Raw genomic sequence first — 51854 nt, 5'->3', positions numbered from 1 at the left:
TTGCCAAACGGGCCATCACTCTCTCATCCTGCTGCAGAGAGGCTTGTCCATTCCTTTGTCTCCTCTAGGTTGGACTACTGTAATGCACTGATCGGGTCCCTGGCAAGAGGTTACAAAGACTCCATTATGTCCAAAATACTGCTACACTTCACCTTCCTCACAGAACTCCTCAACCCACATAGTTCATCTAGAACACAGTCAGGCCAATTGCACCGTATGCGCCTGCCCATGACTTGGCTGAAGTTGATGAGCACTTCGAGGCTGCTGCACACCAACTGTGGAATGCCCTCCCCTGACCACCTCGGAGCTCCACAGACAGTGGATTTTATTTATTTTTTTTTTTTTTAAAGGACTAAAAACCTTCCTCTAAAAAAAAAAAGAAAAGAAAAAGATTTTATTCGATTCTATCTAGACTTTTTTTATTGGATATACTTTCATGCCATTAATGCCTCAATGTATGTAATATTTGACACCTTTGTTACCACTCTGCTCTGTTCTCATTTGCCATGCCCATGCCAGGGCTGGCTGAGGCCCTAGTGTGGAATTTAAAAAATGCCTCAAGTCTAGCCGAACTGTCGGTCTGCTCTTGTCTGCTCAAGTTGATCATCCTGCAGCATCGATGGTTCAGCATGAGTCAACCAGAAGTGGGAGCGTCAGTAGTTTTTGCTGGTCCGTCATTCGCCAGCGGCCAGGCCACTCTGTTCTCTTCAGTCTGCCATTATTTCAAGCCGGACCAAAACTAATCGTCAGTCCGTCAATTCATCATCGTTATTTTAACCACACTTTTGTTTACCTGGAAGACCAGGGTCTCTTTGGGCTCTTTTTCTTTTACTTTCTGTTGGCTGTTGCAAATACTTTTGGTGGATTACCCCCACTTTCTTTAGCATGTTGTGTCCACCACAACAAGCATTTAGGGTACTATTTACAGCACCAAAAGGCACACTTTCACTTACAATGCGATACAAAATTCTAGTTGAGCCATTTTAATGAAAAAAAACCCCAAACTTTTTCAAAGAAGTGGAAGTTGTGAATCTAATCAGAACTCGTTCAATGCCATCAACACGGTTAGTGAATGGGCATTTTGCGAGTGCGAGCTTTACTAATATTGATCTTGGTGTTTGTACAATAAATTTCAAAAAATAAATGACTTCTCCGGACTTATCATCCGAATATATGGTAATATAAAGACACAGAAGTAGCAGGGTCATATATTGCTTTTTCTCTCAGCTTCAGGCCAGATTCCCCAGTGACGTATAGACAAGATTTTGTGATTTTGATTTATCTTTTTTTTTTTTTACCACCCACTCCTCCCTCATAAACCACACAAAATATTTAGTCTGACCTACTCTGGACTTTGATCATTAGAGTTTGAGTATGCCACAGCCCAACTGTGTCAGTCAGGTGACTGCATGGTTGCAGAGCTCATAGTCATGCATCTCTAGACACAATGGGAGTGTATGAAATAAAAGCTTGTCAGCAGTACTCCAGCAGTTACTTTAGCTGTTCCCATGCACTTATCTTCGATATTATTACCCAGACAAACAGCATGCACTTATCTAGAAATTATCCAGAGAAGCAGCGTGTTGCAAAAGTGGATACCCTAATCATTTGCACAGGACATTAAACAGACTTGACCCTCCCTTGTACAAAGTCCACATACAGTTGGCCTTGAGTTAGTTGTTCGCATAATTTATAACACACTAATTGTAGCAAAATACTCCGAACTTGAACTGTACTCTCACTTCTTGCCCCCAATGATTGTTGCTCATTCATCACAGTCAGACAGTTGATTAGTCTTTCTCATAGGCTGAGTGTGCAGAGAAAGCTAATACAAATCAAAGAGCAATGCCTTTCATATTTCTTCCATCTGTTTTTCTTGTTCCAGAGGAATTTTGAACTTGTTCAAAAATTTGATGGCGACCCGAAAAATGGAGTATAAATGAAACGTTTTGCTACACTGAATGAAGCTTGATGAAAAAGCAACACTGCGTGCACCCTTGCAAGCTTGCGCCGCTCGGGGAGATACGAGCATTTAGAGAACATTTAGGAAACGCTACAACCTTAAACAAACCCTGGCGTGAAATAACATTCGTTAGCTTCACAGTGTTCGCTCCTCAGTGAAATATGGGCTCTTTACTTGTCTACACGCATTAAAATGAGATTTGTTTAGAATTCACTGTATATCTGCAAAATGTAACTATGTGGCTATCTTAGAAGTAACTGCTAGCATAAATTGTCTCAATTTCCATTTGCAACAAGTTGTTGTTTGTCAACATGTTCTTACTCGTCATGGAATATACAATTTAAACCATAACTTTATATATAGGAGGAATGGGCCATCATTTTGGCCATCTATTTGGTGAAGCTTGTGGAAGGTTATCCAAAATGTAGTTAAAAAAAAAAACAGTAAAAAAAAAAAAAAAAAAAAGCATGACTGCAAATGTTTTTTTCTCTCTTCATTTTGTCCACGAGTTGGTTATGTAAAGGGTGCAGACGTGCAGTATTGTTACTTTTAGAAGACAGATGTGGCGATATGAGGACTGTGCCTTGACTGTATAATGATGTCACTAATAACTTTCCCTAAGTACTGTGTGAGGTTCAACAGTGGTGTAGATGTAATCTTGGTTTTGCCCCCTGTGCAGCTCCAGTAAAGCCTTCAAATCCTTTTTGGCTTCAAATACATGCACTATTATTGGACATGTGTATTAACACTTTTGTGGGCAACTGGGCATCTCATGTAATCATCTGTGATTCCTAGCACCCATTTTCTTTCTGTCAAAGGGCTTTTAAACACGACACTGAAGCATGTGCTGATGAAAAGACCACAGTGTATCTATGGCATGACCGTTACAACTTATGTGAATGGCTGAATAAGCGGCAACATTGTAAACAAGCCGAAACTATGATTTATTTTTTTATTTTTTGGTCAACTACTTTATTTCATGACAGGAGCATGTTTTAACCACCATTTTCTGTTTGCAAATGTATTGATGATTGTACTAGTTTTCATATTTCAAAACATATTCATCCATCAGGTGAGACTGACTTCATCCCCCCCTTGTCGTTACAGACGGGACGCATCGACAAAGTCTGCCCAACAGTGTGCGGTCACACTGGTCCAGTGTTAGACATTGACTGGTGTCCCCACAATGATCAGGTGATCGCCAGCAGCTCTGAGGACTGCTCAGTAATGGTAAGATCTGCTTCACATTTTTGCACCTGACGCTCTTCATAAGTGTTGAGAAACAGCAGAAATACGTTTTGTCAAAAACTGACAAGAAATGACATGTTTTTTATTGCGAAAGACAGGCGTGCTGTAACGTGCGTGCTGTGGGTGTGGACCTCACCCTTTGGATTAGATTAGATTAGATTCGATTCGATTTACAAATATTTGATAGAAATCATAGTAAAGAGATTATTTATTTTTTTCATCCGAGGTCAGCTTTTTAAAGAAGGTATTCTTCCGCTTTATTTGTCCGTAAACTCAGAAAAAAGGGTACTTGTAAGGGTCAATGTTTGTTCCATCTAGGGTTCACAATTGTGGCCTTTTTTTCCCCCTACAAGTGGTCCAAATTGTAGAGATCCTAATATGTATCCTGTGTATAGGGTACACAATTGTAGGTGTACCCTTGAGGGTACTACCCCAGTAACAAGCCATTGGACCCTTCAAGGTACAAATGTAGCACCTTTTTTTTCCTGACGTTGTAGTGCAGAAACTAGTATGGAATGTTTAAAATATGTCACTAGTGATTCCTTTCCTGGAGGTACAATGTCTCTTCCTGGTCAACCTGACCAGCATGGTTGTTGCACAATGCTTTAGTTATTAGCCATTGTACATTAGGTTAGTGCCCAGTGCAACCATTGTTTCTAAAAACCAAGACATCAGAATCCTTATTTGCATTTTTGACCAAATTACCTCCTATTTTCTTTTGACACCAGTCAACACTAGGTCACACACATCTAAAGTTGTTGTATAATATTCTGCCCTTCATACTACACTTTGGTCACTGCTGCCACCCTGAGGTTATTTTTATAATGCATTTACCACACATCTTTGTATACAGTAGTTCATTTTTTTTTTTTCAAGGTTGTTTTGGTGCTGTCACTATTGACTATTTTTAGAATTGATTCTTTTGATTATTCCATCAATGCTGATTAATGGTAAGGGCTGCTTGTTTGTTATGCACTTCTGAGGCCTCTTCAGGTTCAACAACCTGTCATTTGTTTTGTCATACTACCAGTACTAATATATTCGTAATAGATTAAACTGACTATGACTTTTTTTCATGATTTGTATTTTTACCGGTTTGGTCTGTAACATGTCAGAAGATTGATGGTTGATTGATTGATCAACAAATTGTCAGTAAATTTGATGATTGATTAATTTAATTGTGACAATTCTGAATCCTATAAAATGAAAGATACTTTATAGTCTTACCCTTCCTGGACTTGCTCTTCTTTGAAGTTTTGGATATTTTACAGGTGTGGCAAATTCCTGAGAATGGCCTTATCACGCCTATGTCCGAGCCCGCAGTGGAACTGCAGGGTCACTCCAAGAGAGTCGGCATAATCACATGGCACCCCACAGCTCGCAATGTTCTCCTCAGTGCAGGTGAGAGCTCCTCCTCTTTCCAGCTTTCTACAAGTCTATGAGCCCTGATATATTGTTTTTGAAAAGTCTGCCTCGAAGTATTATTTTATGGGACTGTAAAATGAGACCATTGGTTACGTTCCTGCCAAATGACTTCTTTACCTGCTGTCAGGTTGTGACAACGTGATCATGATCTGGAACGTGGGCACAGGCGAGGCCATGATCACTTTGGAAGACATGCATCCTGATATGATTTACAATGTTTGCTGGAATCGCAACGGCAGTCTCATCTGCACTGCCTGCAAGGACAAGTCTGTTCGTGTTATTGACCCCCGCAAGGAGGAAATTGTTGCTGTAAGAGAAAAAAAAGGGGATGGGAGCCTTTTTTTTTTTTTTTTTTAAGAACAACATTTTGCTTGAAATGTCATATGAACTATTCTTCCAGGAGAAAGAAAAGGCACACGATGGTGCTCGGCCCATGAGGGCCATTTTCCTCAAGGATGGCAAAGTCCTCACCACCGGTTTCAATCGTAGGAGTGAGAGACAGATTGCCCTCTGGGACACGGTACATGTTTGATTTTTTTTGCTGCTTGTGCATTTGCTCACTCTGCATTGTTTCTCATCAAACTTCAGGTACACCTGTATAGTCAAGAATAAGAGCCATTATTGCCATTTAAAAGAATGCTTTTGAGTTTGCACAGTCTTAGACGTATACAGTATGCTCATTTGTTTTTTGCAATATGTAATAGTTTGCTTACCCATTAAAATCCCTCGTTGCAGTGTACTGCAGACTATATACTATACTATAAAAAAAATGCATGCAAAATTGCACTAAAAAATTTGCGATACAACTAGGCCACGAAAAGTGAACCGCGAGGGAACACTGTGCCTCGTTTAACTCAATTACCACCACCATCCTGTAGGTCAGTAAAGTCTGTTAAATCTGTGTTTTAGGAAATTCAACCATTCAACCACTGTGCATTTTCGCTATTCCTTTCATTTCATACAGAACCGCTAATTTATATGCATACATTATTTCCAGCAAAACTTCGAAGAACCCATGACTATGCATTGCATGGATGCCAGCAATGGAGTGCTCTTGCCCTTCTATGACCCAGACACCAACATGGTGTACTTTTGTGGAAAGGTGCGTTAGTTTGGATTCAGTCAAACCTTCATCTTGAATACTGGATCTGTAATTTTTTATTTTTATTTTTTATGCGTCTTGACAGGGTGACAGTAGCATCCGCTACTTTGAAGTCACGGATGAAGATCCGTATGTTCACTTCCTTAGCAGCTTTGTCTCCAAGGAGTCTCAGAGGGGCATGGGCTGCATGCCAAAGAGGGGCCTTGATGTCAACAAGTGTGAAATTGCGAGGTAAGCCCTATACCACTGTCAAATCTATAGAGTGGGAATTTTAGCCTCACCACTAGAGAGCAGCATCGGGTCACTAAACAAATGCTGAACTCTTAATAGTTGAACTTTGTGTTTATCACCAGGTACTTTAAACTGCATGAACGGAAATGTGAGCCCATTGTGATGACTGTGCCAAGAAAGGTGAGTGTTCACCCTTAGCAGACTCTCGGCAACACTAACCAACACACTGACTCTCTGCTCTCGTCTTGTCAGTCTGACCTGTTTCAGGACGACTTGTACCCCGACACAGCTGGGCCCGACTCGGCCCTTGAGGCCGAGGAGTGGTTTGATGGCAAGAATGGTGAACCCATCCTTATCTCTCTCAAAAATGGCTACGTTCCAACTAAGAACCGTGAGGTCACGGTTGTCAAAAGGAACATTTTAGATGCCAAGGTGACCAAGAGCGCAGAGAACGCTGCTGCCCCAGCCGCTCAGAAAGCAACAGTCGTGAGTATTGATGCAATACAATTACATGCACAAGTTTTGAACAAGACACTGAGTAGTGTACTTCTTTTTCAGTACATCAGGTAATTTGGATTGGCATCACATTGGAAGAGTAGTTAGAAGTTGTTGTGTTCTGTATTCCAATCTTGGTTCTGGCCTTTTTCAATTTGGTCAACTTAATACTACAAGGCATGAATGTGACTAAGTGGTTGACTGTTGTTCTGTCAGTGGTGTACCATCCCTGGCTCTAAAAAAAACTTGCTCATACTCTGAACAGGATGAATGGATGAAGAAGTCCCCTGTTGAAATGCCAGGTTTTTGTGATTGGAAAAATAAATTGAGACACCAGGATAGATAATTTCACAACTTTTTCCACCATTCATGTGAACTATAACTTACACATTAGTCAGTGTATGTTGCAATTTACGCTCACAATAATGGGTTTAATTGAATCCATTATTTAAAAATCAAGATTTCTGGTTTATATGAAACATATTTTTCTGACTATATGTCACTTTTTTTTTTTTTAATAGTTTGATTGGTCCGGCGATTTATAATCAGGTGTGCCTTATATTAAAAACTTATACTCTGGTGTGCCATGTATAAAATTAGAGCTTAGACAGCAGCGAATTACTTCTGGTTGGATTTACAACGCCGCTTTCAACTCCGAAAGTTTTTTTTTTTGGGAGGGGGTGGGGTTAAAATGACTTACCTTAACTAGAACGTCCTCGTGTCACATTATGACCAAAGGTAGAATTCTGGTCGGTTATTGCGCCTTTAGCTGCTATAAATACTAAACCCTTGTTGTGGCGGATGCCGCGGTCCCCTAGTAGGATGGAATCAGAATCCTGCCAATACTCAAAACCTCGTAATAAGGGTTTGAATTTTTGTATAACTGGAAAAAAAAATTGAATCTCCGAAAATATTTTTTAATGACTGAAAAATCTCTGAAAAAGCTTTGGAATGTTTTCAAAATAACATTGGAAAACATTTTCAGTCTTTCAACATTAAAGTTACAAGTTTTAAAAATGATCACCATTTACAGGTTTCAGGACGGGAAACAAATTATTGCCCCGGGAGAACAGTGCCAAAATGCCTTTTTTGAAACTCAGCTCTTGACCGTTTTAAACCTCTGAAATTTTGTTGGTGAAAGAAACACCGTAAAGTCCTACTTTAAAAAATGTGTATTTTCTTAGCTTTTTTTTTTTTAAAGCTTTTTCAGAGATTTTTTTTGTCATTCAAAAATGTTTTCAGAGGTTCAGACCCTTATTACAAGGTTTTGAGTATCTGCAGGATTCTGATTCCATACATTATCTGCAAGACTACAATACTTAATACTTAACAATACTTAAACATAGTCTTGCAACAAAAAAAAAAATCTACTCTCAAACTTCTGAATAGCAGGACCTGCCTCTGGCTCTCCACCACAACGCCCGTCACCCACCTCGGATCCATCCCATGTGCCTGTAGTGTCCATAGTGTGCTCTCTAATCACAACCAGCTTGGCGGCTTCTGAGCCACTTGCTGGCAAACCCACTTAAGCACTCATTATACACTATGTTTAAAGCCATCTACAAGTATAGTGTACCTTTTTGCCACATTTTGACTGACAGGAGGTGCTCCCTCACAGATGAATCGTCTTAGATTGATTAATGCAAATGACCAATCCATGTTCCTTACCTAGGTTTGTGATCACATGGTTTGGTTGACCAATAACTATTGATGCTACTGTGCCCACAGAAGTCAGACACCAAGCTGGAAGAGATTTTGAAAGAAATCAAAGGCCTCAAGGACCTGGTCAGCAGTCAGGAGAAGCGACTTGTCAAACTTGAAGAGCAAATGGCCAAACTTGCTATTTAGGGACTCTTTGCTCCACCTGGTTGCTCCACCTGCTACAATGCACCACCACGTTCCATTGGCTGGGAGGACGACGCGACCGTTCACTGCCGATCTCAATGACCGTGTTTCGTATGAGGCCTGCCTTAGCAACAATCCCTCGCAACATTCCAGATGTACTTTTCCTAGCCAGACCCAAACCCTCTGCATAACACAGTTGGAATAAGGACATGTGGCAACTTTTGCAGGAAGTAGTGTTTTTTTCTTTCCTCCTCGCCTAACAAGCAACTATTTCTCTTTCATTCTGTGGCAGGTTTTTTGTTGTTGTTGACTTGTATAACATGTCTTAACACTATTCTTTCCTTTTTTGACAAAAGGGCCAAATAACTTCCAAATGAGCATTCCTTTTTTTCCTTTTAACTGTTTCATTGCCATGTAGACAAATTGGACTATTTGTTTACATTATGTTTACTCTGATTACTTTTTCTTGATGATTGAGGCTGCACAAATCAATATCTACCTATCTTCTAACGTCCTTCTAACATTATCACTCTCACAAAAATTGCTCTGCTTGCACTGTATGCTTGGTGTGGTAAATGAACGTAAACTCCTTTGTTTTCTTTTCATTTGCACCCCCAGAAATAACCAATTGATCACTCATTAGAACTTTCCTTTTTCTTCTGGGGGAGGTTCTGGCACATTCCACACACACAACTATCGTCAGGTTGCTTTTATTCAACTATTTCCAACAAAAGTGTGTGTGTGACAATTTGCCTAATATCTTTGGCCTTAATGACTTGTGCGTGGACATTCCATCTTTGCTTAAAGGGTTTGTGGGTTATTTGAATATTTTGAGTTTTGCTTCACTGTTGTTTTTTAGCCTATTTCTCATTCCAGCTGTGTTTATGTCTCTCTTCGCACTTTCACTTTTTTGTGCCAATTCAGTGCACCTGTTGATATACAAAAACCCTGATTGTCTCATGTGAGCTTATATAAAAGATCAACTTTGATTATTTTCCATCATGCTTCCCATGGGGAAGAAGAGACGGGTAAACGTGTTTGTCATTCGCGTTCGATATTAATTTTGTTGCCACTGTAAAGCCCTGAAAGTGCCATAGGCGCGACTGTGCAAGAGTTTGTAGAGGACCGTTATGTGTTTACGTGTGTAGTTCAAGTCACGTAGGAAAAGGAAGATAAGAAACCACTTACGGGTGCCAACATGTACAATTTGGAGCAAGTCTGCTTCCTAAATCTAAAGTCTAAAACATCTCATAATTGCAGTATGACTTTTTCCTAGCCATGAACGAAAAACATTTTTGGATGGAATATAGTGGGACGCTAAAACACATCTATTCTGAATGCACTGCTGGCACCGGAGTTCGGTTTCGAAAACTAGAGTAGGAACTAATCCAAAGGGACACTGTAGGTTGGAAGTTTTGAGTTGAACGATATGTTTGTATTCAGGTCTAGAAAATGAGTGAAAGCTGTCTAAATGACAATGTTTTGATGCTTTTTAAAATTTCCTGTGCTTTGTGGCTGTGCCGAAGAGGGTGTCTGTAGCGTGGGTGGGTTTTAAATGTTTCCCCTTGTTTGTGTTCCCTGCATCTCGCCATAATGCAACAGCTGAAACCTCTGCTATACTGGAGGGCGTGTATGAAAATCAAAGAAAAATCAAGTGAAAATGAACCAGGTTGACACCTGCTGAGGTGTGCTCAGCATTTTTGTTTATTTTTCTTGCTTCAAGTATCAAACATTGATTACAAAAATAAAGACTTTTTAAAGTGAACGCTTGACTTGATTGAATGCAATCTGTACTCTCCTTACAACAGTTAATTACATGTTACCGTCCCAGTTTGTACATCCACTGGAATTAACCTTTATTTTAGCAATTTAATGTATTTGTGCTACTAGTCAAACCAATACACGACTTAAGTGACACATTCATGCAGCATTTAGAAGTCAATTTGCTGTATTAACTGTTACATGTACTGACCCAATGTTGTGCTAGTTACATTAGTAAAAAGTTTTACTAAATTACCACCTTGTTCCCTGACCAGCCCTTACTACCATGACATTAAGTAAGAAATGCCCCAAATACAGACTCTTCATATGTTGTGATAACTACTTTTGTAAAAGCCTTTCAATTTATATGCCGGCCTTGGCTTGTACACGTGTTTTGGGATGAGAGGCTTGCTTTCTCCCTGTCGCTGGTCATGTACGCGCTGCGGAGACAGGCTGTAATCAAGGGCACGTAATTAGAGAGGCACTGGAAATTTGGGAGTCGCCCCACTGTGGACCGAAATACCCTGAAACATGGGCCTCGTGTACCAAATGCAACGTGGTCTATGTAAGATGGAGCATCATCAGCTCATCTATTAGTCGCTTTAATGAGTGCATTACAACGCTGTCTAATTGCTTGTAAGCCCAAACAATACTTGACTTGAAGTTGGTGTCTTATGCAGAAATACTATTTTGCATACTTTTTCCTCTATTCACAATAACGGAAAAAAGTGTAAAAAGAGTAAGGTTTCAACAGGGGTTTTATTCGGAAGTTTATTGCATTCACTTGAAAAAACAACAGTTTTTCTGACAAATTTTGGGGGAGAGCTTTGTTTTTTTGAGTATTTTTTTCTATCAAAAAATATTCAGAAAAACAGGAGAAAAAAATATTCAAAAAACAGGAAAAAAATGTACTCCAAAAAACAGATTTTTTTTTAAATTTTATTTTAACCTCTAAACTCCAAGTGACTTGTTGCAGACTCGCTAATAGCGGAAGCGGACACGGACACTTTCCCGCATACCTCCATATGCAGTAGATGGTCATGTTTACTTACTGGCTCTCAACAAAGGAATGAATGTGTATACTGTATTGTGGTTTGTTCTCTAGTCTCTGAGGGAAAACCCCTTTAAAAAAATATTCTGGAAAAACAGACAAATAATTTTATTAAATGGAAAAATTACTCCGAAAAAAAATATTCAGAAAAACAGAGGAAAATATATATTTTTTAAAATAAAAAAACTCAAAAAAACGAGGAAAAAATTCAATAAAACAGAAAAAAAATAAATAAATTAGTCTTTAGTTTAAAGTGAATGCAATACGATTCCATAGTTTTAGGCCCAAAACAATATCACTTTTTGACTTCAATGCTGCACAATTCTGTTTTCTCGGGCCCCTGTCAGTTATTGATCTAAGAATAATCAACATTTTTATTCTTATGGCTCTCTAGCGCCTCAAACATGCCATAAAGTCAAGCAGGAAAAGACGAGGGAGGAAAAGCTGAAAATAGAGGGATGGACATCACTTTCCTGGGAGCGGTTAAAAAAATGTTTCATTATAACAGGGATGGAATGCTCGGAAACTCTCCTCCTCCTCTCCACATTTCGTGTTTCCCCCATTCTGTCCTCAGCTCAGTGTGGTCCCGCTCATAACATCAACCAGGAGAACCTGTAAGTATGGACTCATATTTGGATTATTATTGGTTTGGATATGTGTGGGTTTGTTTTTCTTGATACGGTGTGTGTGTTTTTGAAGTTACCTGACCTGTTTCTATGATCACTATAATTTTAATGCTAATATATATATATATATATATAATCTATTTGCAATTGTATCCAGTATGATTTGCTGACAAATGTGTTGGGTATTCCAATTTTTTACAAAGGCATCCTCGCCAAAAATTTAAGTTGTGTTTGTTGATTTTGTCCCCTTGTATTTTTTAAATCCTCCTATGACCCACAAAATAACTTAATGGTCTGGAGTGACATAAATTACAATAAAGGCAAATCATTTACATTATGGGTATTTGTTTGATTACATGCATGATTCTAATCTGCATGCACTAGCAGTATTTTTACTAAGGGGTACTGTGGACCCACCAACTTAATGTAGCAAATGTAATTATGGCCCTAATTATGGGGATTGAAGGAGTAGACCACACAGGGAGGCCCGTTTACACTGTATTGTGTCAATAAGAGTATAGCTGCATCTTTATTACTCTCCTGTAGGTTCCACATTTTAAATATTTACTGACAATATTCACACTTTCTCTGGAAAAAAAAAAGTACATTTAGCAAATAATATTTAGATGCCATGGGAGTTTTTTTTCAGCAAGTCAACATATTTCTACGTGTGCACCAGCCCACAGCAGCTGGTGCCCAGTGTAAATATAGAGTCCGCAGCCACTGGTGTCCCACGCCTCTGCGCACAATCTGGACTAGAACTTCCTGCTGGCTTTAGTGTGGTAGATGGGCGGCTTCTCCCTCCTCTCCAAATTATAAGGCCCGCAGCACCAAACTGACTGTCTCCACCCCAAATAAGTAATGGCTCTGCTGCCTGTTAAAATAGATCTACTGCAAGATGGGAAATGGGAGAAAACCTGAATCAAGGTGGAACTTGTAAAGATTACAGATGGAGACTGCGTTGTTTTTTTTTTAAGGTCCAGGACCCACCAAGGCGTCACAAAAATATGTATTGAGTGATGCATGGTAATCTTAAATGTTCATGCCTGACCTTGGAAGCAACATAAGGACCAGCTAGCTGCTCATTGAGCCAAGTAAGAAAGCACAGATTTGTGCTGTTTTATATACTTTTTTACTCAAGAGCCACATTTTCATTTCAAAACAGACAGACGGACCAGATCAGGACCGAGTAGTGATCAACTCTGTGTGGACTTTGTTTACAGTCCACAGTAAGGATTTCATGAATTGAAATACACACATGATACAAAACCTTGTCCAACACACTCATAACACAAGTACATCTAAGTAAAAAGCAGCGTTTGCTAGCCTAGCAATAATAGCCAGATTGATTTGTGCTTCACTCGAGGTTGTTCTCCACAATATCATTCTGGGACTGCTCCGTGCTGATTTGCTCGGGAAAGGCGGGGCATGCTGTACAACACTTCGAGCTGATTGGACGAAGCTGAATCGTGTGCACGTCTTAACTTTTGTTTCAACCAATCACGGCAAAGGATGAAAATGTCGTCACCGACATGCGACTGTTGTGACTATCTGATATCATGGCGTTGGAGTTTATGTTGTCGATTTTGCAATGTTGATATGTAGATACAAGAGACTAATTCAGCAAGAACAGAATTAATTGCAGCGTCCACGCATGTGTCGCCATGTTTGGTGCCACGGCTTCGGCGCTTCTTGTTTTTGTCACAGCTGCATATCCCGCCTCCATATACAAAGTCGCTCTGTGATTGGTCCGAACCACCAGTGGTTCGTATGGGTGGAAATCAGTGGGAGCGGTGCAAGATGGATTCTCGGGAGTTTGTAAACTCACAAATACCGCGAGAATACATCTTGCGAGAGCAAGGTTAGCGTTTTGCTGTGCTGAATGGATAATGTCTTTGCTTTTGTGTACTATCTCACAGTTTCTAGCTCATGCACAGATCTGCTAGCTAACAGCCAATCAGCGTGATTTTTTAAACATACATTTGGTCCTGCTTGTATTATGAGTGTGTTGGGCAAGATTATTACAGATATGTGCATTTATTTCATAAAACCCTGACTATGGATGGTATTATAAACAATGACTTGTGGTATCGTCAAAGGAGTCACAATCTTGTTTAAAAGGGAAGTAAAGAGAAAAAAAATCTTTACGACATTATGTGCCCACTGCCCAACAAGTCTAAAAACTTTTGTAGAATATGAATTAAGCATCAAAATCCACCCATTTAAAAAAACAAAAAAATCCGTCTCAGGAAGCGGCCATTTTGCCACTTGCTGTTGACTGAAAATGGCACCACAATGGCTAAGGGCTCATCTTGCGAACATCACATGACCAAACACAGAATACAGGTGATATGTGATGGTCTTAGGCACTGTGATGTCATTTTCAGTCGACAGAAATTGGCAAAATGTCCGACCCCTGAGATGAATAAAAATGGGGTGTATTTTGCTGCTTAATTCATATTCCACGAACACACATATTATTAATCAGAATGCAGTATCATGTTTAGACTAGTGGGGGCGCATAAAACATTTTGTAAACAGAAATATATTTATACAATAGCTAGATGGTCATTTTAAATGTATGTGGGCATAGCATCCAGTGCAATGTGACCATGTGGAAACAATAGTAAGGTGGAATGAATTACAAAAAAAAAACTAATCAATCTTCATCTATATGTGCGGGTGGCGGAAGATGATGTAGCTCCGCCCCTGGGCTCCAGCTCACCCACGACGCAAGTGAAGATAAGTGGAATAGAAAATAGATGGGGCTTAATGACAATGCGAACGTGAAAAAAACTTTGTGATTTAACACTTTGAATGGTCCCTAATTGTTCTGTTGATGTTGCAGGAAAGATGACATCCCGCTTGTTTTTCCATATGGCCTGCCTAACCCTGCTGTCACTGTGCTGCGGCATGGCTCGGGGCGCTCCGATGTTCTACAACGTGTCCATGGACGGTAGCGGTGACGACGGCCTGGAGCTCCTCTTCCCTAAGTATTTCTCCACCCGTGCACCTGTCGAAGTCAGCGGCGCTACCCATTCTCCCGACGCTTCCGACACCCCCACCCCCACCCTCACCAACACCATCACCACTACCATCATCCGTCTGAAGGACTTTGTTCTGACCAGAGTGGTGGACTTCCTGGAGGAACATATGCTCATCATCATTGTGGTCACCTCCGTTCTCATCGTCATTGTCTTTATCATCTGCTGCGCCTCTGCTATGAGTCAGAAGCGCAAGCTGGAGGCCTACAAGGTCCCTCCTCAACCTTCCAGGAAACACCCGGCGGAAAAAAACATACACAGAGGTTCGAATGAGGTCCAGGAGAGGCCTTACGCTGTGGACCACGTCAAGAGGGTCCAGATGCAGAGCAGCGCCTCCTCGCCCAAGACCCTGCGCATGCCCTCCAAGGCGCTGGTAGGAGAAAGGGGGCGGGACGTCAGATCGTCACCACGCCCGGAGGTGAGGAAGGTCAGGGATGTGGAGGAGGTGGAGAAGTGGAGAGAGGAGCCCAAACACAAAGAGCAGCCGAAGCGCAGGGAGGAGGTGCAGCACACCTCCAGTCAGCCTGTTTGCACCTGTCATCTGAAGAAGGCCCACCATTAGACCGCCCTCAGTCCTGCTGCTTGCATTGCATTGACACAACAAAGAGGAAATATGGTTTGAGCATTTATTCGACATAAAATTCTACTAGTTGACATCTAGTGCCTCACTAGTAACTCACAGATGCTATCTAGTGCACAGTTTCGCCTCACACGCCCTAATTGTACTAATAGTGTGCTCGATTGTCTTACTAGTAAGGACAAAGTACATGTAAGACCCTTTAAGGTGAATTCAGAGATTTGTTTCCAATACTTTAGAAGATAATTGCTGAAAACGCAAAAGTCTGAGAACTACGCAGTACTGAATTGTGGAGAAATAGAGTTGAACTGTTTTTCGCCAGTTCAGTGTCACCCCTTCTTTTGCATCAGTGCTTATGCACCGCAATTGCAAGTCATCACTCGGTCCATTCCTCCCACTACCGCGTGCAGTTAGCTAGCTAGCTTTACCTACACATCGAAAAATTGTCTTTCCTGAATGCCACAATTTGCAGAATAGCTTGGTATTTTTATTATTATTTATTATTATTATTTAAATTCCCAAGAAAGGAGGTGACGTAGCGGACGAGCCGACCAACTGTCCACTGGTCAAGAGGAGCCGTGAAAGCTTGCGAGCTAGTTTGTGAGCTAGCTGGTGGCTTGCTCGCAAGCTCTAGCTCAGTGGTGGGCAAACTCGGTCCTCAATGGCCGGCGTCCTGCAGGTTTTGGAGGTTTCCCTGCCGCAACGCAGCTGATTCCAATCAACAATATCGTTACCAAGCTTATGCAGAGCTTGCTGATGAGCTGATCATATATCAGCTGTGTTGGAGAAGGGAAACATCCAAAACCTGCAGGACTCTGGCCCTCGAGGACCGAGTGTGCCCACCCCTGATCTGATATATTCCAGCCACCAGAAGCTTTAAGCGGATATATTTTCATGGCTTAAATATGGCGGGCATGAGTGTGTAGGCATCAGAAAGTAGCTTGTCAAAGTAGCGTCCAGTAAATAAATAAATAAATAGTGGGGCGTGGTTTCACACATTTGACAGACAAAGGAAGATAACCGCTTGATTTTTCACCATTTTGAAGCCTCTTATTATATAGTTGCTGATTTTCTTATTATTAAAATTTGGCACAGTTGTTAGCAATACTTGTCTCTGTGACATGTCAAATTTGTATGCATATTTTCACTTTATAGGGACTTTAAGTTTTATATCAAGGCTAAACGAATAAAGGCTCAAACTGCTTAAAATTTGAGTTACACTTATTGGCCACATTTAGTAAACCTACCAATATTACCTAGTTTTATTATTTTTAATGTAGTGTATCAAACTGCTATATAATTTTAGAAAAAATACAATTACAATACCGTAAACATTAACATTAGTATCATGCCCCTATTGTCAATCACATTTTGGATACAGTTCTTGTACTGGACTTAATTTGATTGCAAAGGTGTACTTAATGTTGTGGATTGTGAATTTATCTATTAGCTGCAGAATAAACTGTATGTGAAAAAGATTTTTATTTTATTTTAAAGATGCTATTATAAGCACAGTTGATGTCCTCATGTTCAGCAATGCTGCATCATTGACTTAACAACCTGATGTCATTCTGGTGTAAAAATAATAATATAAAATAACAGTAATATATACACTCTTTATACATTTTATCCATACACTTTAGTGGTTATTGTGTTATATTTGCCTACTCTAAATACCAAAATAGTGTTTAAGTGTAAACACATGCCTGCCAAGACAGAGGAATCTCCTCATAATGTCCTGCTGTATATGCAATCAAGACAAATCTTGCGAATGAATTTTTTGGGTGCTACGAGTTGCCATAAAACTTAATGTCTTGATTACATTCAATACGTTCCTTTATACACTTTGATTACATGTTAATTATGCATTTGCTATATATTTTTTTTATGCTATTTGCATTAATCTTATTTTCCCTCACAAACACAACTTGAGAGATTAATTTTACCATGGAATTTTTTTACTATATATTAGACCATAGATAAATATGTTTATGCTCATTGTGGAAGTCACGTTTGTTTTTGTGTGTGTGTATGAGTGTGTGCTAAATATGATTTTTATTGTGCTTTCTTCCTTATGTATACAGTAAATTATCTAAGTATGACTATTATATGTATACTTTTTTGTGCGAAGTACCAACAGTATTGACAAATGGACCACCTTTATTTCAAAAGTGACAATATATTTGCCAATATGAGTGATGATTTTAGGATGATGGATTATTGAAGTATTTATTTGATTCGATACAAACTACAGATTACCGGAGTGTGTAATGCTGTTTGAGCGCAACTAAAAGTATCTCATCCAAATGTGAAATGTTGGAATTTTGACAGTTTTTATCATCTCTATAGGGCATTTTTTTCTTCCTCTTGTTTTTTGCTTCACTCCTGTTGAATAAAACTGTGGATAATGGTGTTTATGTAATATTCATATACCACACACACACACACACACACACGCACACACACATATATATATATATATATACAGTGTATATATATATATATATACAGTATATATATATACAGTATATATATATTTATATATATATACAGTATATATATATATATATATTTATATATATATATATATATATATATATATATATATATATATATATATATATATATATATATATATATATATATATATATATATATATATATATATATATACACTGTATATAGGTGTGAATACCGTCATCATAACCGACTTTAAAATAAAGTTGTAGACCCAAGTTTAATCAATAATGAGAGGGAGATTTTATTCCTAAAGTCGATTTTATATTAGAGTGCCCACTTTGAGAATCACTGGTATATACAAGTATGTGACTAGCTGCAGTGCAGGAGTACCTGTTGGTGTGACCTGGGTTGAAAGAAAAAAATAAACTAATTGATGTGGAATCTTTAAGGTAAGTCATGACTTATTCATTAAATTGGATCACATTCCCACCTCTTTTGTCAATCAGGTGCTAAACAATTCACAGAAAATGGAACTGCCCCCTTAGGCATCACCAGATGGTAGGAGGTCAACCAGCTTGCTTTAGCACAGCTGGCAATTTGTAATGACTCTTTCAAACACAGCGACTTGCTGTTTCTCTCTCCTTGCGCTTTTCGGACTCCCTTCTTGTATTGCAGAGAACAATAGAAGGAGCTCTCAAATGTTTTAACCAAGAATCCGGAATAGGTAACACAGCACCTTAAAAAAGTCCTTTAAACTTTGATGAGTATTTTCAACAATAAGAGAGGACCTTTAAAAGAGAGCATAATGACACAAGCCTGTTCATCTTCACTAGGAAGACATGAGGGGGAACAGAAGAATAGTAAGAGCGAGACTACAAGACAAAGTAGTTGTTCCTCGTATGTGATCATTCTCTTGCAAAGTTGATGACACGATGTCATCCAGATACAGCATCCGTCTGGTCCTCTGCATCTGTTTACCAGTTTACATTGCTACGTCTCTGTGTCCCATCGGCTGCTGCTGTCTTGGCCCGGGAGTTTTGGTCCTGTGTGAGTCCTTGGGCCTTAAGTCTCTCCCTCGTTCAATCCCTCTCAACGCTGCCGTCCTGTCCGTGGGAAAAAATCAGCTCTGTAATGTGGACTACCTACTCCGTGACTTCACCAGCATGCAGGAGCTCAGCCTCAGTCACAACTCGCTGGCTCGCTTTCCCCGAGGCCTCCCTCCCAGCCTGGAAGCACTGTTTCTACAACAGAACCGCATCACCTACATCACTTTCGGCGCCCTGAGGCAACTGAGGAACCTCACCCGGTTGGATCTGAGGGACAACCGCATCCGTGCCATCCAGCCAGAGGCGCTTCAAGGCCTGGAGAAGTTGAAGGTCCTCATGCTGAAGGGCAACAAACTGACCAGCCTTTCTCCAAATCTGCCTGCTTCTTTGAGCCACTTTCTGGACAGCAACTTGATGACAATTTGTCCTGGTGTCCTCAAGCCAGACACCAAGACACTTCAGTTGAAGGCCTCGACGGTGAATCCTGTGCCATCTTGGGCCCAAAGCTCACCGGATGATTCAAATTTGGAAGGCTGGTCACAAGCCACCTCTGTTGGACATCTTCCTGAAGATAAAAACCCAGTGGAAACAATCCCTATAACTTGGATTTTAGATGAACACTTGTCCTTGTGCACTTTAACTTTTGAGGCCTGTTTATCCTTGAATAGAGCCCGAAACATGACCCATGACCTTTCATCTCCAAACCCTTATGAGGAAAAAAAAGACACCACGACCATTCATCACTACTCTCAGATGATTACAACCCATCCTACAGGGACACGATCTTCCTTTTTCAAGAAGAATGACACTACCTTGTCCACCCCCAACTTCCTTCACTCAATTCTCATTTGGCTGCTGCTGGTTTTCTGTGTATTGTTGCCCCTCCTCATGCTGCTGTTGTTAGTCGTGCTAAAAAACGGTTCCTCAGCTCACTTGACGGAGACGCTTATGGATGACATCAGCACGAGAGGTCCAAACTATGCGTTAACAATGACATCTGCTCCCAATGAATTTGTTGTTTATACCGAAGAGCTTTTTTAACCCCTGGGCGTTATTTGTCCATTTTCTGGCTTTTTTCTGTTTTTCATCAAAGAAAAAGCATTTGAAAAAAATACACTAGGGACCTGACATTTTACCAGGATTGTTTAAAAATGTAGAAGTTCAAATTGGCGCCATGCTGTAATTTATAATTATTACCAAACAGGAGGGAGAGATTCACACGAAGTTGTTGTAATAATGCCCGATTTTGGCTCATTGACTCCCATTATAAATCACAGTTTTTGATATGCTGTAAACCTGATGTGTTATAATGCATTTTCCATGATTACTGATGCAATCGCTTCTTTGACGAGTCATAAACATGAAAATAGAGGAATTTGTGTGTTTAGAGTGTTAACACAAAAATCCACTAGGTGGCGCCAAAGGCTAATAAATGAATACAAAATGCATGCATAAAAAAATTCTATTGTTATGACTTATGGACTTGTTTGAGCCTCTAACTATGTCATATGAAATATATAAATTATTATTTTATTTTATATATATATATATACACCATAGTTAGTCTTGCTATTAGCATAATACTGCTATTGTTGTCCATAGGGGGCATTAAAAAAAATAAGAAAATAAAAACTATATATGTGTAGATAGGTCTGATGCCACTGAACATTTTGAGTGGTTGAAAGTGAAAAAAATATTCATAAATGACTAAGTTATCTCATTTCAAAGGAAATGCCAGATTTTGGCAAAATTACAAGAGTTTTGTGCTATTCAGAAAAATGCCATTGTGAAAAACTGGGCATGCATAAAAAAAAAATATTGTTATGACTTATGGACTTATTCAAGCCTCTAAATATGAAATATTCAAATTAGACCTTTATTTTTTCCTTTATAAAAGCATAGTTAATTTTGCTGTTAGCATAATACTGCTATTATTGTCCATAGAGGGCATTAAAAAAAAACTTCTTTTTTTTTTTAAACTATATATGAATAGATAGGTCTGATGCCAGTGAACATTTTGAGCGGTTGAAAGTGAAAAACATATTCATAAATGATTAAGTTATCACACTTCAAAGGAAATGCCTGATTTTGGCAAAAATTACAAGAATTTAATCAAACTATAATAACGCCCAGGGGTTAAACATGCAAATGAACTATTTAAAATTAATAAACAAGTTTAAAAAAAAATTGTAACACTGCAATGAATAAAAATGCTTTCCTCCACTTTCTGCACTGTAAAGGACGAAATTGTGAAAAGATCACATAAATGATTCCCATTTAACTGCTTTAACATTGGTCAGATTATAACAGATTGCTGCAGTTTTTGTTCTGAATGTAGAGATGAAATTTGGCTGTTGTTCTCTGGTGGGTTACAGGGTCTCGATCACCCGAAAATCTTGTAAAATCCTAAACTATTTGCCTTACAGGAAGCTGTACAAACAAAAGCACTAATATGGGAATATGAATTGCTGATTCATTTATGTATAAAAATGCATCCTATATCTCTTTGTGGCCCTCGGAGGAAAGTTTGGACACGACCGTTTTAGAGTCTTAAAGGAACCTGACAGGCATGTTTTTGGAATATGGGAGAAATCCTTAGTCGAGATGACCCATACAAGCAAGGACAGAACTTCCAAAGGTCTGAGTCCTAATTAAAACCCCCAACACACTTCATCACAGATGTATTCCCTCAGAAGTTATTGATATGGTGTGATTCTTTTGTATATTAGTTGTGTTAAAACTGTGGAATTGCTAAACATTTAACAGAAATCTTTTCTTTATAGTTGGTGCATTGTTGTCAACCTTTTTGACAGCACACGATGAATACAAATTTTTGTTGTAATATTGACCTTTAATTTCCAGTTTCAAAATCTCCATCACACAGACCCATTACAAATGTGAATAAAATTGATGTACACACGATATAGCGTTTTTGTCTATATAATATTTGGTAAGTATGCAATTGATGCTTTAAAAAAAAAAAAGTTTATATGCATCACAAATGTAAATGATTTTGAGCAATAGGTTTATTACATTATTGAAAAGCAATTATCCATAATCTCTCAGGAAGAAAGCGGTTCAACACTTCCTGTACAGTCCTGTGACAACATACATGACACATCCCTGAGGTACACCGACCCATTATAGATAATTCAATGACGACAAATTAACCACTGGCTTTGACACTCTGCTCCTCTTTGTTTTGTTTTATTCTGTAGTCTGACAGGGCTGCTTTTAGAGCGTCTTCTGCAAGCACTGAAACATGAGAAGAAAATAGTGAGTAGATTTCTAACTGAGGTGACACCTAAAAATTTTTAAACAACATCTGCCGTTTAGCATCAATTTATGCATTTAAATATCTGTTCATGTTGTGTCGTTGCTTACTGGAACAATGAAGCTTGACAGGCGGAAGGCAGAGTTCTTTTGCAATGTCGGTGTTCTTGATCCTCAAAGCTTCATCGATCTGCAGGAAAAAAGACGAAAGCAACTTCAATTGATACAAGTCAGAGTTTTTCAGAAATGTTGGATTCTTTCTACTCACCGACTTCCCTTTCACCCACTCAGTCGCGAGAGAGCTGGAAGCAATGGCCGAGCCGCAGCCAAATGTCTTAAATTTGGCGTCCACGATCTTACCATTTTTATCCACTTCAACCTACAGATCAATGAAGCAGTTGATCCGCTTGATAAAAAGCAGCATTTTTCTGGGGGGGGGACTTACTTGGAGTTTCATGACGTCGCCACAAGCTGGTGCGCCCACTAAACCAGTCCCCACATTTTTGGCATTTTTATCCAAAGAGCCCACATTTCTTGGGTTTTCATAGTGGTCCAAAACCTTCAGAAGAATATAAGACCTGTTTATTATAGCACAACTGGTTTGTTTAGCCATCCATGTTTGAAGAGCTGTTACAGCATTTATTCAATATTCATTCCATCCAGGTGAAGTTCGTGACTCATATGCTCTTTGTCCTCACTACAAAATAATTCAGCTCACTAGTGGAACCATTATCTTAATTTTAACTTATTTACCCAAACCTAATACGCATTAGCAAGACTGTTAGGCCTAACTAGTAGGCATATGTCATGCACTAGAAGCCTTCTGGACACTACTTGTGACAACACTAATAAGGCCCACTAGTAGCATGTTTGTTCTGTTAGTAGGCCTATGTCAGTTTGTCAAAGTTGTCCGAGTGTGCAGAAATGTCATACATAATAAGGCATTGGTGGAAAACTAATAACGACAATAAGACACATTTATACTAGCAGTGCGCTAAATTGACTTACTAGTCGAGGACAAAGACGTACTAGGTCATTGACTTTTAAGCTGGATATCAAAGATATCGATTAAATGCCAAAACGGCTTTCCTGAAAACACGGTTACTGAAACAAACAGGCAGCACGCACATGAGCTAACGACACGACAAATGCTATGGAGCTTCGTTGCAATACATAAATAATGAGGCCAAGCGGTCCATTTGATTACCTTCTTGTGATATGAGCAGAGAATCTTTAGCTCTGGACAGAGTAGCCTTGTATTCAACAACAACGCAGACTTTCGTAAGGCCATCGCCATGTTCAGAAACCGACAAGATCCGGAAATGTACGAGTAGACACGAGTCAAGCGGGTTTGTTGATAAACACTGGGGTCGGGGTCCGCGGGGTCGGAGCGCCCACTAGTGGCCCGCCTTTGCTAGTACAACTGGGGACTGGGAGCTTTTGGGCTTGTTACCAGGCAGACAACCTTTTCAACATGGCAGCGGCGAGCAACGCAGAGCCTACGCATTTGCAAGATATGGAAGAGGACGACGCGGAGATGGACGAGCAGGAAATGGACTCGGAGAGCGACGGCGAGGAGGGCATGGGAGAAGACAATTCGGACGACGAAGAGGACGAGACGTCAGAAGACGAGAAGGAAAATGAAGCCGAGATCCAACGCCTGGAAGAGCAGGTAACTCTTAATTTTAGTGACGCTAGCCGAGTAGCTAAAGGCGAATGAATGAGTACGAAACTTCGCGAGTGAAAGCTTGCTATGCCATTTGCAAGGCATTCGCGTTGGATTGGAGCAAACAACTGTTGCCTCAAGTTGTTTGAATGGGTTTCATTTACGACATAATTGGCGTGACGTGATATTATTGCTAACTGGTCATGACTGTACACGCGCCTCGCGTTTTCTTTGTGACGTCACAGCTTCAGGACGAAAGTGTGAATCGAATGTCCAAATGGTCACGTGTTAGTAAATGCGCATTTCTTCATATTTGGGTCAGTGTCCTAAATGTTGTCCAAGTTCGAACAGCAACACAGGAAATAAATAACAAAGTTTGTTTTTTTCTACACGCACTCAATTTTCACGCAAACTTAAGCAGAAATACTGTATACGTTGTAGTTCCGTTTTATTGATAATAAAGTTTTAAATCGGCTACGTAGACTGTAGCTGTGGGCATTTTAGTGTATTCTGTGCAGTCAAATTGAAGTAGTTATTGTATAATTGAGGGATGTACATTTGGATGGAACTCGGATTCATCAATCAATCAAAAAATAATTGACAGATTAATCAATGATTAAAATAAGGGTCAGCGAGCAGCTCTAGAATTTAAAAAAAAAGTGCAGCTAAGCCGTGTGATCGGAATTGGTACTATTGACCAATCTCACTCATGGATTATCAGTATCGTTGTCGGCAGCATAAAACCCTGATCAGATGACCCCTAATATATAAGAAAACACTCTACAAGGAAGAAACTAAACAGAACCCAGACCATAAATATAAAACAATCAAATAAAAAAACAGTTTTATGGTGGCAATTGGGCGCCTCATTATGCAATCACACAGGTTTTGACTGCAACGTTCATAACCTTTGAGTCGAAACGTAGTATGTCAGTACCATTGTAAACTGAGGACTTCTCTTGATTAGTAAAAAAGACATGAAAGAAAGATGAGTTTAACGGTGTCTCACTATTAGCGTTTAACGACATGTTAGCTTGTCAAAAAGATACAGATCCCAGATGTTGAAAGATACTGTTCTGTGTTTTCTAGCTATCGATCAATGCTTTCGACTACAACTGCCATGTTGACCTCATCAAACTCTTGAAGCATGAGGGTGAGCTTCTTCGTCTGCGAAAGGCAAGGCAGAAGATGAGTGAACTTTTTCCTCTCACAGAAGGTCAGTGTACATCCACTGCAGACCCAGACTAAAAAAAAAACAAGTCTAAAAAAAAAACCAAGTTGATCTGTATGAATTGTATACTTGACCTCTTCTGTGTGACCCCACAGAGATCTGGCTAGATTGGCTCAAGGATGAGATTCGCCTGACTGAAGAAGAACCAAATCGAGAAAAAGTGAATGAACTTTTTGAGAAAGCTATAAAAGACTACATTTGTGAGTGCATATTGGCAAACCAGAGATTCGACATCTAGTTATATCACAGTCCTGACATTCAACGTCTTGTTGTCACACTCAGGCCCAGATATCTGGTTGGAATATGCCCAATATTCTATTGGTGGCATGGGATCGCCAGGTGGCATTGAAAGGGTGAGATCCGTTTTCGAGAGAGCCATCACAGCTGTTGGGATTCACATGACCAAGGGGCAAACTGTGTGGGAGGCGTACAGAGAATTTGAGAATGCCATTCTGGCCACAGTACAGGTCAGTCTTGTCTTCATTAGCAACATATAAAACAGATGTCCCCAGTCGAGGTTCATATTGTCGTCATTTGCTTCATATCAGTGGCATTTCTTTTTGTTAATGCGTTTGGATGAGCTCACTTTCCTTGTGGTCATTTTGTTGGGTGGTTCATCCTCTCTATTGTCTTCCTTTCAGCCTCCTCCTGGCAAGATTCCCAGCCACGACGAGCAAGAGCTGCTGAACAAGCAGCTTCAGCGCATCCACACGCTGTTTCGCCGCCAGCTGGCCATCCCCTTAATGGGTAAGGATTCCTCCTCTTGCTCCAGATGGGGTGCTGCAAAATGGGCAGCAGTCTGGTTTGTGTGGGCTGGAGGAATTTACAGTACATGACTCATGTTGAGAAAAAATGGTCACAATCAAATTTGAAGAGATTAAATGTAATCAAGTGAACAAAATTCGACCCATTTTTTTAAACTCATTTTTACGAACCTTTAACAAATTACGACCTACCGTAAAGCATTCTTATTCTTATTTTATTGATTATGTACTGTACATATGTGATTTATGTTTTATATACATTTTTTTCCATTAGACATGGAGGCAACATATGCAGAATATGAAGAATGGTCTGACCATGGGCCACCTGATGAAATGTTGCATCAGTACAAAACAGCTTTGCAGCAGAGGGAGAAGTACAAGCCTTTCGAAGAGTCACTGGTAACCAACCACCAATAAGGATTCAGACTTGAGTTACCGGCTGGGTCACATGATTTTGAATACTTCTCCTGTATTTTTTCTTCTTTGGTTGTCTTGTTGCAGCTGGTGGCAGAGACGCCTAAACTGGCCGAATATCAGGCCTACATCGATTTCGAAATGAAGTTAGGAGACCCGGCCCGCATCCAGATGACGTTTGAGCGGACTCTGGCGGAGAACTGCCTGGTACCGGACATGTGGATCAAATACACCACATATCTCGTGAGTTTTTATCCGGATTGGGGCTCTCAGTTAGGCTGCCAGGTGACTTAACTGGCTGTGAATGTTGTGCTCATCAGATTACTTTTGTTGAAGTCAAAAAGTTTTGTAATGTCATGCAAGGTTCCCCCCCAGACAAGTCCTGGTTGTCAGGAACAGACTGGGAACAAGAAAAGTCGGTCTACCCGCCAGGCCTTTATAGCACTGGGGGAAGCCCTGATCATGGAGTTCTCAAATGCAATTGGTTATAACAATATTGTATCTGAAAACAACGGCAGTATTGTCTTGTGATGTAAGAAGACCACCACGTCCATATCTCAGGTGCTTTCTTTGGCCTTTCTAGGACCGTCAACTGAAAATCAAGGATCTGGTTCTCTCCACTCATGATCGTGCTGTCAGAAACTGCCCGTGGACTATGACTCTGTGGAAGAGCTATTTGCAAGCTGTAGAGAGGCACGGGGGCACTCATCCAACTGTTTCAGGCAAACACTTGGACTAATTGACGTACATTTGACATGTCTGAGAATGACGACTGAACGAGACCCCGATGTTTTCCACAGATTTGTTTGAAAAGGCTTTGAATGCAGGCTTCATTCAAGCTCGGGATTACGTGGAGATCTGGCAGGTTTATCTGGACTACCTGAGGAGACGTGTGGATTTCAGCCAAGGTGAGAGCAGCACCGATGAAATCAGTACCGTGTGCGTTTGGAAACATTCATGCATTGTCCTCCACATGTCACAGAGTCAAGTAAAGAATTGGAGGAGCTACGAGGGTCTTTCGCTCGCTGCCTGGACTACATGAAGCAAGATGTTGAAGAAAGTAGGTGAAATGTCACTCAGAAAGTTCTGTTGGAGGGAATTTCCAGTCTAACCCTTTGTGTCACGACACTAGGATTTGGGGAAAGTGGAGACCCTTCCTGTAATATAATGCAGATCTGGGCAAGGATAGAGGTGAGTTCTGTTACCATGGCAACTGTTACGAATGGATAGCCCTCCTTTGTATTTGCTGTTTTGTGTCCGTCTGTATCAGGTTTATACAAATACGATAACAACTTTGGGCTTGTGAAGCCCTTTGAGACTCATCAAAATGTTTAGCTCGTTTCGTTTGTCCTCCTCACAGGCCCTTCATTGTAAAAACATGCAAAAAGCCAGAGAACTGTGGGACAGCATCATGACTAAAGGGAACGCCAAATACGCCAACATGTGGCTGGAGTACTACAACCTTGAAAGGTCTGCGTCATGTCGAAAGTGTGATAACAAACAAAGTCTGCAGCCACGGTCACTTGTGTTTGGTACCTTCTCTTCAGAGCGTACGGAGATTCTGTCCACTGTCGAAAAGCGCTTCACAGAGCAGTCCAGTGCACCTCCGACTACCCGGAACACGTGTGTGAGGTCCTGCTCACTTTTGAGCGAGTGGAAGGTGAGCTCTCCCACACATAGGACAGAATGATCTGACGTTTGGGGAGATTTTCATACTGTATCTTTGCATCCAGGCTCTTTGGAGGACTGGGATGTGGCAGTCCAGAAAACCGAGACTCGTCTAAACAGAGTTAATGAGCAACGGGCAAAGGTTTGGAGCAGAGAGCAGCATTTCTTTAAGCATGGTTCTCTTTACGAAGCTTTTGATTCTCATGAGTATCTTCGGCCTGTTTGTTAGGTGGCAGAGAAAGAAGCCATCCAGGCTCAACACGAGGAGGAACAATTTGAGCAGAGGCGGAAGGCCAGGGCGGACAAGCGGACTCAGAAGAAAGTTCCGAAAAGGGGACGATTTGTGGAGAAGAGGAAAGCAGAACACGGGCTGGGCCAGGAAGAGTGGACTGACCATGCAGGTAATTTCGATGCTTAATGGAGCTCCGAAAACAACCTTGTTGAAATTAGAATTTAAAAGAATTATTTTCAAAGATCCTCCAAGAAATAACATACAATATGCAGCCTATTCCATGAACCAACTCTGATTGGCTGATGGAAGTTTTTTCCCACTGGTTGTTGGTCCCTTGCTCTTTGCACTCTGAAATCACTTTGGCAGGCCCTCTCCTATTAGATGCGCCTTCTGACTTCATTGCGAGAGAAGTCTTGAATTAAACTTTTTTTTTTTCACGTTGCATGCCCACCTCAAGCCCCCATAACACATACACAACAAATGGGTTAGTACACGGTGCAGTGTGAAAATGCCCATTTTCCCCCTCCCAAATACAGCTTTACAGACCATAGCTGATTTGTGATGAATCATTTATTGTGGTCTCAAACGAACGATTATTTTAATAAGTGTGGAAAAATGTTCTTATATGGTTTCCTCTGTCACTGATAGCACAAGCTCCTAAGCGACACAGAGGAAATGGTGAGCCAAGCAAAGAGGAGCACATAAAGACTCTTAAACTTGACGTCTGTGAGATGACGGCTCCTCCTGGCTATAAAGGTTCAACAGGGCCTGGATACAACAAAGCCCAGCAGGCCAGTGGCCAGAAGCAAAGCAACGATAATACGGAGTTTCGGAACGATGACAACAGCGTGTTCGTTAGCAACCTGTCGTACACCCTGGAGGATCCCGAGGCCAAACTGAGGACACTCTTTGAGACATGTGGATCTATCAAACAGATTCGCCTCATCTCCACCAACAAAGGGACCTTCAAGGGCTATGGCTATGTGCAGTTTGAAAACTGCGAGTCCGTCTCGGAAGCTCTCAAACTGGACAGACGGGAAGTGGAGGACAGGCCTATGTTTGTGTCGCCATGTGTAGACAAGAACAAGAACCCAGACTTCAAGGTAAATATGAAATACAGTTCATCGCGGGATACATTCCTGACCGACCCAAAATAGAGAGACCTTATAAAAAAAATGAACTTGTATACTTTAAAACTCATGAACAATTGCTTAAAGGGGAAGTCAAGCTAAAATTGTCTTTATAATATGTTGTATGAACCCCCACTACACTAAACTCAGCATTCTGATGAATCTGGTTGTTTTGAAATATGAGTTAAGCAGCAAAATCCACCCGTTTTTACCCCTTTCAGGGGGCGGACATTTTGCCACTTGCTCACAGTTGCTCAGGGTTCAGGTAACGACCACCACTGCTCAGCTTGCAAATGTCACATAATCAAACTCAGATAACAGGTGAACTGTTATTGGTCGTTACCTGAGCAACTGTCATTTTCAGTCGACAGCAAATGGCAAAATGTAGTGGATTTTGATGCTTAATTCATATTTTACAAACGTAATATTTATCAGAATATCGTGCTTATACTAATGGAGCTGTATAGAACATGTAAATATATTTTTTTAGGTTGACGTCCTCTTTCAATAACTGTGCAATATATTGTAGGTAAAATGTGTCACGTTATACAAATGACTACTTCACATCTGTAGGTGTTCAAGTACAACACATCTATGGAAAAACACAAAATCTTCATCCAAGGCCTTCCATTTTCCTGCACCAAGGAGCAACTGGAAGTAATCAGCAACAATCACGGCACCATTAAGGAAGTTCGTCTCGTTACATTCCGTTCAGGAAAGCCCAAGGTGAGACTCGGAAATGCAAATCAGTGATCATGAGAGTGCTGAGGACACATCTGACCTTCTCTGATTGTGGGCTTGTGCAGGGTCTGGCGTATGTTGAATTTGCAAATGAAGCGCAGGCTTCTCAGGCAGTGTTGAAAATGGACGGCATGTGCATAGACGGGAACAAAATCTCTGTTGCCATAAGCAACCCTCCTCGCCGAAACACGAGCAAGCCTGGTCCCAGTCAGCCCACCACAAATCTGACGCCTCAACATCTTCACGGCGCGTAAGTTTATGATAGGCCTATTCAATCCTCTCGTGTTGCAGCTTTGCGTAATTTTGTCATTAAACATTTTTTTCCCCCCCCAGGAGAGGGCGAGGACGCACACAGTTGTCATTGCTCCCTCGCTCTCTGAATCGCCAGAGTGGTCCCGCAAGCAAAGTGGAGAACGGGACGGCGTCGAAGGAAGGTTCCGGAGATGCAAAGCCTCTGTCCAACGCGGACTTTGCTAAGATGCTTCTGAAGAAGTGAAACGATGCTCACCGGTTTCACGCTGAAAGCCATCATGTGATCCTTTCAAGAATAAGTATTTGCGACTTTGACTTTCTGCAAATGTCAGCCTTCTCGTCATTGCTCCTGCGAGATTGCCTTAAGTGCAGAACTGCTGCCCTCCACCAGCCCCCTTTCACCCAAGAACACCTTTGACCCTCGTCGTTTTTACTTTCCTTCCTCTCTGTTGGTTGTGTTGAAATGTTGCAGTCAGTTTTTATGAAATACGTGTATAATACAGTACATGTTTGTAAATATGTTTGAAAAATTGTAGACACCATTTTCCCAACTTGAATATTTTGTTATTTCAATGAGACATTGGATCGACAACATTGTTAAGAAACGTGCTGAATAGTGAGTTTGTGTACATAAAATATCAATACATACCTATGTTACAGAATTGTGCTAAAATATTTTTGTTAGACTTTGTGGATTTAAAGACAACCATTTCAACATTTAAAGGAATAAAATGGTCCAACATTCTCTTGACATGTGATCCCTCTTATGTCAGCCAAATTTTTGTTCTATTTAAAATGTCACAAGAGGCATAATAAATTAACTGGATGGGGCTGACTTTCTTCAAGCACTCACATTTAATTTCATATCTATGCACTATTGCCAGTGTTGATCAGTCATAGTACATTACAGTTGTCGGCTACATAGTATAAAATATAGCTTGTCTGATAATGACAATTTGTAACATTCTCTAGATGGAATATAAGCTATATAAAGTGCTCACCACAGTGGCCTAATATTTTCAGTACACATTCTGTGTGGAAGTTTTATATACTACAATAAATACAATGTTTAATGACATAGAAAAACATAACAGCTAGGTAATGGTTTGTTAATCCATATGTATTACCTTTGTTTTCGAAAATGATAAGTGTCATGTTATAAAATAAATATATCGACCTAACCGGGGCAATACTTAGTGTGGTGTTATTTCAAAGTGCATTTAAAAATGATTCATGACGGAGTTAATATCTCTTTATTTGCATAAAATAAATAATCAACTGATGAAAGTGCTTATTATATTCTTACCACAAGAAATCTGTACTACAATCAGAACTGTCAATTGTAGAAGCTTCTAAAGTGAAACTTTCGTCAAAAGTCACAACTTCTAACTTCCCTTGCATGGAATTGAAAACACCTCTTCCCAGTTCAGCAGATAGAAGACAGAAGAAGCATAAGCTGATGGAAATGATCTCTTAGGGTAAAAACTTGGCCTTACAATTGCCCTCCAATCACCAAATCAGTTGTGAACTGGGATGGTGTGTGTGCAATCAGGACAGGCGTGGTCCTGCCCGACCCCCGGGAGCCCCACCGGATGCTCAGTGGTGGAGATCAACAAAGTGTCCAGTGTTATCTCGGTGCATTTGGCAATGAAACGAATGAAGGGACGCACGTCACCCTCGTTGGCTGTGTCTAGAGCGGCGTAGTACTCGGCCCTTTGCTCTTTGCGAATGGTGATGGGCGGGTATCGCGCTTGCATGAGCACCAGGTTCATCAAGAGCCGCGACGTGCGTCCGTTGCCGTCCACGAACGGGTGCACGTAGACCAGTTTGTAGTGAGCCAGTGCGGCGTACTCCACCGGGTGCAGCTGCAAGGCGTCGTCCGAGTTGAGCCACTGGACCAGCTCCTGCATGTGCCGCTGCAGGTCCTGAGGGTGCGGCGGGATGTGATGGCCTACAAACACTTGGTTGGTGCGCAGGCGCCCTCCCTCCACAGGGTCCACGTAACCCAGCACTCGTCGGTGGATCTCCAGGATGTCATTGACGCTGATGGTTCCCATTCTGGACAACAGCGTGGTGTTGATGTACTTCATGGCTGCGTCCACACCGATGGCCTCATTTTGCTCCTGCAGGCTCTTGCCGGGGACGGCGTAGCGCGTCTCGATGATGTGACGGATCTCGGATAAAGTGAGAGTGCTGCCCTCTATGGCCACTGTGTGGTAGATGTGGTGGTAGTACGTCTCCTCCATCACCCGACGTAGCGCAGAGTTGCCTTTAGGAATGGACATGAGCCTGCGCACCTTATTGTCAATTATGCCAAAGTGACGCTGGTCAATCTCTTCCACCAATGGCAGGGTGCGATCTCGACTCACCAGTGCCCTCTTGTTACAAGGTGAGATGGCCAAAGCCTTGGTGTACAGGTGGTCCGCCTGGACCACGTCCTTCTCCTCCTCCAAAATAGTCCCCAGCTCGGTCAGGGCATCCACATAGTCTGGATTCAGGCTGAGCGCATGCACCAGCAACTTGTGGGCTTTCCCCCTCTTGCCGTGTTTCCTCATCTCCTGAGCCTGCTGCATTGCTGCTCGGGCCTCAAAAATCATCTCTAGATCACAACAAGAGACAAGCAATATTACACAACGGTTTTGTTACGTGGCGAGTCAGTGGGCATTTTGTAACGTTTAAAAAGATACAGATGGCGGTACCTTTACTCGGCTTGGACCTCAAAGGCAGCAGGTCGAGACCGGTGAGAGGGACGGTGAGGCCGGTGGTCTGCACTGCTGGGGGCTGATGGGAGCTCCCCCACAGCCGGCAGCGAATCTGTGCGATGGCATTCAGGGAGCCACAGCAATGCTCCTCTACTCCGACCAGGGGCGTCAGCAGGGCCACCAGAGAGCCCAGGAAGACACACAGAAGCGGGCCCCATCCTCCGAGGAGACGGTCGCTAGTGTATCGCCACGCCGTCACAACCGCCATGACAATTTCGGGTTATATCCTCCATTCTTTATGTCCACGCCACACTTTGTACTTGTACCCCAGCTTGGGAGCTGAGCCTCGAAACTGGCGCACCAACAACACATCAATGTTGAGCCTAACCCGATTCGTTAACCAGTCCCTTTGTTCACTAGCTTTTTCTGCGAAACTTTCTAATACGCTGGCCTACGAGAATTATCTAAAGACAAACGTAAGTCTTACAGCTGTTTACGCGGCACTGGGCTAGAAAACCATCGGCGTTTTTCGTCTGGACCTGCCAACATACAGCGAAATCATTGGCCAGTGGTAAATAGAACGACGACTACGATTGGTTAAAATCAAGCAATACAGAAAATAATCGTAGTCGTTTTTGATTGGATGATCAGGTGTGTCTAGGACTGCCCTTTATTTCGTCTGTCAGGTATCCCATCACAAGTCCAATGTGACGTAAACGATAGTAGGTAAAATATGCTATCAATTATACACCAGTTTAATAAACAACAGAGTGAAAATCAATTTAATGGTCAAGTTTATTCAACATAATTTCATTTAATTTCATCCATGGCTCCGTACTGCAGCTCTTGAATTCTTTGCTATGGAGACAGTGTATCAAGTGCAATTTTAGATATAACACAAAGAGGGCAGCAGTGTATCGTTTTCCAAACCACACTGTTGCGAGAGTTTGATCGTGTTTTATTTCCCAACCATACAGCCAAGGCATGTGATTTCACATTACAAAAAAATCGCTTAAAACCCCACTAAACAAAGATTTCACCAAAATATATGTAATTTCAATTCATATTATATATTGAAATAATGATGATCTTGTCCATATTTTTCACAAATTTACTTAGTGTGTGATGGAATTACCTATTCTGTTTAGAATGGCAACAGGTGGCTGCACATGTTCAATATGAAGGCTACCATCTGCCATCTAGTGGAAGCGCATTTAATCGTTCTGCGTGTCACTGTACGTGGCTGGCATGGAGAGATGAACTGAAATTATAGAACAATAATTATAAACTCATTAAGTAAAACAGTGAAACTGATCTCGTCTTTGTACTTGTGTTCAAACTAAAAGTAGGCTCTTAAATTTACTGAAGCACAACACTAAAAAAAAAGTTTTGATTGTTCCTGTGTTGATGATTTGCCTCAATGTCATGTTATTTATAAACCAAACGTGCTGAATTAACTTATGATCAAATCATTAAACAATTCTCCTAAATAATGCCATGTGTGCGGGATATCTTGCTTTTCCAAATTTGCTGTCATCGTCGTTTGGTCGCTGGTTCATGTTCTCAACCTCACTGCTAAGTTTTATTTCTGCTAAAAAAGACCACAAATCCTATTTAGTGATCTTAACTGCGGTTGACTTGACCTCACTCTGTTTACGTCACGCCGTCATCTGCAGAGTGAAAAAAAGGAATTGAGCCCATTTTGACAAATGAGGGAAAGTACAAATATTGCTTTTCAAATGGAGGGAGTTCAAGAGCAAAGTTATCAGACAAATAAATACATAAATAAAGTAAAGCAGAGATACCTGAAAAACAATGTCAATAACTTTATAGTTTCTCTCCATTGGTTAAGAACCACTACTGTCAGCATATCATAGTCTACAACTCCTTTATGCTTAAAAAAAAGTATCAAACATATTCACCAAATGACAGTTTGTGACTTGCATTGTCATAGCAATCCCAAACAAACATGCCAGTTCATGAAATTTCTCCTTGTTAAAATCTCTCTTGTATCAAATTTGAGCACTATCGTCATAAAAATGCTAATTGGGTATGAGGGAGGTCCTAGACTAGACCATGTAATGTGGTGTGGTAATAATGTCTGCTAAGTGTAATGAAATAATGACTACTGTGACTCCTCACATAATAATGTCATTATTATGAGAGGCCGCCCAAGGGATTTTGTCAAAATCATTTTGGGGCCAGGCTCCTGTCATTTATGGGCCCTTTAGAATTGTTACCTTTCTCCCCTATTTCACCCTTAAATTCCTCTGAGTACGCATGTAATATAACTGAGTACACAAAATAATATTAATAACATTCTTGCCTGCTGGATAATGTGAACTTCAATTGGTTAGTCAGCCCACAACATAAGTAGAGTTGCACAAGTCTCCAAGAGATGAATCAAATATTAAATTAATACAATTACTGTGCAATACTTGAAATTGCATTTTTGATTGCACATGTCTACTTAAAAGCATGAGTTCTCGTGTTTTTCCTCAAATATTATGAGAGAGCTGTATTATTTACACAAGCACTCCGTATTGATGACTACATTAACATACAAGTAGTCATCAATTTATTGTATTACAAAAGTGCTTATTGGTTGTTCCGGTATTGGTTGTCACGGCCAGTGAGTGTGTAGGCCTACATACAGCTGCTGTGATCCAATTCCAAAGACGGTCTCTTGCTAATTCTATTTCTAGCCGTCCTTCATATCCTCTACACACTTTTATGAGATTTTATGACTTTTATTAAGGGATTTGATACTTTAATATGTGATGTCTAAATAAAGATAAATAGCCTTACTTGCATTGGCCAGCAGCTGTAAACCGCCGGTGGTAATGTAGTGTAGATTGATTCCTGGATGAATGCCAGAGCTGACATATCTTCAGCAGATGGCCATCGTGTGTTATCAGCTCTAAATAGCTGATACTATCACACACCCAGCTTGACGCTCTGCAGGAGCAAACGGTGGCCCCCAAAGTGCAGGGAACATATGAATGTTGATGTCATCATCTGTCTTTCAAAGCTTAGAGTCCCCGCTGTGTCTCTTACAGAGGTATCACCCTGGAGAATAACCTGTTGGAGTGTGTTTGATCTCCATTATTTTCTCACTTGTGTTGTTCATGTGCAATTGCACTCTGTAAAGGTTAAAAGGCAGACTGGAGACATTTTGAGTTGTTTATTGGGATTAATATTCCCTGTTTTATAATTCATGGACATGTGGGGGATTCTAACTGCTGTTTGTTGCATAGCAGCCCCAAACCAAATTGATATTAAAATAAAAAGAAAACAAAGCTAGTTAGAAAGCTAGGATCCTTGCTAACCTAGCTAGCTAGGATCCTAGCTGTCTTAGCTATCAAATCATATCTTAAATAGAATAATCCCACTGCACATGCTAAGGCAAGTAACTGATTACTTTTCTTTCCTTCATTCCTCCACTACAGGAAGTGAAAATGGAAAGTAGGAAGTTAATATCTTTTCAGACTTTTTACAAGACGTTTGGAGTGTGTCTGTGGGAATTTTTCTTCATCTGGGTGATCTCTGAGGTCAGATCATACTGATGTTGGACCTGAAAGAGGATTAGGCTCAAAGTCTCCACTCTAGTCCATTGCAAAAGTGTTTGATGGGGTTGAGTGAGGTTCCTAGTCCAACTTCTGATTGATTCATGAATGATTTAAGATATGTCTCGGGATATTTTTTTGCCTATATTGCACAGTGTATGTATTAAAATAATATACATAATACAGTGGTACCTCGGAGTTTGAACATAATTCGTTCCTGTGAAGTGTTCAAAGTCCGAATTGTTCAACCTCCGAAACATTTTCCCCCCATAGGAAATAATGTAAATGCAATTAACCCGTTCCCAAGCTCCAAAAACAGAAAATTCCTACTTTAATTTCTATTTATGTTTTTTTACATTTACAGTACAGTACAGTATTTAAACAATAAAAAAATATCTTACCTTTTTTGTTGTGGTGTGATGGCATCAGTGGATGATAAATGCTATGTTTATTGCTAGCTTTAGTTCAGTGCTGAGTTTGTGTATTTCACATTGGGCATATTGTTAGACTATTAAGCAGTCCTTGCATGCGTTGTTTAACGTCAGGCACATTGTTGAACAGCTAAGGGGGGTCCTCGTGCCAGTATTTACAGAAGTAGTCATAGTAGTTACAACTGCGCGATAATCTCCTTTCTAATTCCATTGTGGTTTGTAGCACTGTAAGTTTTTCTTTGTTGCCACTGGCACTGATGTCTTTCTTTGGGCCCATGACGAAGAAAATTGTCGTGGAAAAATCAAAATGCACTCGCGTGTATGGAGCACCTCTGGGAGTATTCACGACCTGACTGGAAATGAGCAGTGCATTTTCTCAACTACCGCGACGTGAGCATTCGGCATTGCTCGGCTTTGCTCAGCTTCACTCGGCTACCCGTTTTCAAGGTACGTTCGGCTTAGCTTGCTTTGTTTGGGTGTTCAAATTCCAAAAATGAGCTCAAACTCCGAGGCATTTTGAAACTCCGATTTTTTGGTTGAAGTCCGAATTGTACAAGTTCAGAGACGTTCAAACTCCGAGGTTCCACTGTACTCAGTTAAGTAGGTTAGATGCTGTCTTCAGGCAGGTCATTGTGTTATGATGATGTTGTGAGTTGCTTATGCCTTTACTATGTCCCTTATGACGATAATGTGATAATGTTGTCAATTGCTATGCAGTTGCTACACTCTAAAAACAGTTGGGTAAAAAATAACCCACCATGGGTCAAAAATGGACCGATCCTCTACTTGGGTCAATTTGACCCAACTCTGAGTCAAGAAACGGGTCTTTTAGTGTTAAAAAACAACTCATAAATATTGGTCAGATCCTTTACTTGGGTCAAATTAATCACTCTTAGTTTATCTAGAGTCGATTTTTTATTATTATATAGGCCTTTATTATGTCACATAAAATTGTGCATTGCCCGTAGCAAGAGTTACTAAAGGACATTTTTGTCAGTACGACGAGGTTTCTTAGCCGTGGTTCCCTTGAACACTACTATTCCATGCAAGCTTTCATTCATACAAGCTGTCTTCCATGTGTTCCGCATCCAAAGCTGCTTGCAGTAGTTACTATGTACTTTTGAGTTCTCCTCAAGGTTCTTAGTCAAGGTTTCTCCATCATGTGTTCTCTTTGAGGACATCTGAATCCATGCCTGCTTTCTCTTGTTACTTTGTAAAGACTATTTCCCAACTCCCATGTCTTGTCTGTGTTTGTCTAAATCCGCAGTTCTGAGGTTTGCTCGAATCTTGGCACAGGTCTTGCTGTGTGGTCTCCTCATGCTTGGGTGAGGACTGAGAAAATTGTCTATAGGTTGTGAAGAGGGTCTTCTGCCCAGATTTAGTCATAACTGTTTTAATTTCCTTATTTCCTCAGTAGAACTTTTATCTGTGGATGTGTCTTTGTGAGTGTTGTGATTTCCCCTAGCTGGCGGCATGTATGGGGGGCCTCCTCTATTTCAACACCAATAGACCGTTTGTCTGTACAGTAGTTGAAGTCAATGTGTTAGTATGATGTCTTTAAAGTATCTCATGTCCGGTGAACTCCGGGTGGGCTGTTTGCTGGTGGCTTTGTGGTACCGCCCTTCAAGATAGTATAAGAATGTTGTAAGTCTTCTATAATCTTCGCACTTGTGAGAGGCTGCAGCCATTGTCTGGAACTCACTTGTGCCCGGAATATTCTGTAGAAATAAAAGCTTCAAAGCAACTGTTCATCGATCTCCAGCCTGTATTCGGATAACCAACATTCTCACTACCCGAAAGAAAACGAACACGCGGAGGAAAAGATAATTTCCTTCAACAGTTGGAACGTGAGCGTGGATGGTTGTTTGTTTATATGTGCCCTGTGATTGGTTGGCCACCAATCCAGAGTCAAATGTGTACCCCGCCTCTCGTCTAACATCAACTGGGATCGACTCCAGTTCACCTGTGAGCCTAATGAGGACCAAGCTGTGTAGAGAATAGAATAGAAACAATATAAACAGGATTTATAAAAGGTATGCCGACATATTTTACCTTTCAACAGAATAAAAGAGCCATTGCTGAGGTATGAAGTCATCAGCCACATCAAACTCACAGAAAAGGATCTAGGTCTGGTATCCAGGGAATCCATGTAGGCATCTTGCTCCATTTTGATGAAGTGCTGCTCTCTTAGATCACACTAAGATTATGCAGAGAATGCGTTAACAAGGTACACCTGCAACCCGTACTGGCCAAAAATATCTGCTCAAACCAACTAAATTTAAAAGTTGGCGACAGACAAAAAGTGAGCGAGTACTTCCACCAAAATAGAAACGCTCTCCTTTGCAAGAGCGTGAGATGATTGTGACGTGCGTATTTGCCTTTCCAAAGCTGCGAGTGTGAGCCGACTGCATCTTTGTGTGTTGGCTTTTGCTACAAGGCGTCCGCCTCGCATGGCAGAGATGTATAAACGGCAATCTGCTGTGGCTCAGGAAGTGTGGTTTTCTGCTGTTCTAGTGATCCCTTCGAAAATCGGACTTTTATCATTTTACAAACTTACTTATAAGGTTTGTCGCAACAGTTACCCAGTTACTCTGCTGATGTCCACTTGCCAATTCCTATTTGATGCTTGATTCTTTGAAAAATAAATTGGCTTCCCCCTCAAGGTTTTGTGATCTCTATGATGTGGATTCTACTTACTTCAAAGTCATCCTTTTATGTGCTCTTTCCTGCTGCTGTGTCTTTTGCAAAACAGCAGTGAAGAGGAAATTAATGAAGATGATGTTTCCTTGAACTGATGTTTAATATAATAAGTGGAGGCTAAAGACAGCAAATTTGCTCAGCTCTATGGGTTCTGCTATTTGGCTTGGTTCCCGCTGCAGTTCCTTGGCCGTGTCCTTCTATTAGGTCTTAGAGCAAGGGTGTCCAAACGTTTTCCTTTGAAGGCTGCATGCAAAAAAGTGAAAGGATGAAAGGGCCACGTTGACATTGCCCGACTTTATTAGAGTTTTTCTCCATAGGTTTTGCACATTTCTTGAAACTGACATGACATTTTTAAAACTACAAGCTCATTTGGCCGAACAGAGTTACATTTGTGCACAACCTGCACAAAGTTCATTAGCAAAAGCACATATCTATCCCAAAACTGGTCACACATGCTTCACTCCAAGTTCCTTTCCCAAACAAAGAGTCAATACTGTCATTGGCTCATCTGCATTCACTTAGTGTTTTTGCCCAAAGTAACTTGGATGATTTTCCACAACACCATGGATCATCAGCAAAAGCTCATATCTCTCCCAAAACAGCTTACCTATGTGTCAAAATTGCATTTCTATGTCATACAAGTAGTCAGTGCCCCCAAAATGCATGGCATTGTGTGAGCACTGCAGGTCAAAATCATTAGGTGGTTTGTCACAACAGCAGAGGTGCTGCTAACAAAATACAATTATATTTTAAAATGAGGGGAAAAAATATTATTTTACAGGAGCAGTTTTCAAAGTTTGCAGTTTGATATACTCCACTCACAGTCAAGAAAATTGCAACACTTTTGTAGACACAAAGTTACTTACACATTAGAGTGCAACAAAGGAAAGTGTAAGCCGAAATCTATATATTCATGAAAAACTAATAACTAAAATGATACCTAGTGCACGGCGTAAATGAAGAACCAACTACTGTAACACTTTCACTACACAGTAAATTCTGTAGAGTAAATTTGACTCTATTTAGAGTGGGACCAAATAGACTCAATTTTAGAGTAATATTGACACTTGGAAGAGTGTAAAATAAATAAGTGAAAAATAAATAAGTGAAAAATAAATAATGTCTCAACCATCCTCGACACTGATCCGCTGTGATATGCTTGACTAATTTTGACAATTGAACAGATGATTTTGCATATGATGACTTACACACTGATATCCTGCTGACATGTTTTGTAGAGGACCGCCATTAGACTGAAAAACAAATAATCCAGTTTGATCAGGAAGATTTATTCATTTGAAAATTGTGAGCACATTGTGCTAACTGTAAGCTAAATGTACACAACCATTTACACAGATCCACTGAGGCAATTGAGACATGTACTAAGACATTGGCAATTTGATGAAAGCAATGAGAAATGCCATTCAGTTGAGACCAATTGTAAGGTAGTTTTGGATTTGTCCATGGTATTTTGAAAATGTCATCTCAGTTTCAAGAAACGTGCCAAAGAGAAAAACTGTAAATACGATGAAACCAATCAATCAAGCAATTGAGTATTATAGGTATTTTTGCTATTTAAAATAAATGAATAAATAAGTAAATAACACCTGTTAAAGTTAGGTATTTTTCATGATTTTGGGGTGGCCCACAGCCCTGCAGCCCACTACAAAACATCTGCTCCTGTCTTGAGCAGATCTCCACATTTAGAGCCAAAGCAAGAGTAATTAGTAATAAGATGACAATTGTTATAGTGGTGTTTATTTGATGATCTTAATCATGTATTTGATATGTTTGCAAATCAGACCTTGACACAGAAGAGCAGAAAGTGGAGGAAAACGTTTTTTTTTTGCTCCTGAAACTGAAATATCTTAATTCTTGAGGCATTCTAATTTAGAAAAATGTTGCTACTATTTTAGTTGTAAATAGCTTTTATGCATATCTATTTATGTAGCACCCCATAATAATAAAAATAATAATAACATTTGCACTTAACTCAATCAAAAAAAGTAATAAAAAACAATAATGCAAAAAATTTTACCAATAATATACTAAATATCCTGATTGATATTGTAGAAACATTTTTACAGATAATGTAATACTTTATTATATTATTGTGGGTTTGTTACATTTTCAGGTGGGTCTTTTTTTAACTTAAACACTGAAAATGCAAAACTTGGCATATAATGTGATATATATGTATACATTTTTAGGTTTTATTACATTTTTGATTGAACTAAGTGCATTCTTTTTTTTACATTTTCAGGACATTATTACATTATATTGTGTTCCAAAGTGTGTTTCCTCTCTCCCCCAAACACACATATTGACAGGTATGTCAAAATCCTATTTGAGTTGCTTTTCTCACTCGGTGCTCTGTGCACACCTGACACTATGTCAAAAGTAATGATATATAATGAAGGCCGCTAGAAAATGGACATTGGGCCGCAAATGGCTCGCAAGCCGTAGTTTGGACACCACTGCTTTAGAGCCTTTCACATTGAGTTTGGAAAAACGGGCAAAACACAAAGAAGAAACATTGGCATGAAAAGAACAGCCCTCGGGTCATGTTTTTTTGACTTGTTTGCCCAGCTGGCATATGTTCTCATGTGCCTCAAACCCTCAGCTGTGGCAACAAATAAAAAGTGCCTGTGTCTGCATTTGAAATCATTGATGAGTGATAATTTCTGTTATTTTCCCCCCGTGTTGATGCAATTAAACGCCTCATATCACTTAGGGATGATTGTTATCTGAATGGGAAAGCTACACTCTTATCCTTCAATGCTTTCCTCCGCTTGACTTGTATCTCCAACATCAATGTTGATAAATGACGCTGACGCATGCATTGTGCACTTTTACTTCATCTTTTCGCAATTTTTTTTCCCCTAATAGATGAACAGACTTCAGGATGAACTTCACACAAGCTGACATGTTAACTTGAAGCACGCCCCAGAGATGACCTGTCACCGGCTATTAATACAACACCTCGTCTGGCTGCTACATTGCTTCGAGAGGAAGAAAATCCATCAGCTCACCTGGAAAAAAAAAAGTGACCTGTCAGGACAGGGAATAAATCCCTCTGGCTCAAACGCCTCGCCTCCTTTCCTCTCCAACCATCTCACTATCCTCTCTCCTTGCAGCCTCTGTGGAGTATCCGTCTGCCTGGCTCTCTGTCAAAAAAGGGGGAAGTGGAGGTGGAGGGGCTTTGTTGTGGGTGACAGAGCAGCGTGTCAGAGATAGAGGATCTAGTTAGGCAGTCAGAGAGAGGAGAGGGATGCAGGCTCTCTTTGCACCCGGGTGTGGACGGCTCCAATGAGGAGCTTGTAACGACAGTGAGTGAAGGAGCTCTCCTATGGGAGCAACAAATGTCCCTGACTGTCAGCAGCCCAAATATCTATCTTAAAGCGAGAAGCTGCTCCTAAATGTCAAGATCCACACTCGTCGGCAGACTGACAACAGCTGTTACGAGACGATTTGGGAGGTCAAGACATCTTTTTTCTCCTGTGGAACAAGCGCAGGGGAGGGTGTGATTTACCCCCCCTGCCTGTTCAGGGATGCCTGGGTTTACACAAGAACACCAAGATTAGAAACCATTTTATAGGTCCCACACTTGTTTCACGCTTATCTCGGACTTCCTTTGTTTTTCTCTCAACCAACAGCTGTCGAGAACAAGTCGAGAAATAGAGCATGCAAGTTTGTGTACACGTCTTCACTCAGAACCCACTTAAATATAATTATTCAATTCTATCTGTTATGGTGTGTGTGTGTGTGTGTGTGGGGGGGGGGGGGGGGGTACCCAAATGCAGGATTCAGGGAGCAAAGGCCAGGTTGCAGGAGATCAACAAAAAGGGATTTATTTCCAAAAGAACAACCAAAAGGCAAAGGAGGAACGTGGAAAAACTTTGCAATTAACAAAAGGCCCAAAAAGTAGATGCAAAGTAACAAAAAAAAAAACTACTGGCAAGGACAGGAAGACTGACATGGACTCGAATGATCCAACAAGGAACGCAGGGGAAAAGGGAACTAAATAGGAGCAAACTAACGAGACAATGACAAACACCTGGACATGACACAGGGGGCTTATGGTGCTGATTGGAAGACACAAGGGGACAGGTATGACGAGAACAATGACAACAAGGAAACACGACAACGAAAACCAAACAAAACAAAACAAAACACAGATCAAGAAAAAAGACAAAGCAACAAAACTAACCAAACTCAAACTATCTATCTATCTATCTATCTATCTATCTATCTATCTATCTATCTATCTATCTATCTATCTATCTATCTATCTATCTATCTATCTATCTATCTATCTATCATCCATTCATCCATCCATCCATCTAATGCCAGCTGGGTTTGGCTCCAGTTCGCCTGTGACCCCAATGAGGACAAATGCTATATAAGAATGTACAGTATGTGGAAAAGTTGCAGAGATATGTTACCCAAAATGTAGACGTTACAATTTGCAGTTGGTTAAACACTACAAGCAAACTCACAGACACACACATACCCACACGCGCGCACACGGCCACACTGCCTCAAGAAGAGAGGGGAAATTCAATTTTCACTTGTCCAGATGCAAACAAATAATAGGAGGATCCTATAGAATTGCAGCAAGTGGAAGAAGTCTCTCGTCCCAAAGCCAAGTGCTTAATGACTGAGTTACCCCTCCGGACGGTGGCAGCGGGTAAGTGAAGGAATGTGGAGGCCTCAGGTGTTAACCAGGTGATTGCTGAAACTGTTACCCCCCCCAAAGGCTTTACGACACTAAGACACGACACAGTGTGATGATAACTCTGCTTCTGTTGCCTCTTGGGAACAGCCTGCATGAGACAAATGATACTGTTAAGGACTCAGCTGTTTATGGCTTATTTTAATTTCCTCCATCTGCCACCCCCACTGCTAACTTAAACACAGTGGTATTGTGGATAGCACGTCTGTCACACAGTTAAGGGGTTCTGCATTCGAGTCTTGGGCACTGTGTGGAGTGGATGCTCTTGAGGTATTCAGGTTGCTTTTAAATGAATGCCTACCTCATTGTAAATCCATTATGGCGGATCTTGAGTAACATTTAAGTGTCTTGTGAGGATGACATGACGGTTAGCTATTTAACAACATTGTGTTTTCCAAAGTTTTGCTGCAAACACTTGCTTATATGACTTGTTGTCAAGGAGCTTCGTGGGTGCCGAAAGGCACACCTTAGTTGTCTTTTTCAATGTACAGCTCCCTCCAAGTCAGTTAAAGGCAGCAATTCAAAAACAAAGAGGATTATGGATAATTAATTTTACTGGAAGGTTGTGCTGGGATGAAGATTGTTTTTTTTTTCTTGTGACTTCTCGCCTACAGTTTGGAGAAACTACACATGATTAATTCACTTTATGCTGCTTTCTGTCCGCCGCCTCGCTCTCATCATCGCAGGCCCCCCAAAGGGAGGCGTTTCACCAATTCTGAATGTTTGAACAAAGAGGATTTGTGTGTGTGTGCAGCTCAGGGAAATATTTAATTTGCACTGCTACAAAAGAGAGGCAGCAGTTGTCACGTTCAGCCTGCGCCGATGTTTTCTTTATGTGTTGACACGTTTGCTAGTTTTTCAGCTGTAGCATAAGTCACATGAAAGGCAAAGTCTCTGGGGACCGGTTTCAAGTTTTCCATCAAGTGCTGCCGGCTGGTTACCTGCCCGAGGGCCCAAGCAGGGCCAACAGGTGAGCAAATAATGTGCAGAAAAGGGATAGACAGAGCTAATTAGGTCTCCACAGAGGAGCCATACCATTAGCAGGATCCTCCCTCAGACACTTCTTGCTGTTTCACTTATTATCTCGCTGCCTTCCAGTGGAGTGGGCGTGCGAGCCGCCAGCTCTGTCAAATGAACCAATTCCAGCACACAGCGATGATTCAGCAACACGAGGCGGCTCGTTATTTTCTTCACCTACCAAAAGATGACTCTTTGGACCATTTGTTTGATTTCTTTGGTAGCGTGCAGATAATTTAACAAAAATCGAAGGCAAACTCTTTGCGAAAGGAGTAAAAAGCAGTATTTTTGCTTTAATCCATTGGTAAATGCCTGTCAAAGTAGCTTGTGCTGTCCTTTCCAGAATTCCCATTTTTACAGCACACACAGCACGCACGCATGATTTAATTAGACAACTTCCACACCTCGTGCTCCATCCTGATTCCCGTCAGCAACAGAAGCGCAAGCCGAGTCGCTATTCTAATCATAGTGTCACAGTTCGCAAGCTTCAATGTGCGGCCCAGACATGCTTACATGGCCGCCACTTGCTGGTGTGCGCTTCGGAAGCATCAAATGCCAGCAACATCTGATCAAATATTGTGAGCCCATATGGTAGTTATCCGAGGATCCCATCTGGAGGCTGCACTTCAACCTATAAAACAAAAACAAATAGCCTGTGGCAGCTTTCGTCCCCCTCAGGGTTGCATTTGCAAGTCCTGCTGTGCCGTGCCATGACAAATTGTAGGTGCCAGAGCTTCATTAATGTCTCTCAACAGAACTGCACGCATTCACAGGCACAGACCAGACCCGGTTTTAATCGCGATGTACAGTACACAACAGTAGATGGATGTCATAAAGTCAAACTAAAAACCAATCCTTTAAAGTGAAGAACTAATTCTAACTGGTAACATAATCTTAACAGAGTAAGTAAGAATCTAAATCTAAACAATATACGTTTATAAGGACCTAGAAGTGAAAAGTAGGGTAGGAAAAGTCAGAGTACAAACGATATGAAGCAAACAAGCACATGTGGATCAATACATCGGACACATGCAAACGGTGGCAATAATCCATGTGTCAATCCGTCCACCCGTTTTCATCCATCTCTGTCAGCTGTTGACTGAAAATGACATCACAGTTGCTCCGAGCTCAGGTAACATCCAATCACGGCTCAGCTTGCGAATGTCACACACAGAAAACAGGCGAGGTGCGAATGGTCGTTACCTGAGCCCTGAGCAACTGTGATGTCCTTTTCAGTCGACAGTAAGTGGCAAAATGGCCGCCCCTGAGATGGATTTTGTTGCTTAATTCATATTCCAGTAATTCCACAAACAAAATATTTACTCAATTACTGCCATTGACGGCCATAGACATAAAAAAATCATTTGAACTATTTCTATTAGTTTCACATTTTTTTCCCCACTTTTGTTGACAAGAGTATGAAAACAGAGAAACAAATGTTTTATACGTTTAGAACAGATATACAATTTTTGATTAATCGTGAGTTAACTATTGAAGTCATGCGATTAATTACAATTAAAAAACTGAATCGTCTGACGCCCCTAATTTTTAAATAATATTTTCTTTTTTGTTTGATTACTCAAGATTAATCACACATTTTTACATCTGTTCTGTATGTACAATAATTTTTTCCCCTAGGTTTTCATACTTTTGTTAACAAAAGTGGAAAATAATGTGAAACCAATAGAAATAGTTCAAATGAATTTTGGACGTCTAGAGCCGTCAATGGCAGTGAATGAGTTAATCAGAATGCCATGTAGTAGGGGCGTGTGGAACATATTGTAAAGAAGACATTTGATTTGCCTTCCACTTCCACTACGAACATGTCTGATTGTCATGAAGATCAGGTGTGTGAGGGAGGCTCCTCCCATCCTCACTATCCAGGCAGCTAAGAAGAAAAAAACAAAAAAACTGAAAGATAATAGGTTAATAACAAAACATATTTGGGTTTGGACATCAAATTACCCTTTTTTTTAAGCTATTTACATCTTCGTCTGATTTACAATTTAAACGATAGCATTATGTGTACTGAAATGCCCAATTTGTAGGAGAGCAGATGCATTGGAACAGGTCGTACTGAAAAAGACGAAAGTGAATAAGACTTATTCGCAAATAATTTGTGTGCATCAAACCTGTGATCCGTCAACACCACAATTTTTGCATTCTTTTGTGATGCTTTTCCACTTTTCCACCACGGCCTCTTTCAGTTGTTATTTATTTTGGGGATTAGTCCCTTCAGTCTCATCTTTAGCTTTCATTTTTAGTTTAAGTCTGGAGATTGACTAAAGACAGTCTAAACCCTTTCGACCGATGATTATTTTTGCATCCTCTTGCTGGACGATCAAGGACCTTTCAATCGGTTTGCTTGCAACTTTTTTCAAAAATTGACAGAGAAAATGTCTCTCTAGACTTGCCGCCATCATCAATGAAGATTAGTGAGCCCAAGCCTTCACATTACCGCCACTCAGGTTCCCAGATAAGATTTTATGTCTGAGATTATGAGCAGATCCTATCGTTCTCAAAGCTTTAGCCTTTTCATCACTTTGATAAAGGTTAATCTCCTGCTTCATCAGTCCATAAAACTTTGTCCCTTTGTTGTCTTTCGACAAATTCCAGGCTGACCTTCTGATTCTTCTTGCAAATGAGCGCTTTGCGTCTTGCGGCGTCTGCCTCTGCACTTTTGGTCATGAAGTCTTCTGCTTCTTCTGATTGTGATATCGTTCCTCTCACGAGGTTGTTACTGGTGTCGCTAACAGTTGTTTAAGGGTATTTTGTTAACAGCTCTCAAAATACTTTTGTCATCAGCTGCTGTTTTTATCTTTCCTTTACATGGTCAACATCTGTCATTCACATGTTTTTGCTTACCTGAAAAGTTATGGATTAAAGAGATTGTGCTGTCTTCTTCTTCAAAGTTATGGATCATATCCAGATGTAAATACCTGGTGGAAATCCATGCACTCATCTGATTTATACATGACACATCAGGATCATGGGGAGCTGGAGCTTATCCAAGCATGGGCCAAAGGTAGACTACACCCTGGACTGGTTGATGCCTGGAAATAAAAACTACAGTATCAAGAAATTGGCCTCACCGTTTACATAATTTTGGAGGCAATAAAGTGACTGTTTTTTTACTGTAGGAAACATGACAATTTCACAAACATTAGCTGTTTTATATCCTTTTAGTGCATATGCAGTAAGCTCAGTAACCTCATCCTCTGTCTGTTTGGATGGATGAAGAATATATCTTGTTGTGTCCAAAGATATCTCTCGATAAAGATTTTTTCAACAGCAACAGTCGTATTTGTATTTTTCAATTCCCAATGCAACATTTTCAAGTTAAAATGCAACAATTTTCAAAGGAATTTTTAATAAGAATTGGAACATTAGCACATGTTTGTTATTCTGCAGCTTACCCCCCCCCCTCTTGCTTCTCTCTCTCTCTCTCTCTCTCTCTCTCTCTTTTTTTTTCCCCCCACTGGGGGAGTCCAGAAGTACAGAGGGCCCCATGCGGCCTGAGCGCAGCTTTTGAGTTGGAGTCTTCTTTAAAAGAGGTCAGCAGGGGCAGCTCAGTGAAAGTCACAGGCTGCCTTTTAAAGTTCTAAATTTTACTTCAATGTATTTTCTTCCCACTCTCGCTGCATCACATGATCTCCTTCTTCAGTATCTTCCTGACCGCTATCAGCACCTTCAACTTCATACATACTCCATTTTTCATTGTACAGTTTTCATCCAGTAACCCCGATAGCTCTCAAATTTCTTTCAGAGTGGTTGAAACAGCTGCCTTAGTAAAAAGAGACAACTCCAAACTAAAGAACAAGTTTTGTACTCCTCAGCAGTATTAAGCAACTGATCTATGTTTATACACCACCTCTACCATTCTGTGTTTGGATGAATCAGAGTCTGTAAATAAGAAAAGTTTCAAATGAAGTCATGCTGGTCCATGATAGCATTCAAGCTGGCAGGCAGCCAGCACTAATCCTGTTAGATTGTTTGCCTTTTTTTGGCCACGGTTGCCCAATACGACATGGGCATAAAAGTACAAATAAACAAGACTATAGCTTGGTTGCCTTTTATTTAAACTCTATTATAATTATTTGTTGATAGCACATCTGCCTCACAGTCAGAGGTTCTTGGTTCGAAAATTACCTCTGACCTTTTTATGTATTTTTATTTTTTCCATTTCCCACAGATGTAATTGTGAGCGTAAATTATTAATTGTCATTACTAGGGCTGTGCCCGAATCAGTAATGACTCCAATTGAGATCGAATCAGCCATTAAAAGGAATGCCAAATCAGAATTTTCAGATTTGAGCGGGAATGCATCTTCATATTGTTGTGTGTCACAGGAATGTTTGAATGGCAATATATGTGTATGAATGTATAAGGGGAGTGTTCAGCGTTGTGTGAAACGCGCTCTTTGAGACCTGACACCCGGAAGTGTTTGCATGTCTGGGAATGTTTAGCTAGCTAATGAGCATTATATTAAACTGTTCAGCAATTGGTTATGAAGCCCATCTAGGCGCCTTTGTCGTTACTTCACTTTTGGCATCTGATATCGTCTTAGCACGAAGGGAGTTAGACGAACCCTAGCTTAGCTTAGCGCTTGCTAGCTAGTTGGTACAAGAACATGGATGGACGACACGGACGGATTTAAAAATTTACTGAAAGTGCAAAAACTCCAAGGGTTCTGCCATTGGCCAGTGGATGGCGCTTGATCCTGGAGGTTAAAGTAAGTTATTTTAAAGTAAAGAGCAAAACCTTTTCCGTAGGTTGATGTCAGCGTTAGCATGTCAGTCGCATACAGTCTCGTTCTTGGTACACTCCAAAATGTTTTTTTTTTTTTTTTAAAAAAAGTGAATATGAGACCTGATAAAGCACTTTGGACAACATATGGCGTTGATAAAGCACTATGTGACCACCATGATTAAAATTGAGTTTTCATTTTTTGGACAATGACACGTTTTTCTGCAGAATTCCAAATAGTAGCCCAGTAAGTTGATTTTGGACTCTCTGGTTAAATGGTAAACAATCTGTAAATGCGAATTTTAGGTGCGAGTCCAGTCATTATGTGGCCTGCGTTTGACTTTCAGCTTGTAGCCGTGACTGGAGCGGTATACTGTGGCCTACAAAATTGATGTATGGATGGATAGATATTATTTTCTCCATTTACACTAGAAAAATGCTTAGCTTATATGCTAAGTGCATGGTAGCAGCAAACTCTTCATTATGTTGCAGTGAATGACCTTGTAAATGCCGTTGACAGCTGACTTTCATCAAAAGTGGGCAAAATGCTCAAATTGTGCATATATATATATATATATATATATATATATATATAAAATTGGTCACCAGTCAGGTTTTGGGAAAAAAATGGTTGATAAAGGGGTCTGAATATTTGTTACATGTAACTTGGCAACTGGCCTGATGCATTGCATTTCCTATCAGGCGATCAATGAATTTTATTGTTGCTTTATTGTATCTTGTCTTTTACATGCCTCTTTACATTGCTGTTCCAAATGTAAAATGCCAACAAAAACAACTGTTTCTTAAGTGTAGAGACACATCAAAGAAATATTTCCCAACCTCAGCCCATTAAAAAAAAAAAAAAATCATCTCCTCAAATTTGTAACAGACACGGAAGCAACAGTTTGAGGCCAATAATTATTGGCTGGCTAATATTTCCACGGCAAATTAGCAGGATTTCACTCACGTCACACTCAGAGGAAATCAATATTTGCGCAGTCAGAGGGGATCAAGCATTGACTTTTCTACTTGCTTGTTGATGAAAGACTCTAATTAGACAGTCAGACATGAGTGCAACGACGTGAGCATGCAAATACATTTTGACATTTGTCTGGTCTTTCAGAAGGCGGATAATTGTAAGCTTGGCTGTCAATCACCGACAAGACTTTTCAAAACAATACCCTGCAGTTAGTTAGTGAGATTGAGGTCACACCACATTCTGATGGCTGCTGCTGCGTTCTGCAGTTCACACAAACGCATCTCATGTGATTTGAAAACCTCGGTCCATTTTAATCAGTATCGTAGAGGTGGGGTTTAGGTAAGCAGATTATTGCTTTGACTGACACGTCCCTGCTACTCTGTAATCTATAAAATGGGCTTCAAGTGGATGACATAGTGTAAATTCAGTGACGGCGCTCGCTCATGTTGCTGGAAATTCAATTTAAACGGCACACTGACTTGGCAAGAGCCGAACCCAATACGGCCGAGGACCTCGAAGTCCTGATTGCAGCCGCTGTCATGCATGTTACTAGCCGACAGTTGATGGCAGCTTTAAAAACCTGAAAAAACACACTCGCTGATTGGCCTGTAGATGTTTTTTTTTTTTCCTCTGGGGAAGTTTCTGAAATGAGGACACGTTTTGAAATCAGTTATGCAGTTATTCTGTGCTCTGACTGGAAGCTCGAGGAGACGTTGTTTGAAGTGTGAAGTCA

General features: G+C 40.6%; 5 protein-coding genes across 7 annotated transcripts in view; 3 read left to right on the top strand and 2 right to left on the bottom strand.

Annotated features, from left to right (window-relative positions):
- coro1ca (coronin, actin binding protein, 1Ca) overlaps positions 1–10074 on the top strand; it is a 35003-nt gene extending 24929 nt beyond the window's left edge. For both annotated transcript variants that reach the window (XM_077561201.1, XM_077561202.1), the window contains 9 exons: positions 3071–3193; positions 4483–4612; positions 4764–4945; positions 5037–5156; positions 5634–5738; positions 5824–5969; positions 6092–6149; positions 6222–6455; positions 8193–10074. In XM_077561201.1, coding sequence (XP_077417327.1) covers positions 3071–3193; positions 4483–4612; positions 4764–4945; positions 5037–5156; positions 5634–5738; positions 5824–5969; positions 6092–6149; positions 6222–6455; positions 8193–8312 — 1218 coding nt within the window. In that variant the 3' untranslated portion in view covers positions 8313–10074. The remainder of the gene's footprint in view (positions 1–3070; positions 3194–4482; positions 4613–4763; positions 4946–5036; positions 5157–5633; positions 5739–5823; positions 5970–6091; positions 6150–6221; positions 6456–8192) is intronic.
- A 4526-nt stretch (positions 10075–14600) lies between these two features.
- On the top strand, positions 14601–15353 carry tmem119a (transmembrane protein 119a). Its single transcript, XM_077560484.1, has one exon. It carries the CDS (start codon positions 14601–14603, stop codon positions 15351–15353), a length of 753 nt encoding a protein of 250 aa, XP_077416610.1.
- A 6351-nt stretch (positions 15354–21704) lies between these two features.
- Positions 21705–23641, bottom strand: iscua (iron-sulfur cluster assembly enzyme a). The gene is made up of 5 exons (XM_077561443.1): positions 23355–23641; positions 22593–22706; positions 22416–22526; positions 22259–22337; positions 21705–22129 (listed from the first exon to the last, which is right to left on the bottom strand). The coding sequence occupies exons 1-5, from the start codon at positions 23442–23444 to the stop codon at positions 22041–22043; spliced, it is 483 nt and encodes a 160-aa protein (XP_077417569.1). The 5' UTR covers positions 23445–23641; the 3' UTR covers positions 21705–22040.
- On the top strand, positions 23564–31080 carry sart3 (spliceosome associated factor 3, U4/U6 recycling protein). 2 transcript variants are annotated; one of them, XM_077561440.1, is made up of 20 exons: positions 23564–23819; positions 24903–25029; positions 25140–25244; positions 25327–25511; positions 25686–25791; positions 26083–26207; positions 26310–26465; positions 26806–26944; positions 27023–27130; positions 27205–27282; positions 27355–27413; positions 27583–27692; positions 27770–27882; positions 27956–28032; positions 28120–28291; positions 28771–28800; positions 28879–29225; positions 29826–29978; positions 30059–30243; positions 30327–31080. In XM_077561440.1, exons 1-20 carry the CDS (start codon positions 23622–23624, stop codon positions 30487–30489), a joined length of 2736 nt encoding a protein of 911 aa, XP_077417566.1. In that variant the 5' UTR covers positions 23564–23621; the 3' UTR covers positions 30490–31080. The 2 variants fall into 2 exon arrangements, with proteins under 2 accessions (XP_077417566.1, XP_077417565.1); XM_077561439.1 differs by having other exon boundaries at positions 23566–23819; positions 28771–29225.
- A 399-nt stretch (positions 31081–31479) lies between these two features.
- Positions 31480–33502, bottom strand: ficd (FIC domain protein adenylyltransferase). The gene is made up of 2 exons (XM_077561441.1): positions 32945–33502; positions 31480–32844 (listed from the first exon to the last, which is right to left on the bottom strand). The coding sequence occupies exons 1-2, from the start codon at positions 33213–33215 to the stop codon at positions 31763–31765; spliced, it is 1353 nt and encodes a 450-aa protein (XP_077417567.1). The 5' UTR covers positions 33216–33502; the 3' UTR covers positions 31480–31762.
- Between the last annotated feature and the right edge of the window lie 18352 nt (positions 33503–51854).

Source organism: Vanacampus margaritifer, chromosome 3, assembly GCF_051991255.1.
Source record: "Vanacampus margaritifer isolate UIUO_Vmar chromosome 3, RoL_Vmar_1.0, whole genome shotgun sequence".
NCBI classification, from domain to species: Eukaryota; Metazoa; Chordata; class Actinopteri; order Syngnathiformes; family Syngnathidae; genus Vanacampus; species Vanacampus margaritifer.
The sequence above is the reverse complement of the archived record's forward strand: the minus strand, read 5'-3'. Positions and strand labels throughout refer to the sequence as shown.

Coding starts and splice junctions, on each gene's coding strand:
- sart3 (XM_077561439.1), top strand. CDS start 23,622: ATGGCAGCGGCGAGCAACGCAGAGCCTACGCATTTGCAAGATATGGAA. Junction 27,414..27,582: donor AGATCTGGGCAAGGATAGAG/GTGAGTTCTGTT, acceptor TCCTCCTCACAG/GCCCTTCATTGTAAAAACAT. Junction 28,292..28,770: donor AGAGTGGACTGACCATGCAG/GTAATTTCGATG, acceptor TGTCACTGATAG/CACAAGCTCCTAAGCGACAC.
- iscua (XM_077561443.1), bottom strand. CDS start 23,444: ATGGCGATGGCCTTACGAAAGTCTGCGTTGTTGTTGAATACAAGGCTA. Junction 22,338..22,415: donor AGTGGGTGAAAGGGAAGTCG/GTGAGTAGAAAG, acceptor TTTTTCCTGCAG/ATCGATGAAGCTTTGAGGAT. Junction 22,130..22,258: donor TGTCAAGCTTCATTGTTCCA/GTAAGCAACGAC, acceptor CTCATGTTTCAG/TGCTTGCAGAAGACGCTCTA.
- tmem119a (XM_077560484.1), top strand. CDS start 14,601: ATGACATCCCGCTTGTTTTTCCATATGGCCTGCCTAACCCTGCTGTCA.
- ficd (XM_077561441.1), bottom strand. CDS start 33,215: ATGGCGGTTGTGACGGCGTGGCGATACACTAGCGACCGTCTCCTCGGA. Junction 32,845..32,944: donor GAGGTCCAAGCCGAGTAAAG/GTACCGCCATCT, acceptor GTTGTGATCTAG/AGATGATTTTTGAGGCCCGA.